At 40.4% G+C, this 57,366-nt stretch overlaps 2 protein-coding genes across 2 annotated transcripts; both read right to left on the bottom strand.

Annotated features, from left to right (window-relative positions):
* Positions 1-6,946: 6,946 nt before the first annotated feature.
* LOC148046378 (vomeronasal type-2 receptor 26-like) lies at positions 6,947-26,480 on the bottom strand. The gene is made up of 6 exons (XM_087714713.1): positions 26,224-26,480; positions 24,610-24,898; positions 17,701-18,558; positions 14,584-14,811; positions 14,155-14,281; positions 6,947-8,045 (listed from the first exon to the last, which is right to left on the bottom strand). Exons 1-6 carry the CDS (start codon positions 26,478-26,480, stop codon positions 7,150-7,152), a joined length of 2,655 nt encoding a protein of 884 aa, XP_087570839.1. The 3' UTR covers positions 6,947-7,149.
* A 10,374-nt stretch (positions 26,481-36,854) lies between these two features.
* On the bottom strand, positions 36,855-45,847 carry LOC148046377 (vomeronasal type-2 receptor 26-like). The gene is made up of 6 exons (XM_087714711.1): positions 45,759-45,847; positions 44,117-44,405; positions 43,060-43,917; positions 40,965-41,192; positions 40,025-40,151; positions 36,855-37,750 (listed from the first exon to the last, which is right to left on the bottom strand). Exons 1-6 carry the CDS (start codon positions 45,845-45,847, stop codon positions 36,855-36,857), a joined length of 2,487 nt encoding a protein of 828 aa, XP_087570837.1.
* Positions 45,848-57,366: the final 11,519 nt, after the last annotated feature.

Below are 57,366 nucleotides of genomic sequence, written 5' to 3'. Positions count from 1 at the left end.
ATGCAAAAAACCAGCCCTATAGGCAAACCAGAAGTTCAGGAACAGACTTCCGGTTTGCTTGTAGGGTCGTTTAAGCCCTCCAGAGATTTCAGGGACCTTTAGGAGGATTCCGTGAAGCTTCTGGAGGACTAAAAGTGACCCTATGAGCAAATCGGAAGTCACTTCCAAGTCCTTGAAGCCTCTGAAAGGCTTCCGTGGGGCGGGGGAGGCTGTTTTCGCCCTCCCCAGGTTCCTATAAAGCCTCTGGAGCCTGAGGAAGGTGAAAAAAGCATGCAAAAAATGGGGGGGGGGTTGCGCTTCATGTGCGCATGCATAGGGTGTGTGTCGCACATTGCATTATGGGTGCATCACACCCACGCATGACCACACTGCGCATCCCCCCTTTTGGCACACAAGCCAAAAACGTTTTGCCATTGCTGCTCTAGATCTTCCCAGGAATTTATATACAATTGCTTTATTTAATTCCTAGAAACATAAAATAAAATCCAAAATTATTTTGATTTGGTCATTTCCTGTTTCCTTCCTGCTGAGCCTGCAAGTCCAATCTTCCTTCTTTGCTTCTCAGTGTTCTTCCTCACATGGTGTCAACAAAGTCTTTTACAGTTCCTGCAGCAGAGGTAGTATTCAGCAGGCTCTTACCACTTTTGGAGAACCAGTAGTGGAAATTTTGAGTAGTTTGGAGAACCAGTAAATACCACCTCTGACTCCATCTATTCTCTGCCACCCGAGTCCCACCTCATCAGGAGTGAGTGGAGATTTTACAGTATCGTTCCCCTGCCATGCCCACCAAGCTATGCCACATAGCCATGTCCACAAAACCAGTAGTAATTTTTTTTTAATCCCACTACTGTCCTGCAGGCTTTCTCGGGAGAAGCAGTTGGCCAGAACACAAGTCTTTTTGGTTTCCTCTTTGCTCAAGAAACTTCACAGAATCAGGTAAACCACCTTATCACGATTCCAACTTTGGAAGCATCTATGCTAACATAACTGTTCTTTGGGCAATTCCTGTAAGACATTATTTGTCCTATAGTAATCAAAACAACTATGTTTCACCTCTCTGAAACATGGTGGCAGGAAGTGGCTATGCTTAGTTTAAGGAAAAGAAGACTAGGGGAGACATGATAGCCGTGATCCAATATCTCAGGGGCTGCCACAAAGAAGAGGGAGTCAAACTATTCTCCAAGCACCTGAGGGTAGAACAAGAAGCAATGGGTGGGAACTAATCAAGGAGAGATCCAATCTAGAACTAAGGAGAAATTTCCTGACAGAACAATTAATCAGCGGAATGACTTGCCTCTGAAAGTTGTGGCTGAAGTTCTTTAACCAGAGATTGGATGACCATTTGTCTGAAATGGTATAAGTTGTTTTTTTTTGCTTGAGCAGGGGGTTCAACTGGAAGACCTCCAAGGTCCTTTCCAATCTTGTTATTCTATTACTCTGTTATTATTCTGTGCTTGAATTCAGATATGTAAGATGATTCCAACATGAATTTACATCAGAGGGGGAACTGTAGAATCTTCTTACTCAACGTTGGCAAAATGCCAAAGGAATTGATAGTGCTTCTATTGACTTCATCATGAAGTTGACTCTTTGGATTGACCAAATGATGGGATACCAAATGAAAAGATTAGCTGGGAGATAGGAACACTGACAATTCACATACTGTATGTTCATGGAGGTTGTTTTACTTGGAGGAACCCTTTAGGTAAGTCTCCAGTTCAAAATTAAAGTTTAATTTTGTTCCTGCTAAAATTAGAATTCATTTGCTTGAACATGTGTGTCTGAATATATCTCTTCGCATGTCACCATGCTAATATTTGTAGGATGGGAAATGAGTTCTCAAAAATTTAAAGTTGCTCATACTCTGATCTGTGAAATATTTTGAGGAAGCAGGAGTCGGCTGCTGGAGATTTGCAGGGGTTCAGGAAAACCTCTAGCTAAGATTCTGTGTTTGGAGAACTCCCAAATCCAACTCCTGGCTGGCCCTGCCCACCTCACCCCATCCCTCCCAGGAGTCCCCATGCGGTCTGTTTTGGATGCAGGTAAGTGCAGGGTGTACATGGGGGCTCAGGGAAGGTGAAAAAATGGGCCTACGGGAAGTTAAGGAAGGCTGGAGATGGGCCCATTGCTGGCCTCCGGAGCGCCTCTGAAGCTCGGGGAAGCCATTTTTGCCCTCATGGAGGCTCGCAATCCGCCCCCCCCCGCCATGGTGCAGGAGGCCAACTAGGCCACGCCCACCATGGTCATGCCTACCCAGCAACCGGGCAGAGAATCCTTTGCTAAAAATTTTGAAGCCCACCCCTTTGAGGAAGTAATGGGGATAAGGCTCTGATAGTGTAAAAAGGCATTGAAAAGTCACAGTCACAGAGTATTAGGCATAAGCCATCTACTTCGCCAAAGCCCTTTTTCAGTGTGCCTGTATGTACGTGATGTATTTCTTTGTTGCCTCAATCATAAAAAAAACTGAACAAATTCAAGTATGTATACAGAAATTAGTTTAGTAAAATAGTGAAATATAAAACGAATAGATAATTAGAATAGAATAAATAGAGTTGGAAGGGACCTTGGAGGTCTTCTAGTCTAACCCCCTTCTCAGGCAGAAAACCTTATACCACTTCAGACAAATGGTTATCTAACCTCTTTTTTAAAACTTCCAGTGTTGGAGCATTTACAACTTCTGGAGGCAAGTTGTTCCACTGATTAATTGTTCTAACCGTCAGGAAATTTCTCCTCAGTTCTAAATTCTAAATCTAAAACTAAATTGATCAGTTTCCACCCATTGCTTTGGAGAATAGCTTGGATCCCTCTTCTTTATGGTAGCCCCTAAGATAAGGAAGACTGCTATCATGTCTCTCCTAGTCCTTCTTTTAATTAAACTAGACATACCCAATTCCTTCCAGTCCCCTAATCATCTTTGTTGCTGTCTTTGCACTCTTTCTAGAGTCTCAACATCTTTTTTTACATCATGGCAACCATAGGATTCTCCACAATTCTCCACAGATTACTAATAACCATATAGCACAATGATAAAAGGGCTTTACAAGACCCAATCTTGCTCCTCCAACAACAAAACAATAGTTACCGTATTTTTCAGAGAATAAACACATCTTTTTTCCTCAAAAAAGATGGTAAAAATCTGGGTGCGTCTTATACACTGAATACAGCATATATATTGTTTTGCCTCCCGAAGCTTCACCCCTTCACCAAAATGGCTGTGCATACCCTTATGGAGGCTCTCAGAAAGCTCTTGGGGTCTTCCCAGCCCCCAGCAGCACTCTATAAGCCTCCATAAGGCTATGCATGCAATTTTTTTGGATAAAAAATGTGCCTGCTTTCATGAAAAATGGGGTGTTTTGCTCATTTTTTGGGGCCCACGCCCCAAAGAGCAGTCTGCAAGACCCCCTAAGGCTATTCATGCCTTTTTTTAAAAAAATGGACCCGTTTCCGTGAAAAACAGGCTATTTTGGGGAGGTTTGATGAGTGCAAACACTTTTTTCCCCTTTTGGAAAGTTCTTTAACTGATTGATGACAATTACATTGATCAAGTGCTGTGCCAGCAGAAACACCTACCTATCTACTGCATTTCTCTCTCTATTTCTCTCTCTCTATCCCTCTATCTACCTACCTACCAACACAAACACACACACACACACACACACACACACACACACACTCCCTACCTACTGTATTTCTCTATCCCTTTATCTACCTACCTACATAACTACTCTCCCTACCTATCTACTATTTCTCTCTCTCTGTCTCTCTATTTCTCTCTCTCTATCCCTTTAACTACCTACCTACGAAGCTACCTACTCTCTCTCCCTACCTATCTACTGTATTTCTCTCTCTCTCTTTCCATTTTTCTCTCTCTATCCCTCTACCTATCTACACACACACTCTCTCTCTATTTTATATATATAAAAAAACATATATATATGTTTTATATATATTCCTTTATCTACCTACCTAACTACTCTCTCGTTCCTTACCTACCTACTGTATTTTTCTCTCTTTCTCTCCCTGTCTATCCCTCTATCTACCTACTTAATTTTTTAAAATTTGCCTCTTCAAAACCTTGGTGCGTCTTATACTCCGGTGCATCTTATACTCCGAAAAATATGGTATGTATGGCTATGGTCCAAACAAGCTGGATATTTAATGGAAAACCATATTTAACAGCATAGCGATTCTGGCTTTTAAGCAAGAATGCTGTTTCCTCAACACATAATTGAAGACATGAATCCTTTTGGAAAATCTTGATCACCATTACTAGAGGTTTTTTTTTTAAAGAATCACTATAACAATTGTGATTTAGCTATCAAAGTCTGAGTTTTATTATGTCATTGCATACACAAAGAATACAGATATGAATGGAATCAATTTCATGATTAGGGTTGCCACAGTGAATATTTGAATTGAACAATGGATGCTTAGGCTGTATAATACATTGGATTTAATCATTGAACTGTCTTCCTTGTTATATTATATTTGTGTTGAAGTGTGGGTTCAAAAAATGATGTAGCACTTATGGAGAAAAATTCAGTCCATTAGGCCAGCAGTAGAAATAAGATGGAGAAGATCTCCACAGCTACCATACTACATCTTTGGTACTCAGATAGGCAGGAATGAAGGACACCCAAATGTTACAAAAACACAAGCATGCAAAAAGTGATTAGCTCGGCTTCATTAAAGATATCAGGCAATTTCCTTGCAAAGAAAGCCAGAGAAACTGGTAATGGCCACTAGCTCCCAGAAGCCCTGGACAATGTAGAGCATGAAATCTGAGACTTTGATACATTGCACAATAATCTCATCAATTTGTGAATGCATATCCAACTTTGGGAAGGGAGGAGACATGACCAACCATACCACACAGGTAACAGCTTGACTACAAATCAGAAGAAAGTGCTGGATCCTACCAATCTTTTTCCTAATCATTTCCTCATCTGGTTTCCTGGCTTAGTAGTCAGAAAAGATGGAATGATAGTGATGGATCTGGCCAAGAAACACGAAATGAGATTGAGAAAAGCAGTGAATAGAGAAGGCAAGGCAAGAGAGAGGGAAAAAGGGTGCTTGTGGTATTTTTACTTTTGGCTTTGACAATGGGGGTATCCCAGTGCAGACTGAAAGTCACTCCCGCTAAAATGAATATTGCCAAAACAAAAAGAATAAAGGAAATAAAAGTGATTCCCATATCTTCATCAAAGTATAAGTAGATGAAATATTTGGGAAAGAACTGGTTCTTTTTTGCATTAGAATAGTGATCTGCTAGGCATCTCTCAGGATAGAACAAGAAGCAATGGGTGGAAACTAATCAAGGAGATTAGTAACTTAGAACTGAGGAGAAATTTCCTGACAGTTAGAACAATTAATCAGTGGAACAGCTTGCTTCCAGAAGTTTTGAATGCCCCAACACTGGAAGATTTAAAAAAGATGTTAGATAACCATTTGTCTGAAGTGGTATAGGGTTTTCTGCCTGAGCAGGGTGTAAAAATGCTGTCTATTAGGTACAGCCACATAAAAATTGGACTTGATTGAATTGTGTCCTCTTTGGGTTTAGATCTGACATTATCAGACTTTAATGACTCAACAGAATTATCCAGATAACAAGCAATAGCACTTAGACTTGTATACCTCTTTACAGTGCTTTACAGCTCTCTCTAAATAGTTTACAGAGTCACCCTATTGCCCCAAAAATCTGGGTCCTCATTTTATCCACATTGGAAGGATGAAAGGCTGAGTCAACCTTGAGCCTAGTGAGATTTGAATAGCAATAGCAATAGCAAAAGCAGTTAGACTAATATACTGCTTCATAGGGCTTTCAGCCCTCTCTAAGCAGTTTACAGAGTCAGCATATCGCCCCCACAGTCTGGGTCCTCATTTCACCCACCTCGGAAGAATAGAAGGCTGAGTCAACCTTGAGCCGGTGAGATTAGAACCACTGAACTGCAGATAACAGTCAGCTGAAGTGGCCTGCAGTACTGCGCCCTAACCACTGCTCCACCTCGGCTCCTGAACTGCCAAATTGCAGGCAACCGGCAGAAGTAGCCTGCAGAACTGCACTCTAACCATTGCACTACCATGGCTCATAGAAGTCAGTGCCAAATCGGTGAAACCTTGCAAGGTTGGAAGTATCCTCTCTGGAAAGGTGCTTTGGGGGTTCACGAGAACTTTTTCTGTATCTGTAATTGACATACCCCTACAGTCGGAAAGAAACTCACTGAGTTCCAACTAGCTCCTTAACTTCCAGAAGAGAGTGTAAAACAGGGACATCAGTTGATACAAGCATTAAAAGTGTTTCAACAGCTGCAATGGTCTGTTAAGCCTTTGTAAAATTTCTTCTTATTCAATTTTTCAATGGAAAAGGCTTCCATTGAATACATCATGGGTGACTTCATTGCTTATCAGGTTGACTCCTAGAGTCAACTTAATTGGAGAGCAAATGGTCTAGTTAAATGGTACACTGTTTCCCTGAAAATAAGACCTCCCCGGATAATAAACCCAATCGGGCTTTTGAGCTTATGGATTAAAATAAAACCTCTCCTGAAAATAAGCCCTCCCTGAAAATTTTGAAACACAGCAGCAGCGATGAAGCGACCAAGCTTGCCGCCTCCTGCACCTCAAAAATAATAAGACCTCCCCAGAAATAAGGATAAGGGCTTATTTGGGGGGTTCAAAAGAAAATAAGACCCTGCCTTATTTTTGGGGAAACACAGTAGTCAGGATTGCCCACAACTGAAGTATATTCTTGGAGATTAACATGCTTCAGGGAGGTGCTGAGTTTATAATTCAAAAGTGAAAATTGATGTTTTTCATATTAAGGTTAAAATTCAATTGAACATCTGTTTGTGTGTGCCTTGCTGATTTTATAAAATGCTAAAATTTATAAGAGAGTAAAAGATATCTGAAAAGTGAAAGGGGGCTCACCACCAGATTCCTGAAAAAAATGAGTGATGGAAATGAATAAAAGGTAATGAGAAATCACAGTAACAGAACTCCATAGATATAAACTACTCATTCAAAACAGGGTTTGACTGCAGAGTTATGACTGAATATATTGAATATTCGGATTCTCCCCATGGATACCCAGGTTCACTACTAAAAGGCTGAAAAATAGAATATGACTTCAAATTGAATTCAACCATTAAATTATCTTCGGGTCAAATGTTGCTTTGTGTTAAGTTGTGGCTTCAAGATAATGATGTAGCATTTGGGGAGAAAGATGCAACCCAGTAGGCCTGCAGCAGAAGCCAAGATGGAGAAGATCTCCACAGCCACCATGTATTTCCCCTTGGTGCTCAGATAGGCTGGAATGAAGGACACCCAAATGCTGCAAAATACAAGCATGCTGAATGTGATCAGCTTGGCTTCATTGAAAGTATCTGGTAATTTCCTTGCAAAGAATGCCACAATGAAACTGATGGTGGCCAGCAATCCCAAGTAGCTCAGGACAATATAGAACATGTTATCTGAACCTTCATTACACTGCACAATAATTTCCTCAACCTGTGAATGCTTGTCTAATTCTGGGAAGGGAGGAGATATGATCAACCACACCCCACAGATAACAATTTGGGTGAAGGAGCCAAGGACAATGGCTGATCTCTCCAGACCTTTTCCTAGCCACTTCCTCATTGTGTTTCCTGGCTTGGTGGCCAAAAAGGCTAGGACGACTGTAATGGTTTTGGCCAAGACACAGGAAATTGAAATGGAGAAAATGATACTAAAGACTGTTTGCCTGAGAATGCAAGTCACTTTCCCAGGCCAACCAATGAACAAAAAGGGACAGAGAAAACAAAGGAGAAGAGAAGAAACAAGGACACAAGTGATGTTTCTGTTGTTTGCTTTGACAATGGGGGTGTCCCAGTGAAGAAAGAAAGTCAATGCCACCAAAATGAGGGTTGCCGAAAAGAAAAGAATCAAGGAAGTCAGAGTGATTCCTAATGGTTCACTAAAAGATAAATAGCTGAAATGTTTGGGAAGGCACTGATCTCTTTCTGCATTTGAATATTGATCTTCTGGGCATCTCTCACATTGATCTGCATCTGAAAGACATGAAGAAAATCTTGTCATTTCCAAATAAAAAGAGAATATAGAGCTAACATACAGAATCTAGTCAAAAGTAGAGAAATTACACTAACGTAAAGAGTCAACATAGAGAAAGCATACTTGGTAGGTCAATTCACATAACCAATTCCACCTACAAGTGGAATTAGGGCCACAATTGAAACCAAAATTTTGATCACTAAACAAGGGAGTAGTTAAGTCTTTCATGCCCAATATTATGACCTTTTTCTCATGGTTTTTAAGTGAATCACTGCAGTTGTTAAATTAATCATCAGGTTTTTAAGAGAATCTGGTTTGCCATATTGATTTGTCAGAAGTTGGCTGGGATTATGATAAATGGCTGGAATAAATGGCAATCATATGATCCTGGAAGATGCAGCCGTTGTGACGTCACACTGATCTCCAAGGCCCCAAATTTTGAACATGTGACCACGAGGATGCTCTGAGTCTACTTTTTTAATATTTTGATTTAACTTTTAATGACTGCTAATGGAATGGTCCTTTAATGGTCCCAAAGAAAAAGAAATGAAAGGAAGCAAAGTGGCTGCTGAGGAAGCTTTGCAAATAGCTGAGAAAAGAAGGGAAGGAAAAGGCAGGGGAGAAAGAGAAAGATGCACCCAATTGAATGCAGAATTCCAGAGAATCACTAGAAGAGATAAGAATGTCTTTTTAAATGAACAGTGCAAAGAAATAGAAGAAAGCAATAGAATAGGGAAGACCAGAGATCACTTCAAGAAAATTGGAGATATGAAGGGAATGTTTCATGCAAAGATGGGCATGATAAAGGACCAAAACGGCAGGGACTTAACAGAGGCAGAAGAGATTAAGAAGAGGTGGCAAAATTACACAGAAGAACTATACAAGAATGAGCTGAATGTCTCTGATGACCATGATGAGATGGTCACTGACCTTGAGCCAGACATCTTAGAATGTGAAGTTCAATGGAAATCTGAGCAACAGCAAAGCTAGTGGAGGTGGCAGTATTCCAGCTGAGCTATTCAAAATCTTAAAAGATGATGCAGTAAAAGTGCTACACTCAATTTGCCAGCAAATTTGGAAAACTCAACAGTGGCCATAGGATTGGAAAAAAGTCAGTTTACATTCCAATTACAAAGAAGGCAATGCCAAAGAATGTTCAAACTACCGCACCATTTCAGTAATTTCACATTCTAGTAAAGTTATGCTCAAAATCCTACAAGCTAGGCTCCAGCAGTTTGTGGATCGAGAATTACCAGACGTACAGGCTGGATTTTGAAGAGGCAGAGGAACTAGAGTTCAAATTGCCAATATACACTGGATCATGGAGAAAGCTAGGGAGTTCCAGAAAAACATCTACTCCTACTTCATTAATTATACTAAAGCCCTTGATTGTGTGGATCACAACAAATTGTGGCAAGTTCTTAAAAAGATGGAGTACCAGACCATCTTATTTGTCTCTTGAGAAACCTATATGCGGGTCAAGAAGCAACAGTGAGCAATGGACATGGAACTACTGATTGATTCAAAGTTGGGAAAGGGGTGCAGCAAGGCTGTATACTGTCACCCTGCCTATTTAACTTATATGCAGAGCACATCATGAGAAAGGCGGGGCTAGATGAATCAAAAGTTGGAATTAAGATTGCCGGGAGAAATATCAACAACCTCAGCAGTGACGTGCGGTCAGCTTAGCCTTGATGAGGCACTTTTTAGACTTGTGGACTTCAACTCCCAGAATTCCACAGCCAGGCATGCTCAGTTCCGATTTAAAGCGACAGCATTTTTCCCCCTTGCAAAATAAGTTTTCCCATTCTTTTTCTTCTCCCTCCCCCTCCTTCCTCCCTATCTCCCTCCCTCCCTCCCCCCTCTCTCAAACAGACACATGCACACAGAGAACTTCGATCCCTCTCTCATTCACTTACTCTCAAACACAAACACAGAAGTTGGATTGGATATATTTTCCAAAGGCTTGAAAGCAGCTCTTCTGCCATACCCCCCCTTCCCCTGCTGCCTTCCGATCAAACTTTTTGAATTCCTCCCCCCTCACACGCACCTTTTCCAGCTGTTTCAGAGACGATTTCAACTCTGCTTCTCCCAGCCCTGCCCTCCCCTCTTGAAAAGCCAGAGCTCTGAAGTCAGACTGAGCTAGTCGCTCCCAGAGAACTCTAAAAAGCCTCTAAAAATGCCCTCTACAGGAGGCGAGAGAATACGTGCCTCATTTGCATAAGAAATTCTTCGCTTGTTAACCCTTGCTTAACTCTTAAAAGGCGAAAAATTCCTTAAGCAAAAGAGGCCCCTAGTTCTCTGGCCTCCTCCTAGTTAATACTGAGAGCAGACACCAAGTCACTGTGACTTGAAATCTGGTAGCAACTACCCTGGCTTTAATTATTTTAAGAAAATTATTTAAAATCCTTTCCTTTCCCTGAGGAGACTGGTGAGGCCCTGCCTCCCTTGCCTCTAGTGACTGCACGTCCCTGAAGCTCAGATATGCAGATGATACCATTCTAAAGGCAGAAAGTGGAAAGGTGATGCAGGTGAAGAATGAGAGCGCAAAAGTTTGCTTGAAACTCAATATTAAGAAAACTAAGATTATGGCATCCAGCCCTCTCAATTCCTGCCAAATAAATGGGGAAGAAATGGAGGTAGTGACACATTTTTTTTCCCTTGGCTCTAAGATGGGGACTGCAGCAGTGGTGGGTTTCAATTTTTTTTTACTACTGGTTTTGGAGCAGAATTTCTTAGTTCTTTCTGTGTTAGAGGCACTAAAATGACCAGGATGATATAAGATCTCCTGCAGGGAGTTGGCCTAGATGACCTCTGAGGTCCCTTCCAGCCCTGGACTGCTGTTCTGTTTCAAAGTATCCTCTGAAGCTGCATCTAGTGCCAGGTTTGTGGACTTCCTTCCCTCCTTCCTTCCTTCCTTCCTTCCTTCCTTCCTTCCTTCCTTTCTTTCCTTTCTCTCTCTCTCTCTCCCTCCCTCCCTTCCTCTATCCATCCATCCATCCATCCATTCACATCTCATTCACTTTCCCTTCCCTTATTCTCTCCTCCCTCCCTCCCCTGCTCTCTCTCTCCTTTCATTCCTCTCTTCCTGTGAAGAACCCCAAAAGGTCTTTGGTAGGAGGAAGAAAAATCAGCCATTTTGAAACTGAGAACATGCCGATTGATCATCTGGCACTCTTAGAGCTCCACTATTAATTAGCTTAGCATGAGCAAAGATAGTTAGCCACACTTTCAATAAGCTCTCAACTCAAGCTCCATGCCAGGTCTTCAAACCTGGAAACTTTAAGACTTGTGGACTTCAACTCCCAGAATTCTCCAGCCAGCAGAGTCTACAAGTCTTAAGGTTGCCGAGTTTGAAGATATCTCTGCTCCATTCACTTGGGGATAACCAACGGTGAGGATTTCTTTCTTTCTTTCTCTCTTGAATCCTCCCCCCCCTGCTTTTGCTCCCAGGGGGATGCAGGGAATCTTCCTAGCACCCCCCCCCCGATGCTCTATTTTGGGCTTAGCAGGCCTCTCTGAAGTATGCTGGGAGCCGGGAGAAGGCAGGCTTAGCAGCGAGAAGAGGGGCTTTCAGGCTGCTCCTGAAATTCCTCTATTCCGAAGCATTTGGACAGTCCCTTTTTGGACCCAAGCTGTCCCGGAGAGACAGTGAAAGGTAGGAGGAGATCCAGTGGTCCCAGAGACGTTCGCAAAGTCTCTGGGGAATTGGAAAATAACCTCCTTTGCCAGTGACTTCCGGATTAGCCATAAGGCTAATTGAAACTGCAGGCAGCCCCAAAGAATGACGAAAGTGTTTTCAACTGGTAAGATTATTTTATTACTCAGAAATAAACAGTCCATCTAAAAATTCAAGCTAATTTAAATTAATGAACAGAAGAATCTAGCGGCGATCTTGATCTTTTTATTGGTTTTTGGATGGTGGTTATTCTACTTTTTAAATGTTTTAAATGTTATTTACATGGACAAAGGATAGATTACTCCAACATCTCCTCTGATCCTCTGCAAGCGGGCTGTAAACCAATTCAGTATAATTTGGTTGTTTACAACTTGACACTTTTATTGCTTGGCTGTATTGGTCTAAGATCTGATAAGATTGCATAGCCCCCAGCCTGCTTTTATTTGCAAAATACTTCAGAGCTCTCAAGAAAAAATACTAACTGCATATAAACATGGCATCTATTCAAGCCTCTATTCAAATGATTTTTTCAGCGCTACAGAAATTAACTGCCACACAGGCTAGAATTGAGAGAAAACTGGATTATTTGGTGTTTTTAGCAACAAAATACGAGGGAAAAATTGAGAATGTTCCTCAAATACAAACTAAGGATGTCAGAGATAAAGATTCACAATTTGCTGATATTCGGGGCAACTGGTTTACCTCTGAGGGAGAAAAAGATGGAATGTCTGAAGGGCAGCCACACAGAAGATTTACTTCGAAAGACAGGGCGCAGGAGGAGTGAGAAGCATTAAAGAATTTATACTTTATGAAATACCATCTGCAAAACTTTTGATACCACCACTGAGAATTAAAGACAAGCTGATAAAGGAAATAAAAGGAGGGTGGCAGCATTATATGAGAGGCACCATAAGCAGAAAGGTGCAAAGATTTCTTCGTATGGACTTGCTCATAAAGATGTTTGGAGAACTGGACCCATGAATGGCAACAGATTCAAGGTAGTTCTGTTACTGGAGAGACACAGGCTGATAGATGGAAAAGTATAATTTAAAACTAGCTAAACCTAGTTAAAATCATTTGTAATAGATATAGTTGAATAATAATTGATAATGATAGTAATGTATATAATGTTGAGTTGCTATGATAAATAATAACTGGAAATGAGAAGGGAAGATTAGAAATATCTTTGGATTATATATAAAGGTTATTAATCACAATAATAATTATTATAAAAAAATAAAATAAAACTATATACAGTTAAACTTTAACTAATAGGGGGAAAATGCTATGATATAGGATATAACCAAATAAAGAAAGGAGAATGATAATAAATTATATACAGGGAGGATTAGAAATTAGAAATCTTTGGTATTAAATATTATGGATGTTTAGCTAAAACAGGATATGAGGAATTAATGTTAATTAATTAATGGAGGATTTTATAAATAAGTAAATGAAATGCCAGCATGTGGTTAGGGATTGAATTTTTGGTATAGTTAATGGCAGCAAATATAAGATTGTTCTGTTATTGGAGAGACACAGGTTGATAGGTGGAAGAGTATAACTTAAAATTAGCTAAACTTAGTTGAATTCATTTGCAATAGGTATAGATGAATAAAAATTGATAATAAATTATATACATGGAGGATGAAATTTTTGGTATTAAATATTATGGATGTTTAGCTAAAACAGGATATGAGGATTTGATGTTAATGGAGGATTTTATAAACAAGTAAATGAAATGCCAGCATGTGGTTATGGATTAAATTTTTGGTATAGTTAAGGATGAAGGATGTTTAAACAACTGTAGTCAACTAAAAGTGGAGGTATGATGATGTTAATATGGCAAACATTTGAGTTAAGATATTTGAATTAATATGAATTAATGGAAGAGATGCACAAAAACTTGTTGTAACCAGTTGATATACTTTTTTATAACATATATTTGTTGTGTTTTTTTCTTTGTTTCGTTTTTTGTTCTTTTTTGTTTTGACTTCCCCCCCCCCACTGTTGTGGGTATGTGTTGTTTATGTAACAAAAAAAATAAAAAAAAATTATTTAAAAAAAAAAAGTATGCTGGGAGCCAAAATGGGGCTCATGGGGATCCTGGAAGGGGGGAAGATTGTGAGCCTGGTGGGGATGGTGGTGGGGCACAGAAAGATTCTGGGCGGGGGCTAGTGAGACTTACCTGTAGGCAGGAGGAGGCAGTTCAGTTGGGGTGCAGAGCAGCAACCACATGGCAACTAACAACATTTTCTCTTATCCAAAATATAAAATTTAATTTCCACACTATTTGAAGGTTATCCTTCTCTCTCTCCTTTCTAAAAACACTGCACGTCTTAGTACAGTGAAGGATAGTTTAACATAAATATGCATTCAATGTTGAAAAAGTCTGCATTTCTGCATTTATAATTCTATTTTTAACTTGCCAGTTTGGACTGAAATGCTTCCTTCAGGACATTTTCTGCAACTGTAGCAACAAGATGGTTTTCCCTCCTCAACAACCCTGCTGTAGCCCCGGAGACAGCTCTCCACACATCTGGCCTTAGGAGGTACCTGAAAATAACCATCAGGAAGGTTTATAAGTAGAATTCACCAACCAGTCATGTGTCAGACATCACTATATGCCTAAGTACATGAAACACTGTTATTTTCCCACTGAAGGGATAGCTATTTATCTACTCACATTTGAACACATTCAAAATGCTAGTTTGGTGGGAAGTGGGAAAAGTAATGGGAGTTCACTCATTAAACCAGCATTTGGGTCTTGAACCCAGGGTGTCAACTTTTCAGCTGACAAGCTTAGCATCTTTAACCGATGAGTCATTGCTTAACTATACCATCTCAAAAAATCCTACCTGCCGAAATTTGGGATTCCACACAATGGCACTTTCATTGAGAGTGAACATTTTCCCATCAGAAATTTTGGAGTCCATCCTTCCAACATGGACTCTCTGGAAAGATCTATTTTGAAAGACGACCAAGTTGAAGATGTCATACCCTGGATCAAAATCCCCCTTCTCATCAAAAAATATTTCTTCTCCCACACTGTTGTTAAAGCGAACGTTTCTCAAAAAATAATGAAGCTGGTTTGAAGAGAGAGGAAAAGTAAGACCAGATCAGAATTGCCTCAATATTCCCCCAAATTTGGTAATATTCATAATCCCAACAGTTTGTGTAGTTCAGCTTGTCATGATTGTAACTGTTCATCTATTCCAGTATTATTCAGATATCTCGCCACTTTCCAAAATTCAGCTTGAATTTTAGAAATCAAACCTCAGATTTTTCTTAGACTTACCTTGAATGTTTTAATAAATAAATGAAATGCTTTCTATAAAATAAGAGTTCTCACATAATCAGCCCTTTCCTATTTATGCACCTATTGCATAAATAAAAAACAGGAGGAAAGAGGACATCCCATGAAAATGGGAGAGTGTATCACCTCCATTTATTTATTTATTTATTTATTTATTTATTTATTTATTTATTTATTTATTTATTTATTTATTTATTTATTTATTTATTTATTTATTTATTTATTTATTTATTTATTTAGTATATTTATATGCCGCCCAATCCCGAAGGACTCCGGGCGGCTTACAAAAAATATAAGAAAAAAAAAACACATAACGATAAAAAGAAAAAAGTTTAAAAACAGCAACACCCCCATACATTCATTCTAATTGGGGCTGGACCTCAACAGTGAGGTCAACAGCCCCAGGCCTGCTGGAACAGCCAAGTTTTTACAGCTTTCCTGAAGGCCGTGAGAGTGGGTATGGTCCGGATCTCGGGGGGGGAGCTGGTTCCAGAGAGTCGGAGCAGCCACAGAGAAGGCTCTCCTCCGAGGGCCCGCCAGTGGACACTGTATGGCTGATGGCATCTGAAGGAGGCCCAATCTGTGGGATCTTACTGGCTGCTGGGAGGTAGCAGGTGGTCTCAAAGGTACCCTGGCCCTAAGCCATCTAGGGCTTTAAAGGTGATAACCAACACATAGAATTGAGTCTGGAGACCAATTGGTAGTCGGTGCTCACAGAGGACAGGTGTAATGTGGGTGTACCTCGGCACACCCAATATCGCTCGCATTTTGAACTAACTGCAGTCTCCGAACGCTTTTCAAGGGTAGACCCATGTAGAGCATGTTGTAATCCAGCCTCGAGGTGACAAGGGTGTGAGTGACCATTAGAAGTGCCTCCCGGTCCAAATAGGGCTGCAATTGGTGCACTAGATGAACTTGGGCAAAGGCCCCCCTGGTCACAGCCAACAGATGATGTTCCAGTTTCAGCTGCGAATCCAGGAGGACTCCCAAATTGCAAGCCCTCTCTGAGGGGCGTAAATTTTCACCCCCCAGGGTTAAGGATGGACTGTCCAAGCAGTCCTTCAGGAGCAACATCCAAAGCCACTCAATCTTATCAGGATTGAGCACAAGCTTGTTCCATCAATCAATCACTGCAAAAACCCATGATCCTTTTCATAACTTCCAGTAAAGATATTGAAGCATAATAGTTCACATTGTGATGCTTCAGTCTTTGTAAATACATTTGAATTTTCAATATTTCTGCAAAAATATCTAAAGCATGGACTGTTCTCTATGCAAGCTTTAAACTAGAAGAAGAGAACCATAAAGAAATAGATGAAAAACAATACCCTTCTTCTTGTTTTTAAAAGAAATGTTGGGAAAGACTATCCAAAGGTAGTATTCATAAGTATGTAAGCCTCTAGCATTTTTTGAATAAAAATTTAGAGCCAGGTGATTCAATGAATGGAATGATTTGTAAATGTGGGAGGTCCAGTCTAATATCTTCATAATAGAAGTATAGAGAAGTAAGTCATTGGTAGCAGAAAGGAGATCTGTAAAAACATCTTAGTTATTGATGGTAGTATCATGGTTTGCATATGTTTGGGTACAGCTTGCTCATTAGTGGAATGATGAGTTCTGAATTGTACCTGCAAATTCTACTAGTAAATGTCAGGGCATCTCTCCATGAAATGAAGATCAAGAGAAAACAACTCATGCAATAAGACAAAAAACACATAAGTTGTTCTACCAAAGTATGGTTAAAGCAGAAGAACATATATGTTTTGGAGTGGACAAGTAAAACTAATGAGTTTAATCACACAGAAATATTGTGGAAGGACATAAGTGGGCAGTTCATTTGAGGAAGCCCATCACCATGCCTTAAGACATACATGGAATTCTGCAGAGAATAAATCACATTTTAGATCATATTCATGCACAAATACCAATTGAATTGAATTGAATTGTTTATTATTTATAGGCCGCCCTTTTCCCTGAGGGGACTCAGGGCGGCTTACAATTCATGGGAAGGGGAGTGCAAGACAATATAACACAATACGTGAATAAACAAAATAATAACAGTAAAACACAACAGTCATTCAACATTCGGGTGGGGCGGCGTAATCCTTATCCCCAGGCCTGACAGGATAGCCAGATCTTAAGGGCTGTGCGGAAGGTCTGGATGGTGGTGAGGGTACGAATCTCCAATGATTTCATAGGGTCGACAAATTTATAACATCGCTGTAGATGTGAAAAATTGTCATATAAATGTACAGTAAGTATAAACAGTCTCACTGTAAGATCAGGGGGTATAATGGATACATGCAAGTTGTTTAATAGAAGGAAATATAAGGAAGATTGTCAACATCAATTTTAGTGTTGCCCATTCAAATTTAAGAGAGATTTGATGGAAGTGTTTGCATAGGAACTGGTAAAATTAATGAGCTATTTATGGTACAAAACTAATTGAGAAACATCCCATCAGAAAAGAATTCTTTCTGGAGTTGGTTAGAATTGGGACACAGCATAACCAAAAGCATGAATGACTCAATTGCAAACTAGTAATTGCTAACAGTTAATTCATTTCTGAAGAGGAAGTGACCCAGAGCTTTCATACTACTGATTCATGTTCCTTCCACTTCAGGCTACATACATGTTTCTGGGAAGAGCAAAGACATACCTGCCATGGCTGAAAATGAAAATCAGGATTTGCTCCCTTCGGATTCCTCAATGCAGCTTGCTTTGCTCTTCTTGAACGCATTGCTTGCAGAGCATGTGCTACAGAATAAACCGCATTGTAGATATTGTAGCTCTCTCCAGACATTGACATTTCAAACATGGAACCAGGGGCTTTGCTCAGGTCTTCCTTCCCAGTGCAGCGTTTCACTCCTTTGGAATTTGGATGGAAGGAACAATCAAATATAATCCACCAGAATCTCCTCATGACAGCAGATGAATTTGCAAATTGCTTTCTCCTCTCAAGAAACCCATGAAAGCCTGGCACTGTTTTTGTGTGCAGTGCAAAGTATAAAGACCCGTTGAAAGTTTGGGCTGGGAAACTCCCAGTTTTAAACATCATCACAGTGAAATCCCACTGAGAGGTCATGATCCACACTCTGTGATATACTTTCTTTTTCTTGGTTCTTTCAGAAAGATACAGCATTATTTGTAAAGCCTCCATAGATTGGATGGTCCCAGAAGCAAGGAACACATCAATTTTCTTCACTATCATAGTGTCTTGTATGTTGGATATATGTGAAGTAATTGCCCCTTCAGTAGACTCTCCACCTTTAAAAGCTGGGATCAATTGCTTCCAAGCAATACAAATATCATTCTGGAAGAGCTTTGGCTGGATACTTTGAAGAAAGGCTTCCCCATTCTCATCCTCTGATGCTAGGAGGCCAATCCAGTTCCATCCAAAATGTTTCAGTAAATGAATAATGCCTTCATATTGGACGTTATCATTGGGAACCATACTGAAAAAATAAGGGAACTGCTCTTTATCACTCAGGACTGGGTCAAACTGACCAAAACCAAGCTGTTTGGAAGAAAGAAGCATAGAAAGTTAAATGGAGAATCTTTTGGGGATCTTGAAGAACATGGAGCTTTTCCATTCTGCCTATAATTTTGGATTCTAGTGCAACAGCATGGCAGAATCAGAAACACCCCATGTTTTCCATCAAGATCTTCTTTCAGTACTTTCTGCTACGTCAGAATTACAGGATTCTTAAGGTGACCAGATTTTCAGATTGGTAAAGAGGGACACCATTGATTGGGGGGGGGGTTGATTAAAATTTTTATATTTTGTCAAAAGGTCACCCTAGGACACTGAAATCAGCATAAATACGAATCTGTTGCCAAACAAAATTTTGATCACATGACCATGAGGATGCTGCAACGGTCGCTAAGTGTGAAAAATGGTTGCAACGGTCGCTAAGTGTGAAAAATGGTCATCAGTCAATTTTTCAATACCATTGTAACTTTGGTCACTAAATGTTTTCCCCCTCCTCGAGACACCTCACTTCTTCCTTCATTCCTCTTGCTTATCTACCTTCACCTTATCCGTCTTCTGCTCTTTCCCTCTCTTCCTTCCTTTCTCCTTCCATCCTCTCTTCTTTCCTCACTCACTCCCTTCCTCCTTTTCTCTTCCTTCCTCCTTCCATTCTTTCAGCTTCATTTCTTTTGCCTATCTACTTTCTCTGTCTTCCTACTCCTTCCATTTCTCTCTTCCTCTTCGCTTTTGCAATTGACTCCAGCGAGGCCTGGTAGCCGCCGGTGGGGGTGACTGTCAGGGCGCTGACGGCAGAGCGGACACGCCCAGTTTGGTACTGCTTCCAGTGATCGAGATGGACGAGGGAAGCGGCAGTGGCGGACATCGGTAGCGACTGTAATGACCGCTCAGGCGAGGTGCGGGGGAAGAACGGAAGGTCCCTCCCACCCGCAACGATGGCTCCAGCCATGGACGAGCAGGCTGGCCCTGGCGTCTTCTTCAACAACAACAAAAACAACGCGCTGCTCTTGCCGCCACCACCGGGTGGGAAACAACCACGCCTCGCGGACTCGCTTCCCACCGCAGCACACCACCAGCGGTGCCGGGGCTGCAGTGGGAAGCAAGTCCGCGAGGCATGGTTGCTTCCCACCCGGAGGTGGCGGCAAGAGCAGTGCGTTGTTGTTGTTGGGGCCAGCCTGCCTGTCCATGGCTGGAGCCATCATCGCGGGTGGGAGGGACCTTCCGTTCTTCCTCCGCACCTCGCCCGAGCGGTCGTTGCAGTCGCTGCTGATGTCCGCCACCGCCACTTCCTTCATCCATCTCGATCACTGGAAGCAGTAACAAACTGGGCACGTCCGCTCCGCCGTCAGCGCCCTGAAAGCCACCCTGGGCTCTCGAGAGGCGGAGGTAAAGAAGGCGGCGGCAGCGACGGGGTGACCCGCAGCTTGCTTCCCACCGCTCCGGGCTGTTGCTCCGAGTAGAGGTTCTCTGCACAAGAGGATTGGCCGCCCACAAAGGACCTTCCCAGGCTTGCTTTGCTGAACACGGGGGCGACTGACACTAGTTTGAGCGGCTGTGGCTGGCACAAACTACCGTCAGTCGCTCCGTGCAAATCAAAACAAGTCTGGGGAGGTCCTTTGCGGGCGGCCAATCCTAGCCGCTTGCACCCAGCGCTGCGCCTGAAATAAACCCCCAAAGCCCCTGCCACCACCGGAAATCTGCTGCCGCCTCCTCCTCCAACAGCAGTGCTTTTGAGGAGCAATGAAGCTGCGGGAGCCAATAGGAAGGCGGCGGAGGGGGCGGGAGCAGGAAAAAAGCCCTCATGTCTTCTCAAAAGCACAGCAGAGGATGAGGCGGCGGCAGGGGTAAATGCGGTGCCCTTGCGGTGGCTCATTTACCCCCCGCCCTTCCCCCACCTGCAGGCCCCCCGGCCTGGGGGTGGGTGGGTAGGTGTCTCCCGGGGGAGCCCGGCTCGTTTCTCACGTGCAGGAGTTCTCGGCGGCCGCGGATATGCTTTGTTTGCGGGCAAAGGTACATGGCGAGCATGCATACGGCGCTCTTGCTCCGCTGGGCTCCTGGCTGCCTCCCTTCAGCCCCATTCAGACAAGCTCTTTGGCTGCGCCCACATTTGCTTTGACAGAAATCACTGCAACGGATCTCGGCGTTTTTCACATTGGGGCGTGCTGCAAGAAGAGGGAGTGAGTGAAGACCTTTTCTAACCGGCGCAAAGGACTTTCCAAGACTTGCTTTGCAGCAATCCAGACTCACACCCTCCCTCTTGCAGCCCGCCCCATGCAAATTCCCCCCTCTCCGCATCTTCTCCCGCGTTTATCTCTCAGGGTAGGGAGGCTGCGAGCTGGCAGTAGCCGCTGCAGTCTGGCTTTCCCTCTTGCCTCCTCCACTAGCCTTTGTCCCTCCACAGTAGGGTGGCTGGGGCGGCCCGCCCTTCCAACTCCACAAAGGGGGAGACAGAGAGGAGGGCCGTCTCCTCCCCCCAGCCGCCCTACTGTGGAGGGACAAAAGCTAGTGGAGGAGGCGGGGCTGGGGGGGGAAGGAAAGCCAGACCGCGGCAGCTATTGCCAGCCAAAGGCCATCCCTTGCTAAAGGCCGTCACCGCCCACCTGAAGCGGCGAAGCCTCCCGATTCCCACTGGTTACTCACCAGTGAAGCAGCAAAAGCAAACAGCGAAGGCGAAATGAAATAGAGACTCGCGCGGCATGCTTAAGCGGACTCCAGCCAATCAGTGAGCTGGCTGGGATGCTGCGTGCTTAAAGTTTTCCATCCCAGCCAGCTCACTGATTGGCTGAAGTCCAGGCCAATCAGTGAGCGGCAGGCTGGGCTGGCTTAGATTTTTAGTGTAGAATAGAATAGATGGGGGAACGAAACAAGCGAGCTAGCAGCAGCTGATGGGCGGCAGAGCCAGCGAGCGCCAAAATAAAGTGGGGTTTTTTGAGAACAGCCCGGGACACGGGAAAAATTATGAAAAGGCGTGCCTGTCCCGCCAGATGCGGGACATCTGGTCACCTTAAGGATTCTATCTGACATTTTTGTTGGAAATGAGTTAAGAGTGTGACAAGATTCTATCTACCATAACTTAATTTTTTAACAACTTATTTCATAGATTTTTTAAATAGATTTGCCACAAATAGCAAAATTACAAGGTTCTATCTATACTATCACACAAAAACTCAGAACTACAGGGTTCTATTTGCAGCAGCCGATGGTCGTACTTGGCTGCTCCCATGTGGTGGAGCAAGGATGGAGCCTTGCAGCGCCTAGCATTGCCTCTGTTTCTGGACACGTGAATACCGAAATAATGTCTCTTTTCCATGATATAGAAGCAAGTTCAGACTTAAATGAACCGAGTGGATCTGAGTATGTTCCAGAAACTGAAGATGACCAATTGGATATGGAACTTTTAATTGAAAACGAGTCAGTATTCTGTACTTTAAATCTATACCATTCACCAGTGCTATTGCAATGCAGGTCTGGAACCCTGCATTTTGATCCTAGTAATAATTATGGCTGTGAGTCACACTTGAATAAACATGTTTCAGGGCACTGCAGTTAGAACTGTGTAATCTATATGTAAGAATGGATGTATGTATTATGCACATATGTATGTTCCAGCATATTAGCTTAAGCAGGCATAAGCCTTTAGTGAGGAAGGTATGGAGGAGGGAGTTTGGCAGAACAGAGGCCGAGGCGTTATAGGCCCACTGTGTGAGGGAGGCCAAGGCCTTAAAGACCCATTGTGTGAAGGAGGCTGAGGCCTTATAGGTCCACCGTGTAAGGGAGGCCGAGGCCTTAAAGGCCCACTGTGTGAAGGAGGCTGAGGCCTTATAGGCCCACTTTGTGAGGGAGGCCGAGGCCTTATAGGCCCACTGTGTGAGAAACTTTGCTTCTTGGTAATGCCACTTTACCTGGCTAGCTCCCATATAAGAAACGTAAATAAAGGTTCCTAAGTTTTGTTTGGTGTTAATAACATAGAAAATGCAAAAGTAAGATGGTGGATGATGAACCATCAAGAAACAGATGATGTTGCCAATCCTCCTACGTCTACTAAGGATCAAGTAAACACTGTCACACCAGTAGTAATATCAAAAAAACTTACGAGGAAGAGACAGAAATGACCTGAAACATGGGCAGCCAATATTAGGATAAAATGTGTCAGGGGGCAGAAGAATGGGTAAGCAGATGTGGGGAAACTGTACCTGCTAAAAAATTAAGTCATGGAAGGACTGTATGCAGAGTTGCAAATTTGCTTGCCTTACAACAGTGACAACTGAGGAACATGAAGCAATATTTAGAGCATACAATGCTATGAGCCCTAATGAAAAGTTACATTACATTGGCAAAACTATACACAGGGAATCAGTGCATCATCCCACAGCAAAAACAAAATCTTCTAGATGCAAATTCAGTTTTTTCTACCATATATATGTAAGACATGCAGCAATTCATGTTTGCAAGGATTTTTATCTAGGAACACTGGCAATCAGTCAAAAGCCAGTGTACAACTACCATAGCCAGAAAGATTTAGTAACAGATAGGCACCTACAGACAAGATCAAACTATATTCAACAATTAATTTAACCTGGCAACCCATGTACCCAAAAAAGATCACTGTGACCTTTGCGAGGAACATAAAATTGTCTCTTCAATTGGGCAGGTAGAAGAGATGCTACAAAAGAAATATGATTCACATATCCAACAGAAGAATTTAATGAGAGATCACAGACAGGAAGAAAGAGGAGACAAAATTAGGTTGGCAATATGTTTTGACATGGAGAAATCTGGTGCAAACAGGTTTTTTTTACAAGTGTAAACTTAACTTGTACAATATGACAGCTCACACATCACATATAGGACAAGGGTACTGTGCCATTTGGACAGAATTAATGGGAGGAAGTACTGTAAACGAAATAGCTAGTGTCGTGGGACAAATTTTGGAAAATGTAGTGCAAGATCAACCACATGCAGTGCATCTAACATTATTGCATGACAGCTGCGTTCCACAAAATAGGATAACTATTTTGTTATCCTATAACAGATTTTCTTCAGAATCAAACAACATTGAAAGCATTGAAATGAAGTTTTCTGTAACAGGCCATACTTGCATTCAAGAAGTGGATAATATGCATAGCATAATTGAACATGCTATGCTACCAATAGAATTCTTTTTACCAGTTTGTTTCCTAAGATTGCTGAAAAAAGCCAGCTGATACCAGCCATTCAAAATCATCCAGATGAAGCCCACACGTTTTAAAAATTACTCTGTGTGTTCAAAGCAGTTTCAGTACAGTGAGGTGCCGTATGCTAAAGTTTCACATCTAAAACTCACCCAGACCCATTCAACAGTAAGTCTCAAGACAACTTTCAGTGTGGGAAATTGGAAAACAGTCACTATCCATCCATGCCTTTGAAATGAAGACGTGGAGTGTTTGTGGAAAACCAGCTTCACCAACACCCCCTACCATATCTGTTAAATTGCCTATGCCTAAGATAGAGTTACAGGTACACTATCCAAAGCAAAACAAGATGACATAGAAAGTATGCTCTAATGGATGCCTAAAATCAGTAATGACTATTACTGCACCATTTTGAATAAACTGTTATGCAAAACTGGGTTTAAATATTAATTCTCCATATTAAGACAGGCATTTACATTTTTATATTTAATGCTGAACCTTCAAATAGTAATTTACAAGCATTCTATGGTCACAAAAACAAATTCGAGTTAATATCAAGTTGAATTCAGTGCTTTTAAAAAAAAATGTATTAAACTTTGTAATTCTCATTTTTATGGTATAACTTAGTGTGACAAGGTTCTATCTGATGTTCGGAGCCTCCAGTATGACCCCAAGATGAGTCACCATCGGCCTCATGTTTATTTGTTGGTAGGCTCAGATACCATTTTTTTCCCTTCTACGTACAATGGGGCACAATCTTATCACACTAAGTTACACCATAAAAATGAGTAAAATGTTTCAAATGTTTAACACTCATTTCCAAAAAAATGGTCGCGACACACATACAACTCTGTAATTCTGAGGTAGTGTTTTGCTAAAGAAGCTGCTCTGTGAAAAATGGCCATACCTGTGGAAACTTGTAGCTGTTCAAAATGTGGGCCATCTGGAGAGAGTTTTGAGAGTGGAGGCCTCCAATGATGGGCAAGAAGTCTGTCTTCTTCCTTCCAGCACAATTGAAGTTGATAGGGCTCCCTTGGTCCAGAAACAGATGATCTAGAACATGTTTACTGGCCTGCCTGACACTGAAACTGTTTTCATAAAATCTCAGGACTACTGAAGTGTTGGGGAACTTTCTGTTGATCTCATGAATAGTAAAAGACATAGAAAACCGGTGCTGGAAGTTTTTGGGTATTAGGCTAAAATAAAAGTGCATAAATACATATAATCATATCTCCAAAAGAATTAAATCCAGTTGTGAGCTATGAGTGCAAAGGAAACTAATTTGGAATTTCAAAGACTTTCTGCCTTGTGTAATATTCCCATCACCTAAACAGCCCCTGTTATTTCAGCAAAAGATGCAGAGCAATAGATCTTAGTTCTTTGTAAGATAGTATGAATTATTTCTGTCCAAATCAGCACACTTTGATTCTTATGCCTTTCCCATTATGAGACTATAATTAAACTCAACTAGTTATGAAGATTTCTTGCAGTTTGACACATGTGAAAAGCAGTTTACAAGGTTGGATCAGATTTATTGTTTTTAAAAGATATATATTAAAATAAATTAATTTTTCTTGTCCAATTGATTACTACTATTCTTATTAATTATGCAGAATCTATCCAAATCTTTTAGGAGGTAACATTCAGCAAGGTGTAGACCTCCAGGGAAATGGTTTGGAGAGGAAAATTGCAAGTCCTTTTCCTAACAGATACAAAAATGCATTTCTTAGTAAAGTCATCTATTAAAAGATCATGGATGTGTCTAGGAATACCAGTTTATAACTTCTTCGGTTACAACTGAGTGGATCTATGTTATTCTTGGGTAGTAAATTACATGATCAGATATAACATTTCAAATTGAGGTCCCAATTTGCAGTTTTTTTCCTTCATTCTTGTGAAAAGGTTTTTCCAAGAACATTGAATGAAATGAATCAGCTCTCTACATAATGCTTTCTACAATTGCTGTAAAAGTTAATTTGTAATTAGCATTTCAATCAATAATTTGATTACTATAATCTGTCATTGTGAACAATTTATGGAGCATATTATGAGCAATTGGAATTGTATTCCCTTTAAAATTCAGCTCCTAAAAATGTTACTAGAAAGAGTTGCAACTGCCTGAATTTCAGTTTGTGAATCCTAATTAGATCAGTGTTATAAATATGCCAAGTATTTACTCTATTGAAAAAGATTTAGAATCAAAAGATCACATTTTTCATGAATCCAGTGCTACTTCCATTCTTGTGGTACAGGAAAGAGAAGACTTGGAGAATTTTTTCAAAATTCAATTTTTCAGAGTTTATGTTAAATGCAGCTTCATAATTCTAGATCTCTAAAATGGTCCTTTATAATATTTCTATTTTCCGAAGGACTTCTCAGTTGAAGTTATGCTGAAAATGCCAAAATGTGACAGCCAAGGGAGCAGTGCCACATTTGATTCCAAATTATGCTCTTTTATACATTCTATCCCCTTTTTCTGAAGTTTTATTGCACTTTATTCAAATATGAAAAGGGTACTTACTGTCTATATTTGGAGGAGTATGGCGCTTTTGTTAAACTCTCTATTACATCATCAATATACCTAAGTGAAATAAATGCTCCAAGTATCATTTGTGATCTGGAGGTGCTAATCTTGCTCCGGGATTTTGAAGGCTGGATGCAGATGGATTTCAAACGCTCATTGACACAGTCAGGAAGGAAGAAGAAGAGCAGAATTATTTTAACCACCAAAAGTCTTGAGCCATCATCCCACCTGTTCAAGTATCTGGTGAACAACATGTAGCTCTCACCTATGCAAAGAACTAAACCTAATGGGAAATATCCACTGAATATGAGAATAGGGAGGAAAAGTGTTCGTTTTATAAATAAAAAGATAAAGGTAAATGTTTGGATTATTAAATGCAGAACGTTTCTCTGATTCACCTAACCTCTGAGATTCCAGGGGCAGAAGGTGAATTGTGAGGGCTCTTGTCAAAGAGTTGCACTTCTGGTCTCATTTTCCAGCAGTAATCTTTATACAGCACTGTTACTGCTAAAGAAACAGAACTGGAATAGAGTCATTTTGCTAATTAGCAGGCAAATAATAATCTTCCTTCAAGTCTACTAGTCCCTGGTGATTTAGAGACATCACCCTGCCAACAAAAGTGTGTATAGTCAAGGCTATGATTTTCCCAGTTGAAATGTATGGCTGTGAAATAGTGGTGAAGTCTAAAAAAATTTCCTACTGGTTCGGTGGGCGTGGCTTGGTGGGTGGATGTGTAATGTGACTCAGTGGGTGTGGCCATGTAGTCATGTTACTGGGAGGGGGGTGTCAAAAGACAGAAACTCACTTTAACAATGGGTTGGACTAGATAACCTCCAGGTCCCTTCCAGCCCTGGATTGCTCTGCTCTTTCAAGGAATCAGTTGAATCTGTGTCTAATGCGAAGGTTTGTGCTCCTTCCTCCCTCTCTTTTATCCCTCCCTCCCCCCCTCTCTTTCATAGCAAACCCTCCTCCTGTTTTTGACCTAGTTGACCTCAGGGAAGCCTCCTGGGAGCAATAGCAATAGCAGTAGACTTATATACCGCTTCATAGGCCTTTCAGGCCTCTCTAAGCGGTTTACAGAGAGTCAGCATATTGCCCCCAACAATCTGGGTCCTCATTTTACCCACCTCGGAAGGATGGAAGGCTGAGTCAACCCTGAGCCGGTGAGATTTGAACCGCTGACCTGCTGATCTAGCAGTAGCCTGCAGTGCTGCATTTAACCACTGCGCCACCTTGGCTCTTAGCAAAAACGGATCCCCACACCCTCTATTTTTGGCCTAGCAGGCCTCAGGGAAGCCTCCTGGGAGCAAAAACGGATCCCCACACCCACTATTTTTGGCCTAGCAGGCCTCAGTGAAGCCTCCTGGGAGCAGAAACAGATCCCTACGCCCGCCCCTCCCCCATTTTTGGCCTAGCAGGCCTCAGGGAAGCCTCCTGGGAGCAAAAACGGACCCCAAAATGCTAAAAAAAGTTCCTACCATCAGCCAGCACAGCCGATCATCAGAATTTTTTTCTTTTTTTTTAACTTGTTAAAGCATTTTTTTACTACAGGTTCATGGGAACTTGCCCAAACCGGTAGCATTTCAGCCCTGCTGTGAAAGTTGGACCATAAGGAAGGCTGAGCACCAAAGAATTGAGGCCTTTGAACTATGACGCTGGAGAAGACTCCTGAGAGTCCCTTGGACTGCAAGGCGATCAAACTGGGCAGTCCTAGAGGAGATCAACCCTGACTAATCTAATCCTGAAGATTAAATTCAAATACTTTGGCCATCTAATGAGAAGGAAGGACTAACTGGAGAAGAGCCTAATTCCGAGAAAGATGGAGGGCAAAAGCAGAAGGGGACAACAGAGAATGTGGTGGCTGGATGGAGTCACTGAAGCAGTCGGCGTGAGCTTAAATGGACACCAGAGGATGGTAGAAGACAGGAAGGCCTGGAGGAATGTTGTCCATGGGGTCATGATGAGTTGGACACGACTTGGCAATTAATAACAACAATAAATGAAGTCTGCTACTTCATACAATCTGAAGAGATAAAGTTTAAACAACAGATGGCAAAAAAAACCCACATCAGTCCATATTTATTGTCAGAACACTAATATAAATTTTCAGAACTACGTGAAACAAAGTACAAGAGAGGAAAGTAGCAGAGATCTGATGTTAGTATATATCTAGTGAACTACAACTCTTGAATTGGGGTGATAAGAAAAAAACCATCAGATTCAGTGATTGCAACAAGGACTGCAAGAGGGAAAAGATAATATAAGGTCTCTCTCCTTGGAAAAATAATAGGAGGAAAGTGTTCCATTGCCCAGGTATCATAAACCAGAAAAGTACAATGATGGTACAATATACAAATGTGAAACATCTGTGTATTTGGCAAACATTTTCCCCAACATCCAGCGATAAGTATATAAAAATCCTATGATATGGAAATATTTGCCCAAAAATCTTATGGTTGGTGCACGAACATGGTACACGAGTTAGTGTATCATGCTCATATGACCATTCAAATAATCCCTTCCTATTATGTTGACTTGTACTACTAGAACCCCTCTTTCCTTATTTTTCCTTCCTCTCTTCCCATCTTTCCTCCCTTTTCTTTGTCTTTCCTCTCTCCCTTTCTCTTTCCTGTCTCTTCTTGCATGCTCTAATGCAAAGGGGAAAACATTTCTCCTTTTATTTTGTTTTTAATTTGTTTTGCTAGTGAAAAAGGAGTCAGAGAGGGCCATGAGCAGACTTTCTGGGCAAAACAGAGCAATGGAGGGTGCATGCAGAGGCACCATGTGCTAGTCCTTTGCAGTTTCAAGGGTGGCCCCACACTAAGCACTACAAATCTTCAGGCCTTCCCTTGCAAAAGCCGCGGGCTGGCATAGGCCATGCGGATGAAGGCGGGTGGGGGGCAGAGGCGGCCTAGCTTTCACAAGGGAAGCCCCCTGCCCCACCTCTCCAGCCCCACCTGGCTGGGTAAGCCTGTCAGGCGATCTGCTTAGTGTCTTACCTGTTCCTGCTGCCTCTCTGCCTGCCTGCTCCCTGTTGCTTCTATCCATCGCGATGAGGATCCATCACATTGGAATGCTGCTGATTCTGTCTGCTAGTATGTGACCCAGGTTTTTTTCTTTTATTTTTTAATGTATTTTAAAATAATATTTTATTTATTGTGCATAGAATTTTTAAAAATAGTTTTACTTAAAAGTATTGAGTGTAGAATATTTTAAAATGTTTTACTTCAATTTATTGTGTGTGGATTCCTTTTTTACATTGTCTTAGACAATTTAAAAAAGATTCTATCCAAAATAAATTAAAATAAATCATTTTTAAAAATTCTATACTCAATACTTTGAAATGTTTTGTGCATAGAATTTTTTAAAATAGTTTTATTGTAATTTATTGTGTTTGGAATATTTTTAATGGTTTCATTTTAAATTATTGTGTGTGGAATAGTTTGAAATGGTTACACTATAAATTATTGTTGGTAGTTTGGAATAATGGTTACAGTATACTATGGCTGGTACAATATCTTAAAATAGTTACAGTATAAATTATTGCTGGCGGATTGGAATAATGGTTACAGTATACTATGGCTGGTACAATACTTTAAAATAGTTACAGTATAAATTATTGCTGGTGGATTGGAATAATGGTTACAGTATACTATGGCTGGTACAATACCTTAAAATGGTTATACTATAATTATTGCTGGTGGAATACTTAACAATGATTTTTAAGGATTTCTTTTATTTATAAAATATCTTTTAAAATTATTTTTGGGGGAATTTTATTTTTTAATTGTTTATAAAATATATTTAGTACAAAAAATGTTATTCCTTTTTGGAAATGTTTTTTTGTGATGCAATATGTTGCTTTTAAGTGTACAGACGAGGTTTATGTGTGTCAAAGTGCCTGCTTTTCTATGGGCAGGCCAGGTTGGTGCAAGGCAGCTTTGCCAGATTTTGTGTGCTTCACCCTTGTTTAGGGGGTTGATGATTCTGTGAGCACCTGTCCTTTATAATTTCCCACAATGCCTTAATGGTTTTTATTCCAGTGACTTTCCCTTTCCTTAGGTTTAGGGGAAAAATGGTTTCATTGATAGTCTTTTGGGGGGGGGATTCTTATTTTTTGGTGCTTTCCTGGCACTGTCATAGTTTCTGTGTGGGTGTGGGTGGGTGTGTAATGTCCTGCAGTTATCTACGCATTAATAATGATCTAGTAATATTTCCTTACACATTTTAGTGATCTTTCCTTAAATAATAGGTGTTTTCTTTCATACTTTTGGATTTTTAATTTCTGTTTTCCGTTAGTTGGCAATGGTTAAAACCAATCCCACATGAAAAAGTATTCAAAGCCTTCTTGATTTTAATTGTCAATTTATTTATTCCTGCACATTGTAATATTTATTCATTTACATATCTCTGTTTTTCACTGTTGTGCAAACACAATTCCAGCAGCTGCTAACATGTGTAAAATTAAATATATATTATACCACCAGTTGAGTGCAATTACCTCCTGTAACTGCGCAACTGTTCCTTATGCCTATTAGCTCTCTGGTGCCGGGCATCCAGGAACAACTCCCTTGGCTCCTCCTCACTGCTGACGTCCGGATCACACTTCCTTGTCTCCTCCCCAATGGTCCAAGGCTCGGGCACCTCCTGGTGGCCAACCAGCCTCTCTGTGCCCCGCTCGGAGTTGGAACCCTGTCCAGGGTCCTCCACATCCTCCAAAGCCGACTCATAGGGCCCCTCGCTGTCAGAGTCTGGTGGCAGCTCCAAGAGCTCCTGCTGGGCCACAACACACACATATATATATACACAAAAGAGGCTTGTAAGGTTAGAGTGGCAGTGGCTATCAGACTCCTTTTTTCTTTTTCTCTCCTTCATTTTTTTTTTTTTTTTTTTTTGGAAAAATGGATCTATATGCAGATGAGAAAACCTTAAAATTTCAAAATATCCTGGCTGGAATTCAAAATATTTTGGAAGGATTTGGGAGATTTGAGAAGTTGGATAGACTATTGTTTCTCACAGCAAAAGATGATGAGGTTGGAGTCCCAAAAATTAAAGAAGAGAATGAAAATATAGAAGATAAAGACAAGACAATAGATGAACTTATTAATGGAGCAAATATGGATGAAAGCAGAAAGAAGGGAAGATGGAAAAGTGAATTTGACAATTTGGAGCTTTATCCCAGATTTCAAGATACAGGAGAAAAAAAAGGATGATAATGATGGAGTTAAGAAGAGAAACCTTTTCAGAAATAAGCCTGACAACTAAAGACAAGCTAATTTTAATAACAATTCAAGGGAAATTAGATTATTTGAGAGATCTTTTAAGCAATAAAGTGCAGAGAGAAGTTTTAAAAACTTTATAAAGGAACTGAAAAGAGAATTGACACAAGAACTGGCAAGAGAGATAAGACTGTTTTGCCACTGGAAAGATACAGGTTGATAATGAAAGTTGATGATAAAAAGTTAGTTAATCTTTGGAGATTAATAAGTAGGAATTTCAGTATTTTGTAGATTGTTTTAGATTGTTATTAAATGTCTATTTGTTAACATAATTAACTGCGACAATAATAATGAAATGACAACTTTAACTAGTATAAGTAACTTGGTTATAAATTGTAAATTGGGACTTGGCGAAAAGACCTATAAATTTTATTAATAAATTTTTGTTTAGATCTTGTTATAAAGGTCTGAGAGGAGATGTGATATAAACAGTATATGATTTTTCGTTAACCACAACAATAACAAGGAAATATTAATGGATATTTTTGGTGATTAATAAGTAGGAATGTTAGCATTTTGTAGATTGTTTTAGATTGTTATTAAAAGTTCAGTCGTTAACATATAATTAACTATGATAATAATAATGAAATGATAACCTTAATTAGTAAAAATAACTTGGATATAAATTGTAAATTGGGACCTAGGGAAAAGACCTATAAATTTTATTAGTAAATTCTTGTTTAGATCTTGCTATAAAGGTATAATTTATTTTGGGCCTGATGAGAGGAGAGGTGATATAAATAGTAAATAATTTTTAGTTAACTACAATAATAACAAGGAAATGTTAATGGATAATGTTTAATGATATATACATGTGTTGTATTGGTAAAAGCGAATTGGATATAAGCTTTAAATAGTGAGTTGGGGGGAAAGGGGGGAAAATGCTTAGATATCGCATTAATTGATTTTGTTTCAGAATATGTTATAAAGGTGTAATGTTATTGGAGGTTTATTGAAATTGCGAATGAATGCCATTACGTGGTTGTGTCTTTAAATACAAATGATTTCGGATAAAAGCACATTTAAATAATTGTAGATAAATGAGAATTGTGGTACATTGATAGTAAAATATATAAAGATTTTTTGATTTAAAATGTACAATTCAATATGAATGAAGTATATGTAATGATTGTGGAAGAAATGCACAAAATGTATTTGTAACCAACTGACACGCTTTCTACAAGATGTAATGAAGGATGGTTCTTTTTTTGGTCTTTTTTATTTAATTAAAATAATAATAAAAAAATTTAAAAAAGAAAATGTTCAAGTAAGCGAACAATATCCTAATATTGTAACTTCTCATTCAGAACCATGTGGAAGAAGAAAGGGAATTGCCTTTTATCACTCAGGATTGGGTCCAAGGAGCCATAAGTAAGTTTTCTGGAAGGAAAATTCATCAAAAATTATATATATATATAATTTGTTCGAATACTGTTCGAACATGTTCGATTCCCAAACATGGGTATGGTTAGCTGATGAGAGCTAAATAGCTTGAAATAGATCTATACTAGTCTCCCTTTATTTATTTATCAGCATAAATATAACAAAATGTAACAAAAAGGCAACAGTAAAAAATATTGGGTTTCTGTCTGGATGGTCTCTTGTGACGAGCCTAATGACAGAGAGTGGAAGTGTGACCTTCCTCCCATACTTGGGCATACCAGGGGTTGTGACTTTAAGTATATACCTCCCACCCTGGCTGGCTGATAAGGAGTCGTTCTCTGTAGCTCAAATGGTTAACTCCCTGCCTGGGAGGCAATAGAGTACAGGTTCGATTCCGGTATGGCTAGCTGATGAGAGCTAAATAGCTTGAAATAGATCTATACTAGTCTCCCTTTATTTATTTATCAGCATAAATATAACAAAATGTAACAAAAAGGCAACAGTAAAAAATATTGGGTTTCTGTCTGGATGGTCTCTTGTGACGAGCCTAATGACAGAGAGTGGAAGTGTGACCTTCCTCCCATACTTGGGCATACCAGGGGTTGTGACTTTAAGTATATATATATATATATATATATACTTAAAAGAGGTTCTTAGTACTCAGTGGGCAAAATGCCAAAGAAATTGAAAAGTCTTTCATTGATTATATCATGCTTGAATTCATTGCTTATCAGGATGACTCCTAAAATCAACCTAACTGGAGATTAAATGACCAAGCTGATGGGAATTTTTCTTAGGAAAGGAAATATAAGGTTAGGTAAGTTTATTTTTTTCCTAGATTAATATAGCTAATACCCCAGGATGGATCATAAAAGATGTTTTTAAAATGGTGAGAGGCCAGCTGATCCAAGCCAAAGAACATCCAGGAAGGTAATTGAAATCTCAGTTAAAGGGAAGGAAAAGAAAAATATTTGATAATGTGAGTATTCCAGTGTACAGAGAAAGCTTGTATCAGTACATTCCTGAAATTGAGAAAGTCAAATGAAATCAATATAATTTTTTGTTTCTTCCAAAAATCCATCCATTTATCATAGAATGTGTCACAGAATTTTGACCAGAATCAGATTCAGTGTTTGACCAAAACAAAAATGAAAACCCAGAAACCCAAATTATAAGCAGCTATATTGCTTTCAATGTATAGCAACAAATCCATATTTATCATATTTATTTTGCTGTTTCTTTCCCCGTCTACTTCAGAGCTTATATAAATGTATCTGGAAAATGTAGCTGGAAAAGTTCTTCCTGGATATAAAACAAGAGTGAAATGCCACTGAGAGTTGAGGATCCATATTCTGGGATCCATTGGGTACATAAAAAAGAAAATTGCAGATATGTATTTATTTATTTATTTATTTTATTTATTTAATAGATTTATAGGCTGCCCAATCCCGGAGGACTCCGGGCGGCTTACAAAGCGAAAAAAAAGAGTAATTAATAAAAAATAAAAGAAAACAATTTAAAACATAACACATGCACTCAATCTAATGGGGGCTGGACCTCAACAATGAGGTCAACAGCCCCAGGCCTGCTGAAATAGCCAGGTTTTAACAGCTTTTCTGAAGGCCATGAGAGTGGGCAAGGTCCGGATCTCTGGGGGTAGTAGTACCCATTGTCACCCATCCCTAGATTTGACACTACAAGAGGCAACAAACACACTGGTTTTCTTCACTGTTACCATATCTTGCATTGATTATATATAAATATTATTATTAAATGTCATATTGAACTGAATAGAAGGATTGGAAATATTATTCTGAAACAACTTTGGTTGGATATTTGGATAAAGATTTATCCACTGTCATCCTCTGATACACAAAGGGCTAAGTGTCATCTAAAATGCTCCAGTAAGTGAACAAAATCCTTATATTATAACCTCTAATTTAGAACCATGCTGAAGAAGAAAGGGAATTGCATTTTATCACTCAGGATTGGGTCCAAGGAGCAATAATTAATTTTTATAGGAGAAAAGTTCATTGAAAATTAAATTGAGATATATAAATATATTTTTGTCCTAAAGAACTTAGAGCTGTTTCATTCCCATTGCTGGGTGTTATAGTAACATTATGATTAGATTACAAAACCCAACAAGATTTAAATGGAAGGCCATAATCTTTACTATTAAACTTCAGATATGGAACATATTGTTTTATTCTGTTTTCTTCCTCTCTCATCACTTGACATGCTGGTTAAAGTGATGGAATTGATGATTAGCAACCAGTAGAGTTTCTTGAATCCCTTTTACATTCTGGTCTGTAAGCAATCAGTTCTGAATAGTTTCATCCCACTCTTACTTTCTCTTTAGAGAAAGATATGTTAAGATATGGATCCATAAATGGAAAAAAAAACCTGAAATCTGTCTTAGAAATATCCATAACTTTTTTGTATGGATTAAGTTTTTTGTAGATTAAGAAATTATCAATTCCTCCTCCAGTTTTCAAATCTGTGAAAAATACTCAAAACTGAGAAACTGTGTATGTGTTTGGAATATAGGCCATCTGGATGGAAATTGGTGATTCAAGCCTGAAATTTGTGAGGTGTATGTGTTAAATTTACTTTATTTACAAATGCTTTCCATACAAAATGTTCTTCCATCTTTGGTTATTTATTTGTGATGGAATGTGCACTTGGGGAAGAATTGGTCCAGGAGTTCAGCAGCAGCATAGTTTGCTAGGGAGAATGTAATATATTACAGAAGCAAATCCAATTAATAGACAGTATGGAAAAGGAAGGAACAGGTTCAGGATGGTCACACCCTAGAATCTATCTATTTGCTTGTAAAGATATAGCTTTAGTCTGGCAAGATTCCGTCTATTAGGTGTAAGCATTTAAACAATTGCACTAAATTGGATTTCACTGCGTCCTCTTCGGGCTTGAGCCTGATATTATCAAATTCTGATGATCCAACAGAATTCACCAAATTAAAGGACAATGCCAAATTGAAGAAGTCTTGGGAGTTAACCTCTGGAAAGAGTGCTTTGGTGATCACAAGACCTTTTCTGTGTGTCTATGTGACTCACTCCTCCCATCAGGAAGGGGCTTTAATGCTGAAAAATGAAAATAGATTCAGATTGGATCTGACCATTAAATTATCTTCTGGCAAGATATTGTTTTGTGTTAAGATGTGGGTTCAAGATTATGATATACACTTGGGGAGAAAGATGCAACCCAAAGGTCTTGCATTGGAAGCCAAGATGGAGAATACCTCCACAGCCACCATATATTTCCCTTTTGTGCTCAGATAGGCCAGGATGAAGGACAACCAAATGCTGCAAAACACCAGCATGCTGAAGGTGATCAATTTAGCTTCATTGAAAGTATCAGGCAATCTCCCTGCAAAGAATGCCACAGTAAAACTGATGGTGGCCAGCAGCCCCAAGTAGCTGATGAGGATTGTGCACAATACATTGCACAATAATTTCATCATTTTGTGAATGCATGTCCAACTCTGGGAAGGGAGGATATATGATCATCCATACCACACAGGTAACAACTTTTGTGAAAGAACCAAGGAGAATGGCTGAGCCTGCCCACCTTTTCCCTTCCCTTTTCCCTATCCACTGTGTATCCAGGCTTGGTGGCCAGAAATTCTGGAACAACTGTGATTGTTTTGGCCAAGATACAAGAAACTGAGATCAAGAAAATGGTACTAAAAATTGTTTGCCGGAGAATGCAAGTCACTTCCCCAGGCAAACCAATGAACAATATAACTGATAGAAATAAATAAAAGGCACTAAGAAATCACAGTAACAAAATTCAATAGGTATCAACTACTTGGGCAAAACAGGGTTTGATTGTAGAGTTATGTCAGAATATCATGAATATTCCAATTCTCCCCATGGACACCCTGAGTCACTAGCAGAATGCTGAAAAATAGAATATGGATTCAAATTGAATTCAACCATTAAATTATTTTCGGGTCAGATGTTGTTTTGTGTTAAGTTGTGGCTTTAAGATTATGATGTAACACTTGGGGAGAAAGATGCAACCCAGTAGGCCTGCAGCAGAAGCCAAGATGGAGAAGATCTCCACAGCCACCATGTATTTCCCCTTGGTGCTCAGATAAGCTGGGATGAAGGACACCCAAATGCTGCAAAATACAAGCATGCTGAATGTGATCAGCTTGGCTTCATTGAAAGTGTCTGGTAATTTCCTTGCAAAGAATGCCACAATGAAACTGATGGTGGCCAGCAATCCCAAGTAGCTCAGGACAATATAGAACATGTTATCCGAACCTTCATTACACTGCACAATAATTTCCTCAACCTGTGAATGCTTGTCTAATTCTGGGAAGGGAGGAGATACGATCAACCACACCCCACAGATAACAATTTGGATGAAGGAGCCAAGGACAATGGCTGATCTCTCCAAACCTTTTCCTAGCCACTTCCTCATTGTGTTTCCTGGCTTGGTGGCCAAAAAGGCTAGGACGACTGTAATGGTTTTGGCCAAGATACAGGAAATTGAAATGGAGAAAATGATACTAAAGACTGTTTGCCTGAGAATGCAAGTCACTTTCCCAGGCCAACCAATGAACAAAAAGGGACAGAGAAAGCAGAGGAGAAGAGAAGAAACAAGGACACATGTGATGTTTCTGTTGTTTGCTTTGACAATGGGGGTGTCCCAGTGAAGAAAGAAAGTCAATGCCACCAAAATGAGGGTTGCCGAAAAGAAAAGAATCAAGGAAGTCAGAGTGATTCCTAATGGTTCACTAAAAGATAAATAGCTGAAATGTTTGGGAAGGCACCGATCTCTTTCTGCATTTGAATATTGATCTTCTGGGCATCTCTCACATTGATCTGCATCTGAAAGACATGAAGAAAATCTTGTCATTTCCAAATAAAAAGAGAATATAGAGCTAACATACAGAGTCTAGTCTAAAGTAGAGAAATTATGCTCATGTAAAGAGCCAAGCATACTTGGTAGGTCAATTAACATAACCAATTCCACTTACAAGTGGAATTATGACCACAGTTGCAACTAAACTTTTTTTGTTTTTGTTTCTTTTTTTAGTATTTTTCCCCTCCCCCACCATCCCCACCCAAGCTCATCTCCCTGCCAACCTCCCCCCCCTCCCGACTTCCCAGAGCAAATACAGGGTATAAATTTTTAACAATCATATTCTAAGATAAACTAAAAGAAACTTGGCTTCATCTTTCATTTGTGCTTTAACTCTTCTTTTGTTAAACTAACTATAAACAAATCATATCATTCCTTTCTCTTTCAGTCATAGGCTATCTGGAATTTCTTAGACCCATATTTATTTTGAATATAGTCAATCCATCTTCTCCAGTTTGTATTTCTCATCTGAGTGCTCCTTAAGATATGCTGATATTTTAGCCATCTCTGCTAAGTTTGTTACTTTTAATGTCCATTCTTGAATAGTAGGCAAATCTTCCTTCTTCCAGTATTGTGCCACCAACAGTCTTGCTGCTGTCATTAGGTTCAAAATCAGTTTAATCTCTATAATAGTACAATCAATACCTATCAAGAATGACTGAGGGGTAAACTTTATCCTCATTTTAAAAATATTTTGCATAATCCACCATATTTTTATCCAAAATACTTTAACCTTTTTGCAAGTCCACCATATATGGTAATATGTAGCATCAATGCAATCACATCTCCAGCATTTAGGTTGCAAATTCGGATACATGCAAGCCAGTTTTTTAGGATCTAAGTGCCATCTATAAAACATCTTATAAAAGTTCTCTCTCACGTTTTAGGCTTGTGTAAATTTTAAATTTCTTACCCATATCTTTTCCCATGTAGCCAGCATTATTGGTGCTTCAAAATTTTGTGCCCACTTTATCATACAGTCTTTAATTAATTCTGTTTCAGAATCGATTTCTATTAATACATTATATAGTCTTTTTATATGCATTTGACTTTGATCCCTGATTTGTTTTAATAGATTATCCTCATCTTGTGTAATACCAATTTTCTGATCTTTTTGCCATCTGGCCTGTAACTGTCCATACTGAAACCATGTTTGAATTACCTTTTCTTCTTTTAGTATATTCAAGAGTTTGAATTGTAATACACCTCTTTCTATAGTAAGAAGCTGTCTGTATGTTGTTACATCTTGTTTTTGTGCTATACTTATGTTCTCTATTGCATGTCTGGGAATTGCCCACATAGGTATCTTATCATTTAATTTATGTTGATATTTTTTCCAGACACGCAATAGAGCATTCCTTAATATATGACTTTTGAAAGTCTTATCCACTTTCTTGTCGTATATCAAATAGGCATGCCAGCCATATATCAAATCATGCCCCTCGATATTCAGTAATCTATCCTCTGTTGAATGAATGAATTATTGATAAAACTACTGCTTCATAGTATAGTTTTAAATTTGGCATTTACAAGCCTCCTCTCTCATGTACATCTTGCATAATTTTAAGTTTTATTCTCGGTTTCTTCCCTGCCCAAACAAATTTGTTAATGCCCTTCTGCCATTCCAGCAAGTTTGCATCTTTTTAAAGTATTAGTATCATTTAAAAAAGAAATAAGAACTTAGGCAAGACATTCATTTTCACTGCTGCTATCCTTCCCAACAAAGACAATTGTAGTTTTTCCCAATTTTTCATCTCTACCTGTATGTTATGCCATAATGGTTCATAATTATATTTATATAGCTTCCCATTTGAAGTTGTAATATAAACTCCTAAGTATTTAACCTTATTAACTATCTCACATCTTGTTATTCTTTCTAAAGTTGCAACCAAACTTTTGATCACTAAACAAGGGACAAATTAAGTCTGTCATGCCCAATATTATGACCTTTTTTCTCTCATGGTTTTTAAGTGAATCACTATGGTTGTTAAATTAATCATTACATTTTTAAGAGAATCTGGTTTGCTCCATTGATTTGTCAAAATCAATGGCTGAGAAGGTCACAAATGGCAATCATATGATCCTTGAAGCTGCAACCATTGTGACTTCACCCTGGATTCCAAGGGCCCAAATTTTGAAGTTTTAGTCTATTCATTATGAAAGATTCAGAAAGAATAAAAAAAATGTGTGAGGTTGAAAACATCTGAATATTCTACTTTATAATTCTACTTTTAACTTGCCAGTTTGCACTGATATTCTTCCTTCGGGACATTGTCTGCAACTGTAGCAACAAGATTGTTTTCCCTCCTCAACAACCCTGCTGTAGCCCCGGAGACAACTCTCCACACATCTGGCCTTAGGAGGTACCTGGAAATAACCATCAGGAAATCAGCAATTTTTCTAAAAATGACACCATGGGACGATAGCCACCAATAACAAACCTTTTTCTTTTCAATAAGTATCTCTATGTTGCCCTCTTTCTATATTCATAGTTTCATGTACAGAGAAATTCCTAAGATAAAGTTGAAATAGAGTCCACTTAAATGAATAGAAATACTATTGTTTTTTTAAAAGTGAGAAATTTTTAGTTTCTATCATTATGTAAATCAGGTAGAAGTTTTTGTTAAACAATTATATCATATCATTTCATCCAGTTTCAGAACATTTAAAATATTTTTTTTTCACAGAAATGGAAGAAAAAACTAATATTTGTTCTGCATGTAATACATTTTAGGTGTAAATATTACAGTTGCATCCAGAATATTATCACTGTCCTTCACTTCTGTAGTAGTCCATAATAGTAATCAAAAATATCTTCTTCCAAAGATTATGGTTACTTAACTAAAGGAAAAGGGAAAGTTTCCTCTGTCCAGTGATTCCCAACCCTAGGAGGCAGTTTTCATCTCCATTTCTTAGCTGAGGAAACCAGTGTTGTTTGAAGATAATTCCATTGTCAAGTGGCAGACATAAGTATATGCCGAAGTGCATTGAACACTTATTTTCCCAGTGAAATGATACCTATTTATCTACTTGCATTTGCACTCATTCAAACTGCTAGGTTGGCAGGAGGTGAGACAAGTAACAGGAGCTCACTCATTAAACCAACACAGGGTATCAGCTTTTCAGCTGACAAGCTTAGCATCTTTAACTGATGAGTCATCACTTAATTACAAATCCTACCTGCTGAAATTTATCATTCCACACAATGGCACTTTCATTGAGAGTGAACATTTTCCCATCAAAAGTTTTGGAGTCCATCCTTCCAACATGGACTCTCTGGAAAGATGTATTCTGAAAGACAACCAAGTTGAAGATGTCGTACCCTGGATCGAAATCCCCCTTCTCGTCAAAAAATATTTCTTCTCCTGCACTGTTATTAAAGCGAGTGTTTCTCAAAAAGTAGTGAAGCTGGTTTGAAGGGAGAAGAAAAGTAAGACCAAATCAGAATTTCCTCAATATTCCCCCAAATTTGGTAATATTCACAATCCCAACAGAGTTTCTGTAGTGCAGTTTATCACAATTGTGACTGACATCTATTCTGGTGTGTTTCGGACATCTGTGTCAACCCACATTCCAAAATTCAGTTTCAATTTCAGAAAACAAACCTAAGATTTTTCTTACACTTACCTTGAATGTTTTAGTAATTAAATTAATATTCTCTGTATAAAACAGAGTTCTCATATAATCTGCCCTTTTCCCACATGATGCATAAATAAAAAATAGGAGGAAAGAGGCCATCAAATATAAATGGGGTAGGGTATCCATTAGAAATAATGGGAAGTAAATAGAAGCACAGGGGGATGCAATATTATGTATCTCTTGTGCTTGAACCACAGCTTTGTAAAATTTTATTTCACTCTGCATCTATATCTTCAATAAATATTACTAAAATGGTTTGATATCTTGTAACTTAGTCTTTCTGATACTGCATATCCATCTAACAGGGCTGTTTTGGGCCATATAATGCATTAATTGTGTTATATTACAAATAGATTCCTAAAGTTGGAAGGGGAAAATTTGTAAATTAGGGTAAAAGCATAGACCTGTTGAGATTATGTTTTATTGGTTTCAGAAAAATGAAAAAAAGAATAAACAAACAGCTTCTTACTGCCGCATCTCTTAAATAACAAACCCAATTCCCAGTCTAATGAAGAGCAGAAATGGGAAAATGGGTCAAATCATTCAAATTTCATATCACCTCTTTCAATCAATCACTGCAAAAACCCATGACCCTTTTCATAACTTCCAGTACAAATATTGAGCAATAATATTTTACATTGTGATGCTTCAGTCTTTGTAAATACATTTGAATTTTCAATATTTCTGCAACAATATGACCTAAACCATGGACTATTCTCTATGCAAGCCTTAAACTAGAGGAAGAGAACCCAAATAAAGAAATGGATGAAAAACAATACCCTTGTTTTTGTTTTTTTAAAGAATTATTGAGAAAGACTATCCAAAGGAAGTATTCATAAGTGTGTAAGCCTCTAGGTTTTATTTGAATAAAAATTTAGAGCCAGGTGATTCAATGAATGGAATGATAGTCATTTGTGAATGTGGGAGGTCCAATCTAATATTTTCATAACAGGAGTATAGAAAAATAAGTCATAGGTAGCACAAGGACGATCTGTAAAAACTTCTTAATTATTGATGGTAGTATCATGTTTTACATTTGGTTTGGTATAGGTTGCTCATTAGTGGAATGATGATTTCTGAATTGTGCCTGCAAATTCTACAAATAAATGTCAGAGCATCTGTCCATGAAGGTCAAGAGAAAATGACTCATTCAGAAGACAATGATCAAATACACAAGTTGTTCTACTAAAGAATGGTTAAAGCACAAGAACATCAATGTTTTGGAATGGACAAGTAAAACTACTGACTTTAATCACACATAAATATTCTCATTAGGTGGCCAAATATTTGAGTTTCATCTTCAGGATCTGGCCGTTTAAAGAGTAGATCTCCTCCATGACTGACCAGTTTGATCGCTTTTAGGATTCCTCTTGGACTGACCAGTTTAATAAAATTAATGAGCCATTTATGGTACCACACTAATTGACAAACATCCCACAAGAAAAGAGTTCTTTTTGGAGTTAGTTTGAATTGCGACAAAGCACTACCAAAATCATGAATGACTGAATTACAGACTAGTAATTGCTAACAGTTAATTCATTTTTGAAGAGGAAGTGACCCACAGCTTTCATACTACTGATTCATGTTCCTTCCACTTCAGGCTACATACATGTTTCTGGAAAGAGCAAAGACATACCTGCCATGGCTGAAAATGAAAATCAGGATTTGTTCCCTTCGGATTCCTCAATGCAGCTTGCTTTGCTCTTCTTGAACGCATTGCTTGCAGAGCGTGTGCTACAGAATAAACTGCATTGTAGATATTGTAGCTCTCTCCAGACATGGTCATTTCAAACACGGAACCAGGGACTCTGGCCAGGTCTTCCTCCCCAGTGCAGCGTTTCACTCCTTTGGAATTTGGATGGAAGGAACAATCAAATATAGTCCACCAGAATTTCCTCATGACAGCAGATGAATTTGCAAATTGCTTTCTCCTCTCAAGAAACCCATGAAAGCCTGGCACCGTTTTTGTGTGCAGTGCAAAGTATAAGGACCCATTGAAAGTTTGGGCTGGGAAACTCCCAGTTTTAAATATCATCACAGTGAAATCCCATTGAGAGGTCATGATCCACACTCTGTGATATACTTTCTTTTTCTTGGACCTTTCAGAAAGATACAGCATTATTTGTAAAGCTTCCATAGATTGGATGGTCCCAAAAGCAAGGAACACATCAATTTTCTTCACCATCATAGTGTCTTGTATGTTGGATATATGTGAAGTAAGTATTCCTGCAGTAGAATCTCCACCTTTAAAAGCTGGGATCAATTGCTTCCAAGCAATACAAATATCATTCTGGAAGAGCTTTGGCTGGATACTTTGAAGAAAGGCTTCCCCATTCTCATCCTCTGATGCTAGGAGGCCAATCCAGTTCCATCCAAAATGTTTCAGTAAATGAATAATGCCTTCATATTGGACGTTATCATTGGGAACCATACTGAAAAAATAAGGGAACTGCTCTTTATCACTCAGGACTAAGTCAAACTGACCAAAACCAAGCTGTTTGGAAGAAAGAAGCATAGAAAATTAAGTGGCGAATCTTTTGGGGATCTTGAAGAACATGAAGCTTTTCCATTCTGCCTAGAATTTTGAATTCTAGTGCAACAGCATGGCAGAATCAGAAACCCTCCAAGTTTGCCATCAAGATCTTCTTTGAGCACTTTTGCTAAAGAAACCTCCATATGAAAAATGGCCATACCTGTGGAAACTTATAGCAGTTCAAAATGTGGGCCATCTGGAGAGAGTTTTGAGAGTGGAGACCTCCAATGATGGGCAAGAAGTCTGTCTTCTTCCTTCCAGCACAGTTGAAGTTGATAGGACTCCCTTGGTCCAGAAACAGATGACCGAGAACATGTTTACTGGCCAGCCTGACACTGAAACTGTTTTCAAATAATCTCAGAAGTACTGTAGTGTTGGGGAACTTTCTGTTGATCTCATGAACAGCAAAAGACAAAGAAAACAGGTGCTGGACGTTTTTGGGTATTAGGCTAAAATAAAAGTGCATAAATATATATAATCATATCTCCAAAAGAATTAAATTCAGTTGTGAGCTATGAGTGTAACTTCAGCAATTTGTGCAAAGGAGACTAATTTTGGATTTCAATGACTTTCTGCCTTGTGCATTATCCCCACCACCTCAACAGCCACTATTGCTTGATGAAAATAATGAGAACAATAATCAGTTGTTTGCAAGATAGCGCAGATTCTTTCTGTCCAAATCAGCACACATTGATTCTTGTGCCATTCAAGTTATGAGACTATAATTGAAATCAACCAGTTATAAAAATTTGTTGCAGTTTGACACATATGAAAAGCAGTTTACAAGGTTGGATCAGATTTACTGTTTTTAAAAGATATGTATTAAAATAAATTAATTTCTTATCCAATTGATTATTAGTATTCTAGTTAATTATGCAGAAACTATTCCAATCTTTTAGGAGGAAACATTCAGCAAGGCGAAGACCTCCAGGCAAATAGTTTGGGGAGGAAAATTAGAAGTCCTTTTCCTAACAGATACAAAAATGCATTACTTAATAAAGTCATCTATTAAAAGATCCTGGTTTTGTCTTTGAAAGTCAAGGAATACCAGCATACAGACTCCTTCAGTTAAAACTGGGTGGATCTGTGTTATTTTGGGGTAGTAAGTTACATGATCAGATATAAAACTTCAATTTTTAGATTGTAATTTGCAGATTTCCCCCCTTTCATTCTTGTGGAAAGATTTTTCGAAGAACATTGAATGAAATAAATCAGATCCCTACATAATTATTTCTACAACTGCTGTAGAAGTTAATTTGTAACTACACACTTCATTCAATAATTTGATTATAGTGAACAATTTATGGAGGATGATATGAGCAATTGGAATTGTATTCCCTTTAAAATTCAGCTCCTAAAAACGTTACTAGAAAGAGTTGCAACTGCCTGAATTTCAGTTTGTGAATCCTAAATATATCAATGTTATAAATATGCCAAGTATTTACTCTATTGAAAAATATTTAGAATCAAAAGATCACATTTTTCATGAATCCAGTGCTACTTCCATTCTTGTGAAGGTAGGAAAACACTTGGATAATTTTTTCCAAATTCAATTTTTTGAGAGTTTATGTTAAAATCCATCTACATAATTCTAGATCTCTAAGATGGTCACTAATAATATGCACAGAATCGCACTTTCTGTTTTCCGAAGGACTTCTCAGTTGAAATTATGCTGAAAATGCCAAAATGTGACAGCCAAGGAGCAGTGCCACATTGGATGCATAATTATGCTCTTTTATACATTCTATCCCCTTTTTCTGATGTTTTATTGCACTTTATTCAAACATGAAAAGGGTACTTACTGTCTATATTTGGAGGAGTATGGCTCTTTTGTTAAACTTTCTATCACTTCATCAGTATACATACGTGAAATAAATCCTCCAAGTATCATTTGTGATCTGGAGGTGCTAATCTTGCTCCGAGCTTTGGAGGGATGGATGCAGATGGATTTCAAACGCTCATTGACACAGTCAGGAAGGAAGAAGAAGAGCAGAATAATTTTAACCACCAGCAGTCTTAAGCCACCATCCCTCCTGTTCAAGTATTTGTTGAACAACATGTGGCTGTCACCTTTGCAAGGAAGTAGAGCTAATGGGAAATATCCATTGAATATGAGAATAGGGAAGAAAAGTGTTCTTTTTATAAATTAAAAGATAAAGATAAATGTTTGGATTATTAAATGCAGAACGTTTCTCTGATTCACCTAACCTCTGAGATGCCAGGGGCAGAAGGTAAATTGTGAAGGCTCTTGTCAAAGAGTTGCACTTCTGATCTCCTTTTCCAGCAGTAATCTTTATACAGCAGTGTTACTGCTAAAGAAACAGAACTGGGATAAAGTCACTTTTCTAATTAGCAGGCAAATAATACTCTTCCTCCTAGTCTACTAGTCCCTGGTGAATTGGAGACTTCACCCTGCCAACAGAAGTGTGTATAGTCAAGGCTATGGTTTTCCCAGTTGAAATATATGGCTGTGAAAGTTGGACCATAAGAAAGGCTGAGTGATGGAGAATTGCGGTCTTTGAACTATGGTGCTGCAAAAGACTCATGCGCGTCCCTTGGACTGCAATGTGATCAAACCAGCCATTTCTGAGAGGAGATCAAGCCTGATTCCTTTTTAGAAGGCCATATCCTGAAGATGAAACTCAAATAAGCTCGGTGTGAGCTTAAATGGACACCAGAAGATGGTAGAGGACAGGAAGACCTGGAGGAACGTTGTCCGTGGGGTTGTGATGGGTTGGACACGACTTTGCAATTAATAACAACACTAATAAATGAAGTCTGCTACTTCATACAATATGAAGGGAGAAAGTTTAAACAGATGGCAAAATAAACATATCAGTCCAAATTTATTATCAGAACAATAATATAGATTTTTAGAACTGCATGAACCAACGTACAACAAAGAAAGTAGCAGAGATTTTGTGTTAGTCTATATCTAGTGAACTACAACTCTTGAATTGAGGTGATAAGTAAGAACAATCAGATTCAGTGATTGAACAATGACTGGAGCAGAGGGAAAAAGACCATATAAGGTTTAATGCTCTGCTGGGGGTAAAGTGTCCCATTGCTCAAGAATCACAAACCAGAAAAATACAATGGTGGTACAATATACAAATGTGAAGCACTTATGTATTTGGCAAACACTTTTGCCAAAATCCAGGGAAAAGAACATTTAAAGATCCCGGGAGATGGGAATAGGTTCCCAAAAATCATGGTATATTAATTGTTGTATCATATGAGCATAGTATACGAGTTAATGTATCATGCTCATATGACCATTCATATAACACCTTCCAATTACAAGTAGATCTGTACTTCTAGAACCCCTCTTTCCTTATTTTTCTTCCTTGCTTTCTCACAATCTTCCCTTCTTTTTCTTTGTCTTTTCCTTTGTCCTTTCCTGTCCCTTCTTGAATGCTCAAATGCAAAGGGGGAAACATTTCTCCTTTAATTTTGTTTTAAATTTGTTTTGCTAGTCCTATGCCATTGAAAAACACTTCCCCCCAGGCTCCGTTTTCAGCACGATGGCTTCTTGCAGCCCTCTGATAGCAAAAAGGAGTCAGGGTGGGCCATGAGCAGACCCCCTAGGCAAAACAGAGCATGGGGGGTACACGCAGTGGCACCATGGGCTGGTCCTTTGCAGTTTCTTTTTTTTAAAGTAATCTTTATTAGTTATACATTTTTTAAAGAGTAAAACATACAAATACAAATACAATTTTAAACATACAACCCCCCTCCCCCCCCGCGGTGACAGTCATTCACAGCCCAACTTTTTTTTCCTTCCTCATTGTTAGGTCTCTAAGCCACATCTTCTCATTACAAAATTCAGGGATCTATTACAATACCAATGTTCACTTTTAGTTCCCATTATTAATAACTGCTATTTAACTTTCCCCGTTTTAAGACCATGCTGTTCTCCTTGTCGCCCACATATACCATAAGTTCCAGCTAAGGTAATGTTCCGTTTCTCCTTTGTCCCTCAGCCAACCCGTCATTCTGTCCATTTCTGCACATTCATAGCTCTTTTTAATTATAGCATCTTCCGACGGTATGGTAGTGGATTTCCAAAATTGTGCATAAGTTATTCTTGCGGCCACAATCATATGTAGGCTCAAATGCCATATTGAATTGCTCATGTTTTCTGGTTTAATGCTTAGTAGAAGGTTCTCGGGTCTCCATTTCATGCTTGCCCCGGTAACCTCTTTTAGCCATTTTTTAATCCTTCTCCAGTATTTCGTGGCCTCAGTACAGGACCACCAAATATGGTAGAATGTGCCATCCTTTCTTCCACATTTCCAACACAATGGAGATAACCCAGGAAACATTTTGGCTAACCTTGTTGGGGGGAAGTGCCACCTATAAACCATCTTGTATATGTTTTCTTTGAATGCTGTAGATATTGTAAGTTTAATGGTCTTACTCCATAGATCCCACCATTTGCCCATTTCAATCTCACAGCCAAAGTTTCTCTCCCATGCTATTAGAAGGCTTTTATCCATCTCTTCATTAGCATCTTGGCAGGTCAAAAATTGATAAATCTTCGATAACATTTTCTTGTCTCCGCCAAACAAAATCTTATCTAGCCCCTGAGGGTTTGAGTAGATCCCAAACTGTACCTTATCGCTTTTAAACCTGTTTCTAACCTGTAAATATTCCCACCATTCCAGATTCCTGCCCTGCTGCTCTAATTCCATCTTTGTTTTCATGTTGCCATCTTCTGTCAAAATGTCTTTATATGTTATGTTTCTTGTCCAATTAAATACACTGGGATACGTTAAGGCCTCTAACAGTGCCAACCAGCATGGAACCCTAAGATAGTATTTTTTCCTCATTTTTTCCCAGACCCCCATCAAAATCTTCCAAATATAATGTCCCATGAAGTACCTACCGGGGGGGGGTATCTCTTTCTTGCCAGAGGGAGGCATGCCATCCCTGAGGGAGGTCATGTCCCTCTATAGCTAATAGGCACCTTCTACTCAACATCAGCAAATCCTTTACCCATGTCATAATTGCTGCATTATAATATGCTTCCCAGTTGGGTACTCCGAAGCCTCCCAGTTCTTTACGTTTTTGCAATATTTAGGCTTTAATTTGTGCTTTCTTGCCTTGCCATATAAATCGAGCCACTATTGTCTCCAAAGATTTTTAAAAAAATTGTCCAATTTAGTTGCTGCTGTTTGAATCAAAAACAAAGATTTCGGTAATACATATGTCTTAACTGTCGCAATCCTGCCCATCAAAGACAGTTGTTTACCACTCCAATTAGTCATATCCTTAGATACCTGCTATAGCAATTTCATATAGTTATCTACCTTGATAGAGGAACATCTCTCCGTGAGCCAAATTCCCAAATATTGTACTTTATGGGCCATGTTAATCCCTAACAGGCTTTGTACTTCCCTTTTCTGGTTCAGAGTCATATTCTTAATTAACAGTTTTGTCTTCTCTTTGTTTATACGTAGTCCCGCTATCCTACCATACTCCTCTATTTTATGTAAAAGTTGTATCCCAGAAGCCATAGGATCCTCCAGGATAAAAACAAGGTCATCGGCGAAAGCCTGGACCTTAAATTCTTGAACTTTAGCTCGTAACCCTTTAATTTGTGTATCACTCCTCACTATTCTAAGAAGGGGTTCTAATGTGAGGATAAACAGTAGGGGGGATAACGGGCATCCTTGTCTTGTGCCTTTACCAATCTCAATATCACCTGCCTCTTCTCCATTTACCAATAATGTCGCGGTTTGTCGTCCATAAATTGCCCGAATTGCATTTAAGAAGTTTTCTCCAAACTTCATATTTTCTAATTGTGACAACATAAACTTCCAATTTAGCAGATCAAAAGCCTTTTGTGCGTCAAGAAACATAAAGGCCACTTGTTTATCCGGCCAGGCTTCATAATATTCTAAGGCATCCAAAATAATTCTAACATTATCTTTCAAATGCCTTGATGGCAGGAAGCCGTTCTGATCAGGGTGTATAAATTTATTAAGGAAGAATTTAAGACTATCTGCCAGTATAGCTGCAAAGATTTTATAATCCACATTCAAAAGTGAAATGGCCTATAGTTTTTAATTTGGGTACGGTCAGCTCCAGCTTTAGGCAAAAGGGTTATATAGGCCTCAGCCCACGATTTCGGTGCGATAGAATCTGTCAAGACAGCATTAAATATTACTATCATCTCTTGTCCTAAGATTTCCAAAAAAGATTTATAGATTTCAACTGGCAAACCATCCATGCCAGGAGTTTTGTTGTTTTCCATTTTTTTGACTGCCTTTTCTAATTCATCTATTGTTATCTTTTGGTTCAGTACCCCTTTCGCTTCATTTGAGATCTTGGGTAGATTTGCATTATCTAAAAATTCCTTAATTTGGTCCTCAGGAATTTCTTCCCTACTATATAGTTGCTGAAAAAAACCTTGGATAATTTCCTGTTTCTCCCCCTTGGTTTCTACTAATTCCCCTTTACTATTCTGCAGTTGAGCTATACGTCTGCTCTCTCTTTCTTTCCGAAGTCTATAAGAGAGCCAACTACTCGGTTTGTTAGCATGCTCAAAAAAGTTTTGCTTAATCCCCCTAAGTTTCCAAGCAACATCCTCCTGGTCTAGAAGAGATATCCCATGCATAATTCTAGCCATTTCTTCTTTTTTCCTATCATCTAGTGGGTCCTGTTGCAAGGATTTTTCTACCACCTCCAATTTGGCTACCCATTTTTCCCTCTCTTCTAATTTTTTCCTCTGTGTACCTATTATATATTTAATAGTTAGGCCTCTCATATAAGCCTTGGCCGTATCCCAAAGTATTTGTGGAGTTACTCCCTTCCTATTTTCTTCAAAAAAAAAACACTTCATTTCCCTTTTAAACATTTGCTGAAATTCTTGTTCTTTCACTATCTCTGTATTCATCATCCACCTTCTCTTCCTCCCCCGCCTTACTCTTTTCCACACCAATAAGAGTGGATTATGATCGGCCCAGGTATTAACCTCAATTGCTGCTTCCTTAATCAAGTCCCCAATTTCTGGTGTCAACCAGGCCATGTCGATCCTAGAACAGGATTGATGTCTATGTGAAAAGAAAGTAAATTGTTGTTTCTGTGGGAGGAGTTCACGCCATACATCCTTTAATTCATATTCCTCCCTCATGTCTTCAAAAGTTTTGGGGAGAACTCTCCTCCTTTCTCTTAATCCCCCCCCCTTTTGGATGTTTCCTGGGTTATAATCCATTGTCCTATCTGCCACAGCGTTATAATCACCCACCACACATATGTGGTCATAGCCTAACTCTGCAATTTTTAGATGCAACTTTCTAAAGAAAGTACTTTGGTTGTTATTCGGTGCGTATATGACCACCAGCAAAATTTTATATCGACCAAATTTCAATTCAACCATTAAAAGTCTCCCCTCCCCATCAATATACACCAATTTAGAATCGATATGGTCTTTAACATACAACACAATGCCCCTTTTCTTTTCATCTGCTAAATTTGTATACATTATACCCAGCCGGGGGTAATACAACACATTTTGCTGGTTCACTATATGTACTTCTTGCAGACATGTCAGATCACAATTCTTTTTCCGTAAAGCATTCAGTATTTTATTTCTCTTTCTTAGTGAATTCAAACCATTTATATTTAAAGAAATTAAGTGGAGTTCATCTGCCATGTTTATTTGTGTAAGGCTTTGGATTTTGTTGTCTGCCTCATCTGCGGTCTCTCATCTCTGCTTTGATTCTCATTTGCCCCTTTCTCATCTCCCGGGACACTATTCTTTCGTTCCTCTCCTCGGCTTTTGTTATCCAATTCTCCATCGTTATTCTGAGTTCCCCTCTTCAACTGGCTTTCCATAAAGTCTTGTGCATCTTGCAATGATTCAATCCGAAACCTCTGGCCTTGCCAGAGGAAAGATATCCCTTCTGGGAAAAGCCACCTATACATCACCTGAAGTTTCCTCAATTGTGTTGTTAGGTCCTGATATTTCTGCCTCCTTTCCCTCACTCTTCTTGGTACCTGTTTTAGTATTATCACCATTTCCCCCGCATACATGGTATTCTGGTCACATGCCTTCTGGTAAATTTCTTCTCTCAGGGATCATTTACTAAACCTCACGTGCACTTCACGTGGCTGTTTCTGTCTCCTAGTATAGGAAGTATAGACCCTATACACATCATCAATGTCACTCTGTATCAACAGCTTATCTTTCTGGGTGATCCCTGCTATCATCTCAACCATAATTTCCTTCAGTTTCTCCCCTCTTTCCTCTGGAATATTTTGAAATCTAAGAAAGAAGGCTGACTTTTCTAATTCCAACATAGCAATCTCATCTTCCAACCTTCTATTAATATGTAGCTGCTTCATCTCCCACCTCGCCATATTCCCTTCACTTTCCTTCATTTTTACTCCTAAATCTTGAATTTGACCCTCCTGTTTCTCCATTTTTGCCCAGATCTCCTTTTGCTGTGAATACAGCTGTTTCATTTCACCCCTCATGTCTCCCATTCCATTTTTAATGTCGGCCAGGGATTTTTCGGTGATCTCTTGATTCCTAGCCATATTATTTTGTATCGATAGCAAAGTTGTCTGTATATTTTGCAATGTGGGTGCCTTCTCTACCCCAATCATATTGTCTAAAGTTCTGTGTATTGTTGGAGGGGTTGTAGATGGGGACGACTGAGTAGGTAATGCCGAGGTTCCCCCACCGCCTTTGCCCAGCTCATATCAATTAAGTTAAGAATATCCCACTGCTTCATAAGCTATCTGCTACCAGTTTAAGCAATGTTCCAACTTATTTTGCTGCTATCTATAAGGAAAAATATATATGAATATAGTCCCATAGAGAGATCTAAAAAAAGTACAAGATGGGGCTCATATCAGGAAAGAAAGGAAAGAAGGGGGGGCAAATGCACCAACACAAAAAAAGGAATCAAACCTCAAAGAGAGGAGAACAAAAAGGAAGGGAAGTTCAGCTCGAAATATTCCCCTTTCAAGTGTCCAGCTCCAAAAAAAGAGAGAAAACAATACGCACAGTAGATATAATATTGACTATCTCAAATGGAGCCTTAAATCTCCTATAGCAGCACAAAAGTTTTCCAAAAATCTTGGGAGCAGGCAGGGCAAGTCCGCTGATTACTATCAGCTGTGCCTCAGGGTAAAGACTTCGCTCTCCTCTGTTTCCACCACCTAGGCCGCCTTCGACGACTCTTTATGATGTAAATCCTTCTTCAATTTTTAATTCATTTGCTCCTGTTTGTCTTAATTGCCGCTAAAAGTCCCATCAAAGAGGGGAAAAAAGATTGCCAGAGATTCAGTAACCAAATAGTAAATCTAACTTGCTCTTCAAGAAAGTTTAGGGCATCCAGATTCACACCAAAAACCCTACGCCAAAAGAAAGTGCTGTGTCATGGCTTTGGGACCGCCGTGCATCCCTCTTCAGACGTCTGGGATCAGGGTAGGGTTGAGGATTACGTCCAGTTTCTAGTGGACAAAGTTGCTCGGTTTCGGTCGGACTTGGACTCCAATCCTGCAGACCCAGCCGAGGCACTAGGGGATAATCTGGTAGGCCATCACTGGGTTGAGTTTCAAGCTGTTGCCCCTGAGGACGTGGACAAGGCCATGAGAGCTGTGAGTGCCTCCACATGTGTACTGGACCCGTGCCCCTCCTGGCTGGTCATCAACAGCAGGGAGGTGACACGGGGCTGGATCCAGGTGGTTGTTACCACCTCCCTTCGGGAGGGGGTCTTTCCTCCTGCTCTTAAGGCGGTGGTAGTGAGACCCCTCCTGAAGAAACCATCTTTGGATCCAGCCGTTCTTAACAACTATCGTCCAGTCTCCAACCTCCCCTTTGTGGGGAAGGTTGTTGAGAAGGTGGTGGCCTTTCAGCTCCAGCGGTCCTTGGAGGAAGCTAGTTATCTTGACCCATTCCAGTCTGGCTTCAGGCCTGGCTACAGCACAGAAACCGCTTTGGTCGCATTGACCGATGACCTCTGGAGAGCCAGGGATGGAGGGCACGCCTCCATCCTGGTTCTCCTTGACCTCTCAGCGGCTTTCGATACCATCGACCATGGTATCCTTCTGCGACGACTGCAGGAGGTGGGGGTGGGAGGCACTGTTTTACGGTGGTTCTCCTCTTACCTCTCAGACAGGTCGCAGTCGGTGTTAGTCGGAGGGCAGAGATCGACCCCTAGGCCCCTAACATATGGGGTGCCGCAGGGTTTGGTCCTGTCCCCCCTACTTTTTAACATCTACATGAAACCGCTGGGCAAGATCATTCGGCGGCACGGGATAAAATACCATCAGTATGCGGACAATACTCAGTTGTATCTTTCCGCCCTGTGCCAACTCAATGAAGCGGTGGACGTGATGAGCCAGGGCCTTGAAGCTGTTAGGGACTGGATGAGGGTTAACAAGCTTGTGCTCAACCCAGATAAGACCGAGTGGCTGTTGTGTTTCCCTCCCACCAATTCGGCAAGTATTCCATCTCTCAGGCTGGGGGGTCAAATATTATGCCCCTCAGACAGGGTCCGCAACTTGGGAGTCCTCCTGGATCCACAGCTGACTTTTGAACACCATTTGTCAGCTGTGACCAGGGGAGTATTTGCCCAGGTTCGCCTGGTGCACCAGTTGCGCCCCTACCTGAACCGGGAGGCTCTCACAACAGTCACTCATGCCCTTGTGACCTCTAGGCTGGAGTACTTCAATGTGCTCTACATGGGGCTGCCCTTGAAGAGTATTCGGCGACTTCAGCTAGTCCAGAATGCGGCCGCGCGAGCAATTGTGGGTGCACCTCGTTTCACCCACATAACACCTATCCTCCGCGAGCTGCACTGGCTACCTAATCTTTGGAAGCGATACCTCTTGCTCTCCTGTGGCTACCCAGATTAACCTCAGTCTTCGGTCTGAACGGAGTGTTACTCTCTCTCTCTCTTCTTTCCGAAAACTCAGGAGTTCTTTACTTTTAGCAAGGTTTTCAGCAAGGATTACAATTTGAAGATCAGCAAAATCGTCTCACCTTCCTTCTGCTGTGCTCTGCGCCAGTAATTCAAGCCTCGGCTTGCCAGCACATGTGCAGATGCCCTGCGACGCCGACCGGTCGTGCCGAGGGGGTGGAAGTCCTCAAAAAGCCGCAGGGACGAAAGGAACATCCATGTGACGTTCGGAGGAGTCCTGGAGGACCAGAGGACCGAGAACCCTTCGAGGATTGCAGAGGAGGATCCCGGCGGTGAGAGGAGACTCCAGACGGCACCAGCAGTTGCCATCTTGGATCGATGCCATCTCAGGAGCACGTGGGTGAGCACGTGATCAGCGTACCAATGTCGAAAGCACTCACAAGGCACTAGGAAGCCGGAAGAGGCTCTCTTTCTGCTCTGCCCCGCTGGTGATCTGGGGGGGGGGGGGTAACCCAGGGCTGTGCCTGCTGGCAGCGGAGGCCACAATCCAGTGGCAAGAGAGCAGCGGATCCAAATTCCAAAGAGGTGAATCCGCCTTACAGCTGGCTGCAGAAGGAGGACGTGGGTGAGCAACAAACAGTGAGTAATGGTGGAGGCGACCAGGAGTAAGGATTTGGGGGGGGGGGTTATTAGTATTTATAGGCTGCCCTTTTCCCTGAGGGGACTCAGGGCGGCTTACATAAAATGGGGAAGGAGGGTACAGACAATAGACACAAGACAGTACATAAAAGTAAAAATAATAAACAACATTCATTCATCATTCGGGTGGGGGCAGATTATCTTTATCCCCAGGCCTGATGGGCTAGCCAGGTCTTAAGGGCTGTATGGAAGGTCTGGACGGTGGTGAGGGTACGAATCTCCATGGGGAGATCATTCCAAAGGGTCGGAGCTGCTACTGAAAAGGCTCTCCTCTGTGTGGTTGCCAGTCGACACTGACTGGCAGATGGTACTCGGAGGAGGCCTAGTCTATGCGATCTAATTGGTCGCAGGGAGGTAATTGGCAGGAGGCGGTCTCTCAAGTACGCAGATCCACTACCATGGAGGGCTTTATGCGTGACAAGTAGCACCTTGATCCTAGACCCAGAGCCCCAGGGGGTGCGGATCTGGAGGAGGGGTCCTCTAGAGCAATTCCTCCTGTCCCCAGAGGCAGATCCCCAGTTAGGAGGGACAAGGCCAGGGCTCCCAAGAAGCCAGCCCCCAGGAAAGAGGCCAGATCAACCAGAGCCTCGGCCAGGGAGTACAGGGTGACCATCAGCCCTTCTCCCTCCAGATCTCGCTCCCCGCGCAGGCCTTCAGCCCGGGATGAGTACAGAGCACCATCCCCAGCCTCTCCAGAGGGCTCTCCTAGAGGGCACAGCTCCCTTTCTCCTCCTCTTTCTCCTGCTCCCCTAGCAGACTCGAGAGCGGATCCCTTTGGCTGCAGAGCAGCCAGCCCGACCTGGCCTCGCCTAGCACCTCTATCTCCTGAACCCAGGTAATATTCCCAGCCACCAGAGCTCCAGCCCGCGCTGCCTGACCTAACCAGCAACTTCCAGGATATGCTAGCCAGAGCACTGGCCCAGGTTATGGCTTCCAGGCTAACTCAGCAGCCACAGACCTCCAGGAGCAGGGTCCCTCAGGAGCTTCCCAGAGGGCAGAGTGATCGCCCCAGCACCTCAGCTGCAAGGGAAGCAAGGTCTCCCTCCCCATCCACGGCTAGTGAGACATCCGATCTAGAGGAGGGAGAACTAAAGGAGGTGGGATTTTCAGAAGATGAGGACCCCCAGGTGGAGGAGGATTCCACCATGGCAGGCCTTTCCCCCCTCCCTATTCAGTTCCCTATTATGCATCGCAGCCGCCACAGCGGACCTGGATACACCCCCGGATCCTAAACCTGCAACTGAGTCTTCTGGCAAGGGCAAGAGTAAGAAGAAAAAGGGACCCTTCCATAGGCCCCCTGTAGCTAAGGAGGGAATTCCCACGCCAGAAATGTTCATGGAGTTGCTTAAATCGCAATGGGTAAAGCCAGGGTCTTTTCCCACCCCAGGGGGGAATGAAAGAAAATTTTATAATCTCAATGAGACTTTTGCCCAGGCTTTACAGGTACCTGAAGTGGACAATCCGGTGGCCACCCTAGCATCCTCTTCAATGGTCGTAGCAGGCGACACTGCCAATTGCCTCAAACCTAAAAATAAGAAGGCAGACATAGTCCTACACAAAACATTCCAGGCCATCACCTCTGCCTCTTTCTTTAATAGGTCCACAGTCCTGTGGCTGGAGCAACTGAGGGATAGGACCCCAGCATCAGAAGTACGACTCTTACAGGACATATCCAAGATGCTGGCGGCAACGCAATTCTCAGCAGACGCCACCTTGGATGCAGTAAAGTATGCTTCACAAGCTATGTCTTCCTCAGTTGCTTCTAGGCAACTACTCTGGCTTCGTCATTGGCAGGCAGAATCCCGGATGAAGTGGCACCTAACCGGCGCAG

This window comes from Thamnophis sirtalis, unplaced genomic scaffold, assembly GCF_051295495.1.
Source record: "Thamnophis sirtalis isolate CommonGarterSnake01/CBP01778 unplaced genomic scaffold, rThaSir2_p1.2 scaffold_4, whole genome shotgun sequence".
In the NCBI taxonomy this organism is placed as follows: Eukaryota; Metazoa; Chordata; class Lepidosauria; order Squamata; family Natricidae; genus Thamnophis; species Thamnophis sirtalis.
The sequence above is the reverse complement of the archived record's forward strand: the minus strand, read 5'-3'. Positions and strand labels throughout refer to the sequence as shown.

Coding starts and splice junctions, on each gene's coding strand:
- LOC148046377 (XM_087714711.1), bottom strand. CDS start 45,847: ATGATACTTGGAGGATTTATTTCACGTATGTATACTGATGAAGTGATA. Junction 44,406..45,758: donor TACTCCTCCAAATATAGACA/GTAAGTACCCTT, acceptor CTTTTATTTTAG/CCTAATACCCAAAAACGTCC. Junction 43,918..44,116: donor ACTGCTATAAGTTTCCACAG/GTATGGCCATTT, acceptor TCTTCCAAACAG/CTTGGTTTTGGTCAGTTTGA.
- LOC148046378 (XM_087714713.1), bottom strand. CDS start 26,480: ATGTTGTTCACCAGATACTTGAACAGGTGGGATGATGGCTCAAGACTT. Junction 24,899..26,223: donor TACTCCTCCAAATATAGACA/GTAAGTACCCTT, acceptor CTTTTATTTTAG/CCTAATACCCAAAAACTTCC. Junction 8,046..14,154: donor AAGCATTTCAGTCCAAACTG/GCAAGTTAAAAA, acceptor CATGTCTTTCAG/ATGCAGATCAATGTGAGAGA.